Here is a 70,352-nt window from a genome sequence, read left to right on the forward strand (position 1 = left end):
TTGCAGCACCAAGTAAGAAAACAAGAAGGGCCCATGGTGTGGACTTGGCCTCTGATCCTGTGTCAGGAGAGCAAGGGCGGACAGGAAGTTCTAAATATCACTGACCTAGTGAGTGCTCTGTTACTGAGCACATAAGGTAGATGCTGGAACACCAGCCAAAGAAAGAAAAGGGCCTCAGAGAGTAAACCACACTGGCCTTGACTCTGGCCATGGTCCTGGTTGAGCCATTTCCTTTTGATGCCCTCAGTTCCTTGTCTCCAGAATGGCAAGAAGGTATCTACGGCCTCTCTAGCTTGGATGATTAGATTTCTCTTTGCCCTTGGGAGATTCTATCCCAAGAAGGTAAGCAGTGGGCCCCCCAGAGACATTCAGAAAGGACTGTCCATCCTCAAAGGGCAAGGGGGAGCCTGGGAGTTCAGATCGTGTAAAGGCTTCGGTGAGAACTAGCTTTGCCCTGACTCCCACGCCTCCAGCCAACCCTGCAGGCCTCAGCAACACTGAGTTCCATGGCCCCAGGGATGCTAAAACAGCCATGAAGGCTTAACAGGGTCAAGGCCATGGCATTCTCTGGGGGAACCCAGACTGCCTTCAGGGGCTCCAAAGAACACATGTAAGGCAGTTGGAAAGCCTCAGGATGAGGCAAGAGGTCAACTCTCAGCCCCTGCCTGGATGCAGGTTCCCTGTGTGGCCGCAGTCAAACTGCTCTCTGCCTAATCACTGACACAGTTTCTGAGTTCTGAAGAACCAGAGCCGTGTCTGTGGTGCCTACAGGAACAGTTCCAATCAGGAACAAACCATTGCAGTCTATGCCCTTGGCCTCCCCAGGCTGGGAACCCTGGGATGGGAGGTCAGGTACTCTCTGCCTGGCAGGTCTGTGTGAGCAGTCTTCCTTACAAAGCCTGACCTAGGGCACTTCATGCAGATTTGTAGCAAGCGGCATGGAGCCTGGTCTTAGGCCAAAGCAGGATCCCACAAAGGAAAAGGGCATAGGCAAAGAAAGGCATCAGAAACAGGTGGGTAGGCTGATCTTGGCTTCAAGGAATTTACAAGGGAAGTTTGGGGAAAGTTAAGGGAGAAATCAGAGTTCCAATCTTCTTCATATCGATTTCTATCTGATCCCATTTCCAAGCATTTTCTTTCCTTTTTCATGTCATAAAAATGCCATTCCTTCCTTATGATAAAGGCTTACTTGGCATTTATAATGTGAAAGACACAGTGCAGATTAATTAATCATCACCACAGCCAGTAGGTGAGATCACGCCTGGAGTCTTGCCTGCAGAGGACACACCACAGGCCCACGTCTGTGGCCAGTACGTTCCCATTCCTCTAAAGCCTACCCTGGGCCAGATGCTATTGAGCACACTGAACAAAGACTTACACCTTTATGGAATGCATATCCCAATGCAATCAAACAATGAAAAGTTAAAATAAGTTACATTTCAGTAGGAGGTGGCAAGCAGGAAACTGGGAAGTGAGGAAGTGGCGTAAGTCCTGGCTGAAAGAGTCATCGGCTCAGGAGACCTCACTGAGGCGAAGAAGGGAAACACGCAGGCACCTGAGGGAATGACAGGTGTGAAGACCCTGGATCAGAAGCAGTTAGCAGACCTGCCTGCTGGAACTAAGCCAATGAAGTAAAAACAAGAGACGGTCTCAAGAGGCATGGCACCCAAGACTTGCATGTGCTCACCATTTTGCTTTGAGTGAAGTAAAGGAAGTGGGGTAAAGTAAGGCTTGGCAAAGAATTGAGTGGCCACGGCACCAGAAGGGGTAGGGAGTGGGCTAGGGAGTTGACTAGCTGTTGTATTACTCAGTGACTCCACCCCTCAGTTGGACCCCACTGGAAAAGAAGTGGTCAAGAGTACAGGACACAATATCCCTGGAAGTAAGTCCTGGACCAGGGACTTGGGCCCGTGAGAAAAGGAGGCAGGCCTTAGGAGCAGTCATGCTGGGCTCTGAGGCCCTCTGAGGATGGATGGATGGGTTCCTGTGCTATGTCATCCCCTAAAAATGTGGTGTCAACCTGCCTCCGGCTGCTTGCTGTGAGTTGAGTGGGAAAGAAAAATAGCAAAGGTCTGGGGATGAATGAGGCTGGGTCCAGGGATTGCTTAACAGACCCTGCTGAACCAGGCAGGACCCCATCAGCCTGGCCCACTCCCCACACCACAGCAAGCTTCCAAAAATTGCCAGGGGAAACTATTGCCTCTAACCAACAGAATCCTTCCGTCCTTCTAGGGAGCATCCCAAGGGAACCCGACAGGAGTTGCGGCTCAGGAAAGAGAAGGAGATGACCAATGAGGTGGGGTGGTGAGGGTGAGGCCCCACACCTGGTTGTCATCAGGATACCCAGACAGGGGTATAGCTTCAGACAGATCCCAGGAGCTGAGATTCTGAGCAAGCAGATGAAGTTCCAGAGAACTTCAGAGTCTCCATTTCTTATCTGTGGAACAGGCTGAATATTTCCAAACTTTATGAAATTGAAAAGGTGAAACAGGGGCCCCTGGAGATAGCTCAGTGGTTAAGGCCACTGGCTACTCTTGCAAGGGATCCAGGTTCAGGTCCCAGCATCCATGTGGCAGCTGGCAACCATTGGTATAGGCTATTGGGAGTGTAAATTCATAGCCTTGTGGCTGTCTCCTCCAAGTCCTGAAAGGGGCATTGTGGGACCAAGCACAGGCACAACTTAGGGTGCTGCTTCAGGATGTCTAATGAGCAGAACCATCTTTGGGGGGCTATACAGAATGAGTACCTACTTTGGACATATTCAAACATATTCAGATACTAGATCACATGGCAACTTTGCTGCCAGGAAGCTAGTAGAGGGGACACACCTCTTTGCCACCCAGCTGTGCACAAGCCACGGGACTGGCTGTCTCTTTCCTCACCTGTAAAGCGGAGCTGGTGACAAGGGCTCGGTGGGCCCTTTAAATGGTATGCCTGCACACACTTGAGTCCTAGAACAGCGCCTGGCACTTGGACCATTCTTCATTGCTCAGTCAGATGCAGCCAGTCCTTGGCTGCAAGCCAGCAGATTGTGTGCCAACAAATGCCATATGGGGCCCTGGGCTAGCACTTTTCTCTCCATAGCTTCCACACCAGTGATCTAGGTTCTCCTGGGAACTGGTGAGTAGGAGCAAGGTGAACCTATGGCTCACCATCTACCCTGGCCCAGAGCCCCTTTCAGATGCCACCCACTGTCACTCATTCATTGGCATTCATTCACAGGGTCACAGAGAGATCTTTGCAGAGACACAAGATGCCAGCAGTGTCCTCAGTGGGAAAGCCTTGTCCCAAGTTTCCTACGTGACCATGGAGAGCCTTGAGCCCATAGGCCCTGGGAACAAGGAATGGAGTGGTACTTGGTTCCCTGAGTTCCCTGGAGAGCTGTGTGGGTTCCAGAAGTCACGCTCCAGACCACGGGGAGAGATAGAGCCAAGAGAATGAATTGTTTGGGGACCCCAGGGTTTCTTTCTTCTTGGTGCATCTTGCACCCCCCCACACCAAGTATTAAAAAGCAGAGAGATCCTTCAAGACCCACACTGCTCAGTCACACAGGACCCAGAGAGCTTGCCTTCTCCCTCCTTAGGCACTTCCTTCCTGTCAGGCAGCCCTGTCCTTCAAGAGCTGCAGTGACAAACTCAGCCTCGGGGAGACTCAATCTCTCCTCTCAGAGGTGTGGAGGACCATGCCTGCCTCCCAGGCAGGGAGAGGGATGCTGAGCTGTTGGCCACGAAGTGAAACGCAGCGTGCAAGCAGACAACATGGCCCTTGGAACTGGGCACTTGCTGGCCAAATAAGAGCTGGGCTTTCTGCTTTTTGTGCCTCTAAGCCAGGCTTTGTCCTCCCTAGACGTCCCAGCTCCCAGCAGAGACACCTCCCTCAGTGTCATCCTGGAGCCTGCTCTGTAAGCAGGTCTTGTGGTAGCAGCCTCAGCCTTAATTTTAGTTCGGGGCTGGGTAATTTCCCGTGATTACAGGCCCTGTCAGTACAGCGAGCACTCCAGCTGCTGGAAAGCCGGCAGCCCTCATCAGAGCAGAGCCAGGCACATGCTCACACATGTGCCTCGCCATTGGGGACACAGGCTCCCTCTCATGTGTGTGCACACACCAATATTCTCATGCTCACACATGCACATCCCTGCACGTGCACACTCACATACACATGCACACTCAAATGAACATCCACCCTGTTCAGGACCAGGGTTCTCAGCCAAGCTGTGTGTCCACACCCTGTACTGCGTTCATCTGACCAGAGAGAGCTCTCTATGCTACACACATACAGTATCCGCTCCCCCATCCCCATAGCAAATAATGGGTCTGACAACAGGGACAGAGACAGTAGATATAACGGGGCTCTGTGGGACAAGGGCTCTCTTTTACCGACCCCTGATTTCCTGCCAGAATCTTCCTTCTCTCTCCCACCTGGGCTTTCGAGACTAGGACTAGAAAGCAATGTCCTATCTCTTTCCCCATAAACACTCTGTGTGCCCATGCCTGGATGTCACTGGACATCATGTTGGTACTTTCATGGCTTGACTGCATCCCACAGAGAGCATGTGGTGGAAGACCCCAGGGGGCAGTGTTAAAGTTGGGGAAGTTTTAAGGAGTGGAGCCACAGGGCACATAATGAAGTCAGAACCACTCTTGGAAGGAGCAAAGGCTGATATGGGGGATGGGTTGATTGGCAAGAGAACAGGGTGCTGGAAAGCGATTCCTGATGCTGTCTTCCCCTTCTGTCTTGCCTACGATCTCTCCCTCCCCCTTCCCCATGTGCTCCCAATGTGATGTACACGCCATGTGCTGAGATAGCCTAGAGGTCCTCAGCGAATCTGAGATGTTGATCCCGTGTCCTTAGACATCTAGGACCGTGAGCTAATTATGTGTCTGGCTTTTAGAAATCATTCACCCTCGGGTGTTTTGTCACAGCAACACGAAACACGAAACAGCTTCAGAGAGACATCTGCTCTGGATCATGACCATGACCCTCGCCATCTGCGGAGGTGTCACATTTGTGAATTCCCTGCTGTCCAGTCCCACAGTCCGTCCCCACTGCGCTTTCACGGCCCATCCTCAAAGGTTTGTGAGGCTTGACTCATTGTGGCTTCCTGTTCCAAAGAGTTGCCACAGCAGGGAGGTGACAAGGTCTGTTCTATCCCTCTTACGTCGTTGTGAAGGGCAAGAGGGTCTCAGTTTAGGGTCTGCAGGGAGCCTGGTGTGGCATAAGACGGCTTATACGTGGAAAGCAGCGACAAGAGGGAGGGGTTAGGACACCCTGGTTAGACTGGTTTGGATGATCTGATTGGTTGGCTGGGCTAGGAAGGAGAATGGGAGGCGTGGAACGACAGCCGAAGTGTGGAAGAATTGCTGGGAGCAAAGCCGCCACTTGTGGAGCCGGGAACCAGGCTGGAAGAGCTGAGCAACCCTTGTGAGGTATCTTATGGGACAATGACAGATGCAAACTTGAGTTTCGGGGGACCACTTGAGCTAATCTGGCTGCACGGTGGGAGGCCTGTCTGCTAAGGCTTCCTGGGCCCCACATGCCATCCTGGAGCCTTGTTCTCCACCCTACCACCTTCTACAGGTAGAGTCCTGTGCTCTAGTGCCACAGAGCTGAGCTTTGAGCCACTTCCGTACACCATCCATCACTGATCTGATCTGATGACCAGAATTGTGCCCCTCCTCCTTGCTAGCCTCCTTACCTGGCTTTATCCCCTCACACCTGTCCCCACTTCTGCTTTGATAGTTCAGTCACCCTGAAGATCTGAATCTCACATGTCTTTGTTCTTGAGACAGAGCCAGACCTGGAGCTCTTATCCCCGACTCCATGGTACCCTTGGGCATAGGCTGCTGGAGGGTGGCAGGACACAGACGGTTATGGAATCCAAGCTCCACATTCCTACGGGCCTGAGAAAGGGGCACGGACAACAGGCAGTGCTGTGACTTTGCCTATCTGATATGTGCTGAGCCTTTGGCATGGAAAGGTTGACTTCAGAGGCAACCGCACAGCAAGGCTGCTGTGTTAGTGGCTGAAGACCTTCGGTGAGGACATGGAGGACATGAGAAGCCCTCATACTCCACCCAGCCTGCTCCCATCTGCTTACCTCACACCGTGAGATCCAAGGCCACTGGATGTCTGTGAGGAACACTGTGAAGGCCATCTGTCCAGCAAGAGCCCAGAGCTACACATGCCAGAGCCACACCCATCAGAGCTGTGGACCATGCCGGTGCCATGGCGATGCCATCTCGGCCAGCCTTTCCCAGCCTGGTAACCATGGGAATGTACTCGGGGCTGCTGCCGCTGCTTATGCAATGCCTCTGAGGGAGGGAGGCTCACAGACCCACCTACTTGCTGCAGGGAAGCCAGAGCCCCAGAATTGCCTGTGAACATGTATGTCACCCACCTGCAACTCCCCACTGAGGAGCAGTTGGGAAGCCACATATTCTCAATCATGTACACAATACCCTGCCTGAGTTAGAATGGCCCTGAAAGGGGAAGAGGGGGAAGGAGAGGGGAAGCAGGGGCAGAGGAAAATTCTGACTAGCTAGTAGTTGGCCGTCTGCATACAGAAAGGCTCCAGCCACCTCTGGCAGCCCCGGGGCCCAGATGTTTGGTATCATAGAGACAGGACAACTGCTTTATGTGCTATTCTGGTTTCATTGGCCTGAATCTGGGAACTGGGGCCTCCTAGAGGGAAGAACGAAGACATGAGACGAGCATAGGCTTGAGAGCCAGCCCGAAAGAGCACCGTCCACAGGAAGAGGTTCATACACATGAGTGAGCCAACCAGAGCAGACTGGGAACAAAAAAAAAAAAAAAAGCCTCCAACCCTGCTGCTTCTTGTTATGTTCCAATGCCACAATCTATTGTCAAGGACTCCAGGGCCCGAGTCTCTGGTAACATCTGAAGCTGCAGGACAAAGCCATCACAAGTGGCATAATACAGGAACACGAGTCCAGGACACAGGCTTCCTATAGCTATTGCTACTTTCCCAGGTCCTCTCCATTCTGGTCCTTCTTTCTCTCGCAGCCATCACCCCCCTGTGAAGGTCTACTTTTTGAGATTCCTGGCCTTCTGCAGTACTCCCAAAGGTCAGGAGTCTTTGGCTCAGGTTCTCCTGGTTCCTTAGCCCCCAGCCTTCTTCTTGGCTGACAGCAATGCCCCAGGATAATGGTCAGCCCCTTGTCTCCAGAGGCCCCTCAACTCCACACAGCCTCCTCTTTCACTCTTTCAGAACCCCTGGAAGCCGCAGCATGTTGCTCCAACGGTGACATAAAGCCTACTGTGTGGATAAAAGCTCATTTCCTCACAGGGTTCCTCATCAGCACTCTGCTCCACCCTGACACTAAACACCCCAGGTCTCTGTCCCATTCAGTCAGCATCCTTCCCCTTAGCTCCATGCCCACTGCATAAGCACTCTTGCAAATGTGGCCAAGTCTCTTGTTCCCTGTCTCTGAGAAAGCCCAATCCTGTCTTCTCTAGTTAAGGTACCCACGTTATTAATAATGACTGGCAGTGCCCCTTGTGCCCTGCCCCCTGCTTTGAATCTTCCAGATACTATCATTTCCCATCATTACACGTCACAAGATCCAACACACTTTCTGCTCCTACCACCCCAACTGCAGCCAACCATGAGTCTAGCTATCATGGTGGACTAGGAGCCAGTGGCTCCCCTCCCTCTGCTGTCCACAGCCAAGCCAAACCTTATGTGCCTGTGCTACACCCTCTAGGCAAATACCCTCTTCCCAGATGTGCCCCCACCCGTGTTCTCGGTCCTCCTCAGTCCCTAATCACCTTCCCTTGATTGCCTAATGCCCTCAGCCATCAGTGGCTCCATCTCCATCTGAACGGCGTTTGTGCCCTATTCCCCAAGCACACCTGCTTGGGTGCACTTGGATGCAGAATTGCCTCCTGTTACCCAGGATGCTCGCACCCATCCCAGGCGCACCTCAGTCAGGAGCCGCTGCTGCACACACTGCCCCCACTTTCCCACGGCCCATTCACTTCTCAGTACCCTTCTGTCTGGCTCCCACGTCTGCCAGTCCCCTGCCAAATCTGCTCTCGCTGCGCGCAGCACTGCCAAATCCTGGATGCGTCTCCAGCCTCCTCTTGAAAGGCTGCTCAGCAGTGCCCAGACCCTTCGCCAGAAACTCCGTGCCATAGTCTTTGTTTGGCCCCAGGATTTCACGTTCATCTGCTTTCCCTCCCACCCCTCTGGCTGTTCCTTCTCAGCCTCCTCAGGAACTCCCGCTCCTCAGTCAGACCCAGGAGGAAGTCGAGTTAGTGGTGTTTCTTAAGAGGTGGCTTCACCCGTGCTCTTAGTCCGGCAACGTCCACCCTCAACTCCAGACTAGATCTCTTGTAACCCCACCGCACTCGGCAGCCCACAGACATCTCACGCAAACGTCAGTGGCGGTTGCATGGCTACCGCTAAGGATCTGCTCAGACTGACCGCCACTCTCCTCTAAAACCCTCTCTTCTCCACCTCTGCACGCACCAGGAAACCTGAGAAACTTTGCTTGACACATGAACTTCAATGGCCAACACCTTTTAAGCCCGTCCCTGTGCTTTAAGCCACCATCTCTCCAGTCAGAGGCCTCAATTTGGATCTCACTGCCTTCATTCGAGGTCTCTGCCTGAAATTCAGTCTGCACCCTCCAGCTTCGGGGTGAGTGGGTGTTTTAAATGCATGACCTTCACTATTTCAGACACTTTCGATAGCTTTTGAGATAAAACCTCCCTCTCGTGGCTCTCCTGGCACTTCGCTGTCTGGGAATGGCCTGACCCACCCCACTGTGGTCTTGGTCACCTTTGCCTTTCCTCACTGAAATTCATTCACTGTACCTCCTCCCAGCCCCCTCAGTGCCAAGCTCCTCCTGCCACAGGGCCTCTGCATGTATTGGCGGCTTTGCTCCCAGCAATTCTTCCACACTTCGGCTGTCATTCCACACCTCCCATTCTCCTTCCTAGCCCAGCCAACCAATCAGATCATCCAAACCAGTCTAACCAGGGTGTCCTAACCCCTCCCTCTTGTCACTGCTTTCCACGTATAAGCCGTCTTATGCCACACCAGGCTCCCTGCAGACCCTAAACTGAGACCCTCTTGCCCTTCACACTGACTCTCCTGTCCTCAGAACTCTCTCTGCTTATACAGATCTTACTCAGCAAGGCTCACACTCTTCAAAGACCTCTCCCCCCACCCCCCGCCCTTCTTCCACCTGCCTGTTACGCTTGCCGAGCCCCAAGCCAGATCCTGGGAGTCTCTGTCATCTCCAGATCAGGACTTCCTCCAGGGACTATCAACTGCCCAGCTCCCAGTCTTGACCACAGCTCATATGCCACCTGGTGGCCAGGATGAGCATTGCTTTTTCTCTTCCCCAAGTGTTCTTTCCAGACATGGGTTCCATACACCAGCCCATCCAGTGTTCCTCGTGAAAACCCTCAGGAAACACCTTCTAGCCATCCTCTCCTGCCACCGAGAGAAAGCCAAGATTCTGAGAGAGGGAGAGTGGCCAGTCAAGAGATCTGTCGTGAACTTGACGGTGCAGATATATTAAGACTCCAGAGCCCTGTCACAGAGAAGATTAAAGAAGTGGTGGGAATTCGAAGCTCAGAATGAAATTGGTAGGGACCAGGAAGTAACCACAATAAAACCCCTAGGGTGAGATGCATAATTCCCAAAGCCAGTATTTCCACCAAAGCAGACAACATAAGCTTCATTCATTAGGTAAGTACTATTTAGTTACTAACTAGCGTCTACTGCCACCAACCATTAACTAGCAACTAACTTTTCATTAACCACTAATACTCAGCGTTAACAATGATTGACACCAGACTCTAACTGCTAACACTAACTAGCTGCTCACCACTAATTAACCACTACCATTAATATTAACTTAGCTAAAACTAACCATTAACCAACACCACTACAATAACTCTACCAATGGTGCCAACGCCGGCCAGAGAGTTAGTGAAAGGTGTTTCCATGGGAACAGTGCAGGAAATCCATCACATTGTCACTGGCATGGGAGAAAGCTCTAGACCACCTGTGGAGGGAGCCCTCTGTATTTGATGCAAGAGTCTGGAAGAGTCGACTCTGGAAGTCTCTGTTCATTCCGAATCTTCACACGTTCCCTTTTCTGTGTTCATGATGAATTTCATGAAAGAGAGAGAGTTTTACCACAACTTTAAGATAAAGAAGAGGAAGGAGTAGAAGGAACAGAATGAAGAAGAAAATGGAAGAGGAGGAAGAAGGCAGCTTCGCCAAACACAAATTCATAAATAAACACCAGCTAAATATAGGTCAACAAAGAGACTTTCCAAACTTCATGGCATAAAATGGAAAACTCTGCAAATATCCTGCAGCAACATCCCCTAAGCACTGTGGCCGTTTTATACTCCCACCAGGAATGTGTGAGCTCCAGTCTCTCCATATCCTTACCAAGATTTGCTATTTTCTAGTTTCCTTCAGTGCCCCGATTGTCCTAAGAAAGACTCTAACTCGGTGTGGATTTATCTGCATTTCCCTAGTGACGACTGATTCTGACCACCCTTCCATGAGCTTACTGTCTTTGAATGTTATTTTAAAGCATAAAGACAAGAAGCAATCTGGCAAATGTATTATGACACCAAGACGTTTCTGAAATGCAGAGAAAAACGACTTTCAAGAACCAAGAAAACTTGGGGTGTATGTCTTTGTGTATGAATACAGATGTGTTTTATTTTATTTGTAACCCTTCTGTATGCCCTCAAATGGTGGTGATAATTGTTAATTACTTATGTGATCTGAGACTCAAGGCAGGAACGGACAGGGACTTTCAGACAGGATCGCACTGATTTTGTCATTTGCCTGCCGCCTTCCAGGGCAGAAGTCTGGTAACGGGACATCGTGGACTTCACACGACTGCTCCGCTCTCAGGAACCTTTCTGAATGTGAGAGAGGAAAATGTCATCCCCCACCAGACACACCTGCACACCAGCAGGCTAGCCTTTCTTTCCCAAGTACAGCGAAGGATAGATAGATAGAAGCCTGGATAGGAAAGACAGCCACACAGGATGAGCAGATCCTTCCTACAGTGCAGGATCATATGGCATCTCAGAGTCACAAGCAAAGTCTAGAACAAAGGAAATAGCACCTGGCCATCAGCCCAAGTGGGCAGGGCCTAGAGCAGTGATTCTCAACATTCCTAATGCTGCCACCCTGTAATACAGTCCCTCATGTCACGGTGACCTCCCAACCATAAAATTATTTCCATTGTTGCTTCATAACTGAAATTTTCTTACAAATCATAGTTTGCTACAAATCATAATCTGAATATCTGATATGCAAGACATCTGATATGCAACCCCCACGAAAGAATAATTTGACCCCTAAGGTGGTCATGCCCCACAGGTTGAGAACCGCTGGACTAGACAGATGGAGACATCTGAGCTCTTGAGTAGCAGGAGAAAAAGGAGGAGCGCTGCGTAGTTGGGGCAAGGCTTCCTGCTCGGGGGGGGGGGGGGGGGGAGCTGGACTCTGCAGAGCATGGCTGCTCTGGTAGGCCAGCAGAAGAGGGGCTGTAGGCTGACACAGCACTGTTCATACTTCCTCCCGTCCTCATTAAATCCCCCACCCCACCAGTCAGCAAGCAAGTCCCTGGGGACAGCACCTGCTCTCCTTCCCCTTCCTCCTGCCAAGAAGGAGGGTGGAAGATGATGGAGGGTGAGGCTTTGTGTCATCAAGGCAGCCTGCCCTGAGTGAGAGCAACCGGCGGTAGGCTCGGACACGGACAGACCTACATTAGCATCTGAGTGGGGAAATCCCCCATAAGCTCATATGCTTGAACACTTGGTCCCTAGAGAGCACTGTCCAGTGAGGCTGTAGAAACTTCAGAACGAGGCCTTAGTGGAAGGGGTGGAGAATAGGTGGTATGCGGTGCAGCTTGGCCTGATTCTTGCTCTGGCCAGAGCTCCCATCTTCCCGACTGTTGGGGCAATGAAACCAGCTGTCACGACCCAGCTGAACCAGGTGACAGCCATTTCCCTCCAACCATGCTTTCCCACCATGGTGAAGTATACCGTCTTAAACCGCGAGCCAAAATAAGTTCTCTTTCCCTTAAGTTGCTTCTTTCTGGTATTTTTTTTTTCATGGTGGTGAAAAACGTATCAAACCCGGGACCCTACCAGGAGAACAAAGGGGAAAGACGCAAAGCTGGGGACTCCCCGCCTCTGAAGAAAAGACAGAGTTGCGCGCAATTTCCAGACCAAGCCCAGACAGCTAACAGACACAAGAAGGGCTGCTCAGGCTCGTTTGACGTGAAGGAAAAGGGACAGCACACTGCCACTTTACACCTGTTTAGCTTGTAAACATTAAAAGGAGGGAGCATGCCAAGCGCTCATGGGGCTGCAGGGATTGCCCAAGGGCAAGGGCTGTTAGGGTGCTGATTCCCAAGCCGGCAATCTGGTACCACCGAATCATATCAAAGGGGGTTGTAACTGCTACCCCAAGGCTGTCTTTCTGATCTGAGTCCCAGAGAAAGGCTTGCCTTACAGTCCTTGGGAGGACAGGCAGATGGGTGCTCATCTAGAGGGAAGGGGCTGGGCAACCCTTGGGCAATGGCATCAGGTGGCGCGGTGCAGTCAAAACAGGGGACCAGATGTACTGATGTACACCCAGTCATGCAGCGGAGTTCCTAAAAGCTCAGTGCTGGGGAAAACGCTAGTGGCAGGATGAGACACATGACGGATAGCATTTATTTAAATTCAAATCCAGACACGTGGCACACTCCACACTAGCAAGACACAAAGAAATGCAAAGATTCACATCTTTGCCTGTAGGGGGAGGGGGATGGGAGTAGGGGTTAGGACAAAAGAGAGAGAGTGCTTTTAAAAAATAAATAAAACATGAGAATTCTCACAGAGACAAATGGCGATAAGGCAGCTGGAGCCAAGGGTTGAGGAATGCCCCGGAAGTACAGTAATAGCTGCTACAAGAGCTGCCCTTCGGAGCCACATTGACTCAACCACGGATCATTCATGTACTAGTTTATTGGTTTCTCTGGGGCTTGGGCAATAGTCCTAGATGGAAGAAAAGAATGGATGGGGGCAGAGACAGGAACTGAGAAAGTCGAACCTAGAGAAAGCAGATGCAGAGAACTCAGCGGCATGGTAGTTTGAGGACAGAGATTGGAGCTCAGCTCCTGGTGATGGCTGGCCTAGCACTCCGAGGTCAGCACCTTCATTCTCGATCGAGGCGGTGTGGTCCACTCAGTGCAGGTCCGACGAGCTGGCAGAAGTTCAGGGTCATGGCCATACCATTTGCGTGAAATCTCCGTCCTCACCTCCACAAACAAAGGAGAGGACCTTAGAAAGATGCCACGGACACTCCTCAGTTCAACCCCAGACAGTAAAGAGTAAAGGTGCTGCCTCGAGAGATGAGGTAGGAGAAACAAGGCAGGCGAGGGAAGCCTGGGCGTGGGCTTTGCCAAGTACAGCCTCTGGAGGACCCTCTTCCCTCCTTCCTTGGAGTGTTTCTGGCATTTGCCTTTAACACCTCATCTTTCCACACTGCCTGTGTCTGAGGCCAATCAAACACAATGAGTACCTCTGTGCCTCCTGGCCCAATCACCAGGTGGTCCTCTCTGAGTGACTCTGACCTACCCTTGTCTTAAGGTTCAAGTCCTGGGGGAGTGAAGTCAGTGGAGAGAGAAAGCGGGGAAGAGGGAGTGGGGCAGTCTATATCTGTGTCTGGCTGAGACATTCTGCCTGATCACTAATGGGAGCTAAATAAAAGAAAAAGGGAAAAATGGTTCCCAGAACTGCCCCAAAGTAAAAAGGGTAATTAACTGAAAGGAAGTGAGGTATGTCCCTGTTACCAAAAGTATGCGACCACCTCGTGTCTGGCTTTGCTCCCTGTAACAGATCCCCTCATAACTTACTTTCTGTGTGAGCTCCTTTCCCAGATAAACTCACCTCGATGGCTTTGCTCTTGACCCCACGCCCTCCCAAGGCTCCCAGGACTCTTGGGACTGCTATACTCAGATACTATGACCTTTATAAGGGTGAACAAGACTCAGAAACCAGGTTGGGTGCAGTGAGAGTCTCAGAGGGAGAAAGTCAGTTAGGGACAGGATGGATGGGAAGAAAGATGAGATGATGCACAGGTTAAAGGAAAGACAGAAGAAAGGAGGAAGAGAAGGAGGAAGGAAGGGATTTCTCAGCAGTAGAGAAATAGGACAGGAGTTGGCCAGACGACCACAGAGCCCATGGCAAATGCAAAGACATCAGGAGGATCAGTGATCCTGGTCATGCACACTGCCAGAGTTCTAGGGGTCTGGACCCAGCTGAATTCTCCCTGCCTCCACACAGCAGGATGTTCACAAAAGAAGAAACCCCAGGGTCTTCGGAGTGACCATCGCTTCCCACCAGCATGCCTTCTTCTATGGTCTCTTACATGCCATGGCCTCTGTTATGTCCACTTGCTTCACCTCTGCCTCCACTCTGGCATCCCAGTCTAGATTCCCTGTCCTCTAGAAGTTTACTGTTTCCTGTTCTGCTCTGGCTCTTCTGGCTTCTGCATCTGATGCTTTACCCCAGTTCCTTCTATATGAACGTCTGACTTTTCTAGGTTTTGGTCTCTGTTCTTTCATTCTCTGTCCATCAACTGATCTACTTTGTCCTCCACCCTTCCTTGATCCCTGAAAGATCTCCTCCATCTCATAAATGGGTAGTAAAACCAATCCCAACTCAAAAGGAAGATGTGTACAAGGCGTTCAGAAAGTATTTAGGTTCAATTTGATTCAGGATCAAGACCTACTCCCACAGAGTGTCACAAGAGTGGAGGGTTATGGGAGTTCACCCAGCTGAAATTTACAGGGCCAGGGCAAAAGAAAAGGAGATGAAGAGAAATTCTACTTGTTGAGTAAACGTGAGTCATTGGGAGCACACGTACCTCTTGGTTGAGGAAGCAATAGAGAACAGCAACAATGAAGCCCTGTGGGATCAAAGAGGAAGGAAGGACCTCATAAGAACACTTTCTCTGGCCTTGGAACGTGGCAGTCTTTCTACTGTTTTCTCCCTCACTCATCACTCACAGTGTAGTAGGCATACCAAGTCATGCCTGCCAGGGTTGTATAGATAGCCCCATGGATCTTCATATCTGCATCTGCATTAGTGAGCACACAACCTGATACATGATAGGTACTCGGTAAGACTGAAAAGATTAGATGGATGACTAAGCGAATGGATGGGTGGATGGATGAGTGGGCATATGGGTAAGAGGATGGAAAGACAGATGGATAGTGGGTGAACATAGGGATGGATGAATGGATGGATGGATGGATGGATGCATGGACATATGGGTAAGAGGAAGGAAAGATAGATGGGTAGTGGGTGAATATAGGGATGGATGGATGGATGGATGGATGGATGGATGGATGGATGGATAGATGCATGGACATATGGGTAAGAGGAAGGAAAGACAGATGGATAGTGGGTGAACATAGGGATGGATGGATGGGTGGATGGATGGATGAATAGATGCATGGGCATATGGGTAAGAGGAAGGAAAGACAGATGGATAGTGGGTGAACATAGGGATGGATGGATGGATGAATGGATGGATTAGACAATGGATATAAAGAAGAAAGAATACATGGGCAAGTGGACTGAAGGAAGAAGGAATAGAAGGAAGAATGGATATATGGATGAATGGATGACAGATGGGAGAATGTGTGGATGATATGGATAGATGGACAGAAAGACAGATGGGTGGACATATGAATGATAGATGAAGATAGGGGTAGAAAAAAGAATGAATGGGTAGTCAAGTGAATTGAAGGAAGGAGAAGTATAAGGAAGGAAGGAAGGATGGATGGATGGATGGGTGGATGGATGGATGGATGGATGGATGGATGGATGGATGGATGGATGGAGAGTGGGTGGAATGATACAGGAGTAAGTGGGGCAGATGGAAGGAAGGAGGAAGGAAGGAAAAGAAAGAAAGAAAAATGGATGTAAAGATGTATAGGTGGGTGAGTAGGTGGATCAATTGCTCAGCTGGTAACAAATGATGGAAAATAAATGAGAGGGAGGAAAAAAGAATTGATGGGTAATAATAAGTGATGGATGGATAGGTAGGTGACGATGGATGAAAGGAAGCAATGGTGCTGAATTGATTAATAGATATTGAATGGCAGGCGGATTGGTGAGTGAGTAAGTGAGTGAGTAAATGTGTTCATGGGTGGATGGAGAGGATAGATGGATAGATAACTGAATAACAATAGGCCTCAGCCTAACATGAACTTAGTCAAGGTTAGCTGCCTTAGTCCTTGGAAGGGATATCTTTGGGAAGGATCTCACCTGGAAGGAACCCAGTCCCAGCTCCAAGGGTAGGCGGATGCCCAGGCCAGCACTGTCAGGCAGGAAGTTGAAGATGATGTAATGAATTCCAAACAGCGGGATAAGGAGAAGTGTTGACTTGGAAAGCCGCCTTGGAGAAGGCAAATTCTAGATTATGAGGCTGCCCACCATCATCTACCCTGGAGACTCTGTCCTCGCCACAAATCTCTGGACTTCTTTCCTGTAAGGCCATCCCACTGTGGTAGCCAAACAGTTATCCCAGCTACTCCAGAGTCTATATACATCTTTCCAAGTCTGGTTCTTCCAAGAAGCCTTCTCCAATTCCCCTTTGACCCAACTAGATATAATCTGCTTCTCCAGGCCCCCTTAGAAACAGATGAAGCGTTTGTCAGCCATTTGCCATTATAACTGGGAGTTTTGTGTCCCATTTTCAAGTACTGTGATCTCATGGGAGGCACGTGTCAGATCTGTTCTCTCTCTAGGCGACATAGAGGTAATAAATTTATTACCAGGGTAATAAATAGTTGCCAGATGAGACAAAAAGAAATGCCATTTTGCCAAGCACTTTTCATGAGGGTTCCTCAAATATACACCACACAGAGACACACACAGAGAGACACACATGCATGCACATATACATACACACACGCATGCACACATAAACACGAACACATGCACTGTACCAGTACTGAGCCCGTGTGTGGAGGCCTCCCTGTGCAGGCTCTAGCTTCCTCAGCAGGATGCAAATTATATTGAGAAACAACCCAAAGTTCACCTGGAAACGAGGCACAGGAAACGGGGTGCAAAGATCAGAGGCAGCACTAGGTGGCCTAGGATTGGCCCCAGTCCTTTGGTGACTAGGAACCTCAAGCCCATGGGATGCAAGTCAGGGGAAGACTGAGGGCTCCCCCTCCCTCTCCAGCCCTGGCTGCAAGGATGAGAGTCAGGCCTAGCTGCCTGTCTCCATCCACCTCAGGGTCACTTGGGTATCAAGCAGCTGCCCATCACTGGGGCAGTTTCTCAGCTGGGGCGAAATCCCGCATTCACGGGACCAATGCACGTCACATCAGGAGCAGCTGAGTGCTCACCTGTAGGTGTCATCCCAGCCCGAGATGCTCTGCAAGTCAGCCACATGGAAACCAGAAAACATGTCTAGGAGCTGACAAACCTAGTGATTACGGCCCAGAGAGGCTGCCAGAGAAGCTAGGTGTCAGTTTCCTGATTCCCTTCGGGCCATCATGTTACCACCCCTGCAGGACCATACAAAGAAACCTGGAGGCTGTCTGAATAAGGCAAAGGACACTGGCCTCAGAGACTGACCCCAACAGAGAGGACTATGGGCCCTTTGATGATCCACCAGTAGGGGGAGCTGTCGTCTAGGTCCCAGCACCTGGGAAGAAGACAGTCTGGGCTTGAAGGTGCCCCTTTTCTATAGTGATGACGCACCTCCTCAACAAACATCCTATGGCTTCTGGGAGCATCTCTCTTCTAATGCTCAGAGCTTCAACTTCACTCCATCTCCCTCTGGCCTAATCTTCTGTCTTAGTCTTTCCACAAGAAGGCCCTAGTAAAGGCTGGCTAACGCTTGTCATCCTTGTCCAGACATTTCCCTTTCTGTAAAAGACCTGCTCAGAGCTGGTATCCGGAGATACAGCTCCCACAGCCTCTCCTGCCTGAGCTCCTGCCTACTCCCTGCTACCAACAGCCTGCCCACCAGCGACACTCTAAGCTAGGGACTCCCTCCTCCTCCTCAGATGATCTACTACAGTCCCTACTGACAGCTTGGGGGTGAGGAAGTTGCTCTACTCACGCAGTGTCCTCGAAAGCCAGTTTGCAGCCCACCCACGTACCAGTGCATAGCACAGGGAGCCCTGTGGGTGAGACAACACTGGGGTGAGTGAGTTCCCTGCGCTCTTCACTTTGAGTTTAGCCTCCACCTCCCACCAGTCTGTTAGCCATGGGCAGAGAGTAATAGTGGGGACCAGGCAATGGCTTGGGGGGGGGGGGGATCTGATCTACCTCCCAATGCTCAGTACAGCACTGTGGCATGTCCCTCCCCCAACCCGGGCCTCAGAGTCTCCCACGATGAGAAAGGCCTCTCTATGAGCTCCCGGGGGCCTTCCCAGCCTCTACCTCCCCTATGGTGGCCAGTGACCCCTTGATGCTCACCCCAGCCAGCAAAAACCAGCCACCAGAAAGCTGGTTTGCACCTGGGGGATGTGGAGGCCAACAAGCAGCTCAGGTAGACAGCTTCTGCCAGCAGCCAGCTGAAGTTGGTCATGGTGGCAAAATGAGAGACGGCCACGGAGACCTTACACAGGATCTGGAAGCAGGGAGCTGGTGCTTCAGGGCTTTGGCTCCCAACGGATCTCTTTCATCCCATCAAGACGTCAAACCCTCATGTCCCCTCTACCCTGGCCTGAACCACGCCAGTCCTTGGGCTGCCCCAAAGGGAATTTGACAGTATAATTGTGATGGGCAGAAGACAGACAGGTTGGGTTCACGTGTGCCTTCTGTCAAACACGCCGATCACCTCAGCCCCTGTGTTCTCTGTGAAAGGAAGAACTCCAGGACTCTCAGGGCCTTGTCTCGGGGCCACTAAGACCTGCTCTAGTTCTTCTGCCATAAGCCTTTCCTAAGCCAGAGTTCCTCCTTAGAGTGATAGCCATGGCCTCGCTGTCCATGCACAGCTTTGTTCTGGGAATACAGGATAATCTCAGCATGCATGCAACCATCTATCTGCCTTGCTCCCTCTCCTACCTATGGGGGCAACAGTACCAACTCTGAGCCAGCCCAGCTGCCCAAACTCTATCTATTCCCCAACTAGGTGACCTGGTCAGCTGCCCCTTGTTAGCAAAACTGGATTAAAGTGGGGCTTTCAAGGCATTTTAAGATCAAAGGAGATAATTCATGTGAAGTACTTGGTGTGCTGCCCGGCCTAAGTAAGTGCACAGCACATTCAGTAATTAATTCATTAATTAAACCCGGACACTTGTTGATCTGGGGAGTCACTTGTCTATTCATTTCCAGAGCACTCTCATGTGTTGTGCCAGAGCAGCCATGAGGTCACCTCCTCCTTAAAGCCTTTTTGTTCTCTTAGTTCTCTGCTTTCTCCATGCACTGGTTAGTCCCCAGATCTGGGTGCTTCCTGTCCCCTAGGTGCTTCTGGAAGGAGGGACTGAGCTCCACCTGGGTCCTTGTATACTCATTTTTAAAGGCAGTGAAATAGCTGGCCGAGCACGGGAGCTTCTGTGGCCAATTGAAATGGGAGCATGGATGAAAGAGGAATGGGGGCCGTGGGGTGGCCTGGCAACAGGGAGCAGCTTAGATTGGCACTGCAGCCTTTGAATATGTGGGGAGAAGCTTGAGGCTTCCTTCAACTTGTCAATGGTCATGAGTACAGGGTCAGCCTGTGTGGCAACAGGCTAGGCAATTCAGGCCTGTCCTCTGTCCTCTGCCCTCTGCCCTCTTCCTCCTGCCCCAGCCCCTCCAGCCAGGGCCTTTACAGTGGACAAGCCGCAGTGGTCCGTGCCATCACCCTGGAAAAGGGCAGCATCCTTCAGGAACACAGCACTGGCCTTGAGGATGAAAGTGACAAACAACTGCATGTGGATGTAGTTCCGGGGACAGTGGAGCCTTCTGGAAGGGACAGGAGAGATGAATCAAAGGGTCTGGCTGCAAAAGAGCTTCCTGGGGCCCGCAATAGGCCTGGCATGGCTGGGAAGCTAGGTAGAAGTGAGCAACTGCAAAGCAGCCAGTGCCACATCAAATGAAATCAAACCCAAAGAACCAAGTAGAAGTGAAGTGTGCTAGTCTGACCCTGAAGGTCATCTGGCAGCATCCTCCTGGGCTAGGTTCAAGTACAGGAGCAAGGTAACTACAGCCCCACCTTCAGACAGCTCTGAAATTGTGGGTGTAGAGGCAGACACAGCCCAGTATGGCCTGAGGGGGCCTCTAGATATCAGGGAGACACAGTCCCACGGGGAACTCAGCCTTTGACAGCTGGAAGCCATTACACCTAGCAGTAAGGGCTGAGGGTGGCCTTGGTGTTAGAGCCTCTGTGGGGGACCCTGGATTCAATCCCCAATCCTGGAAACAAAATGAAAAAGCACTATAATGCTCAGAAGGCTGCAGACATCAAAGAGTATCATACAGGGGCAAGGAGGATTCTTAGAACCTAAGGAAAGCTGAACTTCCAGGGTTGGCAGGAAAAATAAAAAGAAGGCCCTGGAAGCAAACAGATTGAGGTCTGTGTGAGCAGAGGTGTGTGAAGAGATGAGATGAGATGGCCCACACATTGGGGAACAGGCAAGACGTCAGCAATGAGCATCTCACCTAGCTCTGAGCCCCTCTTGACCATCTAGGCAAAGAACTAGCCTTGGTCCTGGGACAAGAGGGAATCCGTGAAGGTTACTGAGCAAGTGACAAGGGTGGCAAACCTGAGAGCAACCAGGATGGCAATAGCCATACAGAGGGCTACAATGGAGATGCTGTGGCCTGTGGTGTAGATGATCTTCACCGTAGAGAAGTAAGATTTCTGAGGACAAAAGAAAGGTTTGGCAGTCAAGCAGGTGGTCTGCGGCTCCACCTCCCGGATGCCCCTTCCCGGATGCCACAGAAAGCCCCGTTTGGGCACTGAGCCTGAAGGAGGAAAAGCTGAGCATTCACAATTGCACTGGAAGTAGGGAGAGGGGGCAGAAACCACCTCCCCGGGGAGTAACAAAATCCCATGAAAAAAAATTGGCTTGTTTATTGACACCAGCGAGCTACCCATTTGAGAACACAATCACCCCCAGATAAAGGTGACATCCAGGGCACCAGGAACAGCCACAGGCAGACAGGAAAAGACTCTTTGAGGCCCAAGTGTTTAAATCAGTCAGAGCTGGGGTGTAGAAGGGCAAGGGGCTGTCTCTACTCTGCCTCTGCTGTTAAGGCAATCCCTGCCTGAGCCGCTCTGGCCTGTATCTACATCTGAAAGACAAGCACACCCGTACTTTTGCTCATAGGACTGAAGAAAATGGAATTGTGAGTGTGGATGGGTCTTGTGAAGACCCTGCTCTGTGGAGAATGTGGGGCATGCTGCACAGAGCCAAGGCTCTCTGTAATGACTACATCCTTGAGTTCCTCCCACTTACCCATGCCTCAGCCCTGTACGCTGTCCTATCGGCTGAGGACCAGAGAAAAGCAAGGGCTTCTTGCTTCGCGAAGCCGGCAGTCTTTGCTTTCTCTGAAACAACTAATGACCCTACACTGGAAACTGAGAACGGAAAAGGCTGGCCAAGAGGAGAGTGACCCCAGCTTTCAGCTGGACCTCTGTGTCCCTTCTCCCTCAAAGTAAAGTAACCCGTGTCGAGTAAAGGGACCGTCTTCACTAGGCACTTTACTGCCATCTGCTGGGCAACTTCTGTAACTACTATGCCCACATGACGGCTACAGAGGGAATGGCAGCCACCTACCGAGATAGTAATCTACCACCTTTACCAGCAGTTGTGGTCACCTTCCTCGAAGATAACAGCCGCTTACCTCCTCAGTTAGCAGCTCCAAGGGCACAGGGCAGGCCACGGAGTATGGCGGGAAGGGATCAGACCAGCCGGCATTAGTACAGTCTCTCTTCACATCCCCTAGGGGCAAGCAAGAGTCTCAGCGGAAATTCTCCCCTTCCCAGGAGATGGTGGAAGGGCCCTGGTTGTCAATCAAGTGTTCCAGTGAGGTATGCACAAGGAGTTCTTAAACAAGGGGAGAGAAGAGTCCTCCTCTCTAGAGACCAGGGTTCCAGACCAACCTGGTCTGCCTCTGGCCTCCAAGAGACCTGTTGAATAGTATTCAACTGAGGAGCACAGAGCAGAGAATGATGGACCTCTACATCCTAAGGGCAGGCACGAAGAAAACAGACACCCTTTGCCCCATATGAGACAGGAAGGCCTGGCAGTGAAGTGGAGATACCCGGGCCCCTCATCCTCCTCAGCGTGGTACCACCTCCTGGCAACAGCCAGAGAGCACTGGGAGGGTGACAGCCCCACCCCCACCCCATTCTCTCACTGATCCTACACTGTGAGGTTGGAACTATCATCCTTATTCAAAACGACTAAAAATTTTCAGTCGAGAAGAGGGAAGGTGACGCTTAAACCCAGGGCGTCTGTCCCCAAATCAGTGATGTACCACCCAGAAAGGATCACCTAGTCCCCACCCTGGCCATACCCAGGCCACTCACCTGGCTCTGAGCTGAAGTGAGAGAAGAAGTCAGGGCAAGGGAGGGTCACCCACTGGCCAGAACCTGTCGGGGGCCAACACAGCAGCCCATCCCAGGTCCCAGGGCAGCCTAGGTGGAGAGAAAGAAGACATGGGGTGACCAAGAAAGGGAAGCTGATATGGCATTCTGAAGGGTCACCTGGAAGAGATGTCAGGATCAGGGAGGATCCATCCCCTATCCCCTCATACCCAGGGAGGTGTTGTTGGTCCCCTCTACCACCTGAAGGCATGCAAGTTCATCCTCTCTCAGCTGAGTGATGACGTCACATTCCGGATGGAGGTGACCCAGGGCCTATGAGAAACAGTGACAGGATGAGCCAAGCCCACTGGCAGCCTCGAGTTCTCGGGCTCTAGTGATCTAAAGACAGAGACCAAGCTGGACACATCTCTGTGCCCGGATTCTGAGAAAGGCCCATTTGCCCCACTAGTATCCAGGCATGCTTGGTGGGTAGTGAGGCATGAAGGAGTGGGTGGGAAGTAGAGGGAAACTTCAGAAAGAAGAGAGGAATGGGGGGAGAGCAGAAGAAATGGAAGAGGAAGGAAAAGAAGAGAGGGGCAGAGAGAGGAGGGAAGAAGGGAGGGTCAGATGCACTTTTCCATTTCATGGCAGTGAGGTCTGAGACAGTAAAGTATCCATCTAAAGATGCTACAAAATATGACAGCGCAGTCCATAACATGGCCTCTCTTCCTCCCCACCACCCCTGCTCTATACTTCTAGGACCTGGGAGTGTTTCTACCCTGGTGAGTAGAACAATGGTTCCCAAAGAAGTTCATTTCCCAATCGCAAAAGCCCAACCCAACCAAGGAACTTAGCAGATACGATCTCCAAGTTTTTGGTTATCTGAGGGGGCCCAGAGTCATCACAAAGGACCACAAAGACCAAGTCAGAGAAGAAATGATGGAAAGAGAGGGTGGATGGAGCTACTGCGCTTACTGGAGATGAAGACATGCCTCAGGCCAGGGAAGGAGATTCTAGAGACCACAATCCTGCCAAGCAATTAGGTTTAACATGTTGGCTTTCTGACGTGCCTCAGGCAAGTTACATGAAGAAATGTGTAGACTAGTGAGTGGTGGCGGATCCAGGTGGCTGGGAGAGCGTGAAGACAATACACCTGAGAGGTAAAGGAATGATGGACAGGAAGGAAGGAGGGCCTGGGAGAAAGGAGACTAGCTGGAGGGCCGGTGGAGGGAATGAGTGTTCAGACTGACACACAGACAATGTGATAGGAGAAGATGGACACACAGGATGCATGGAGGTACGGTGAGTGATAAGGGCCCCGTGTCAGGGTGACTGAGTTGATCATTAAGTAGATAGAAGGCGCTGCCTTCATGTGTGACTCCGTGATCATAAAAATTGCAGATTGGGTATCTACTAGAGCTTGGGGACCACGGGAATGGTCTCTACGTTCTCCTGGACACCTCTATTTCTGAAGGGTGATTCTGAGGCCATCTGGGGCCCAAGTGCTTCAGGTTAGGCAGAGATCTGGGCTATGTCTAGGATTTGGCGTTTTAACATTTCTTTGGAGAGTTAGAATTTCTAACATTTCTCAAGACTTACCCACATGCCCTTGCCAGATCACACACACACACACACACACACACACACACACACACACACATTCTTTTCCTGACCTGACCAAGGTGGTCACCTCAAGGTTTGGGAGACAATAGATAACTCTGTTCCTTAATCTGGTATCTACCCCAGCTGTTGAACAATAGGTTCTAGTCTAGAGTTCCCTCCCCCAACTGAAGTTTTCATGGTGCTGTGTACAGAGGAGAGTATGAGCCCTTTTTGCTATTAAGGGAGCTCATGGAAGTTACCCACATGACACTCACACGCCAGCCTGTGGCAAGTCAGATCACTCATTCCCTACCCCCTCCCTGAGGCATGGTAGTCCCATGGAGGCTGCCCTATAATTCTCAGTGTGGCCCAGACTAACATCAAACCCATGGTAAGACTCTTGCCCTGCAAGTACCAAAACTACAGATATGAGCAAGTGCCGAGACGGCAGGTATGAGTCACCATACCTCACTCGAGTTTTTCTTTTTACAGCCACAAATGAAGGCTCAAGTGTCACACAGTTCACTTCACAGTCAAGATGCTGGCATCTTGAGTGAAAGGCAATGAAGTACTAGGATGGATGGTCAACCTGAGAAGGCAGTAGAGGAAGAAGGCAGTCTTGGTCCCTACTGCTCCCACTAGGGTCTTGTGACTCCTCCTTTCCTGCCCCTTGATGCTACTTTCAGTGACCCCAAAAGTCTGCTGGGAAGTTGCAGCACATCCAGGGAAGCCTCCTCTCTTGGCTGACCCACACCCTGGCACACAGGCCAGGGAGCAGCGGCTGGTTTCTAAAGCCTCTCCAACCCTAGCATCACCACAGGAAGGTTCCCCCAATGCCACAGCTGGAAGAAATAACTCCTCAGACCCCACAGGGACCCCAACTTCACAGGGGCCCTCGCCACACTCCCTTCAAGGAAGCATCCATGCCAGGATGGCTGAGGAGACAGGACAACGGGAGGATGAAGGAGTAGGGCCAGCCTGGAGGCGTGTGGCTTAAAGAAGGGGCAGGCTCATGTGTGACAAGGCGGTCCTACCTGGCCTCAGCTATTCCAAGACAGAGTCTCTGGACATGTATCTCTGGGGCCCCCAGAGAACACAGATAAGACATGGCTGAGGAAACAAAGAGACAGCTCACTTCCGGGCAGAATCTGAGACCAGTCAGGGGAAGGAGGTAGCCAACAGACTCAGGAGTTCCCCAGCCACAGTCCGCCACCACCCAGTGGGAGAAACAAAAGGAGGCCTGAGCTGGCTACTCACCACTTCCAAGAGGTTCAGCAAGCAGAGAACACAGGTACCCCACAACAGGCGGTCCATGGCGGTGATGTGCATGCTCAGTCTCAGTGAGCCTTCCCTCCCACACTGTCTCTGCTGATGCCACCTAGGTGCGCCTTCTGTTGCCTCCCCTTCCCAGGAGCTGTGTGGGCAGGGCCAACAGAAGGGACACCCAGCTGAATATTGAGCAGAATGGTGGGACATTGTGTTACTGCCAGCCCTAGATAGTACTCTGTGTCCTCGGAGGGGGGTAGCTGAGCTCTGGTACACCACCTCACTCTATGTCTGAGTGTACCTGTTCTGACATCAAAAATCCAGAGGACACAGACAAGATACGAGAGAGGCTGCAACATGGGACACTGTTCTACTTAGTCAGTACCTGTTCCTGTCGTTTTCTGAGCCTCAGTGGTCTTACCTGGATGGTCCTAGATCTGCATCAGAAAGAAGGGACCTCCTACACCTGTATCAGAATGAGGGGACCTCACAAAATAAGGTGATCCAGATCTGCCTTTAAGGAACCCCAGATCCGTTGATGGCCCAGTCTCTTCTATGGAGGGTGGAGGGTGAGCTCAAAGCTGAGGGAACCCAGAAGAAGTGGGGTAGGTGACAGTGGGGCCTGGAAGGTCTAAATGAGCTTCATGAAAAACGACCGTAAGAGTCTGAGGGTGCGGCTCAGCGATAAAGCATTTGCTCAACGTGTGTGAGGCTCTGGGCTCAAATCTCTGGCCCCACGAAACAAGGAAACAATCACTAACCACAGCTTGGGCAATCCAAGAATGTGTCACATTATTGACCTGACAGGGACACTTCGTGAGGTGCCATCTGAGCATCAAGGCTCCCAACTTCACCTGGGGCTAAGCAAAGCTTCCCAACACTCCTCCTGTCCAGAGATGACAATGAAGCTAATTAGAGGCCTCTCAAAGGGATCCCTGGAACTGGGCCATTCAACAGGGGCAAGACATCCATCTTCCATTACAGAAGTGAAGAGACCCACTCAAATTGTTTTGACTTTAAAATGCAAGCTCTCAGTTGTCCAGACTAATAACAGTGTCCTAAACCAGACTAGATCTTGCTGAGCATTTGGAAATTAAAAGTGAACGTCACCTTTAACAACCCTGAATGTTGGGGGACTTGTGGGGTGTTGATTTCTGAATGGCCACCGCCATTTACAGAGCTGCTGCTGGGGGCACCAGATGTGGTTGGTTCTAGTGGATTTGTGTCATGAATGTGGAAAGCTTCCCGCCACCACATCTGCATCTAGGAATCATCTGACATCAGCAAGGCTTTATTTTTCCACTCTTACTCGTTGTCAACAAAACGCTGAAAATATTTTCTACACATGTCGCCCAGCGTGGGTGGTGCGTGGCTGCTCCCTGGCAGGCTAAGGAGACTCAGGCAGGAAGAAATCAATGGCTGTTGTAAAGACGTGACTAAAAGGGGGCAGAGGCTACCACACCAGAAGAAATACATGATTGATGGTGCTTCGTAATTAGCATCGCCCCCTATCAGCATTAGCGGTATTAATAATCTATACCAAGAATTCACAGCAGTTCATATTATTTAAAAGAATGGCACTTAACAAGAAACTTTGCCCCCTTGGAGACATTTAACAATGTCTGACAGTATGTTTTACGGCCACAAGCAGGGGCTGGGCCTGGGGAGAAGGGCAGCCAGGTGTGTGGTAGGGAGCTCCCGTCGCCATGCAATGATCCACCCAGTCTGAAATGTCAGCAGGACAAGACTGAACTAACCCCATGTTTGTGCTTCCCATGCTTTCGCCAGGACAGTCCTTAGAACACCCTGGTCAGCCTGATGTCGTGTACCACCCAGGGTGTGAGTGCCCACCAATACTTGCTTGCTGCCGTTCATCTTGCTGAGCATTTGTTTCCCTACCTGTAAAAATTGGGGTGCTCCAGTTAGGGTTACTATTGCTGTGATGAAACACCATGACCAAAGCAACTTGGGGAGGAAAGGGTTTATTTCGCTTTCACTACCAGGTAACAATTCATCACTAAGGGAAGTCAGGGCAGAAGCTCAAACAGGGCGGGAACCTGGAAGCAAGAGCTGGTGCCAGAGCATGAAGGAGAGCTGCTTACTGGCTTGGTCCCCATGGTTTGCTCGGTCTGCTTTCTTATAGAACCCAGGACCACCAGCCTGAGGGTAGCACCACCCACCATGGACTGAGCCCTCCCACATCAATCATTAATCTAAAAAGTGCCCTACAGGCTTGCCTACAGCCAGATCTTATGGCAGCATTTTCTCAGCTGAGGTTCTCTCTTCTCGATGACTTTAGTTTGTGTCCAGTTGACATAAAACTCTTCCAGCAAATAGGGTTAACACTAGACCCTTTTCTATAGACACAGACAAGGAAATGCAGGAAGAGCCTCCCTCTAGAGCCTTGCTCTCAATAGGCAATCACCAGCATGTCTAAGAACAGACCATCAACAAAGCTAGCACAGCAGACCCTTTGCATCAAAAGAGTTCAGATCTCCGGCTCACAACTGTGAAATAAAAATCTGAAAATATTTAAATCAGGCTGGAGAGATGGCTCAGCAGTTAAGAGCCATGGTTGTTCTTCCAGAGGACCTGAATTCAATTCCCAGCAACCACATAGTGGTTCACAGTCATTTATAGTGAGATGTGATGCCCTCTTCTGGCATAAGGTCAATAGAGCATTCATATACATTAAATAAATAAATAAACAAATCTTTTTTAAAATGAAGAAAGAAAATATTTAAAGCCCTAACTATAAGATGGTGGAATAATAAAAACTTTGTGAAAATGGAAATTCATTACATGATCTTATAATAAGAAGACTTTCTTACACAATAAAATAAAGCTGTAAGGGGAGAGTCTGTAAGACTGACCTCATGAACATCCAGATAAGCACATGCTCTAGAAAGGATGCTGTGGATGAAACAAGTTCCACACTAAAAAAAAATAAATAAATAAAAATAAAAAACAACTTGCCAACAGCACCAACCAGAAGATGCCTAGCTTTCGAAATACTTATTAACCAGTAATAAAGGGAAATGCAACAGAAAACTGAGCTAACGATGCATACATACAAGCAATTGAGAAAAGTAAAACATATATACTACCGAACAGATGAAAAGAAAATATGTTTAACATTGATAGTATTCAAGAAATGAAAAGTACTAAAATACCCCTTCTTTACATTATCCTAAACTTATTTTCAGTCTTTATTTTATTTTTAACCTGGGTATGTATTGAGGGAACAACAGTATCCATGGAGGCTAGAAGAAGCCCTTGGGTCTCCTGGAGCCAGAGTTCTAGGTGGTCACAAGCCTCCCAATGTGAATAGTGGGAACCAAACCTGGACCTCCACAAGAACAATACACATGTGCTCTTAACCAATGAGCCATCTTTTCAGTTCCAGCTCCTTTTATGTTTAATAATGTACCATTATGATGATGTGAGAAAACAGGTACCTTTACACTGTGGTGTGTGTGTGTGTATATGTGTGTGTGTGTGTGTGTGTGTGTGTGTGTGTGCAAATAGATGAAAATGTTATTGAGCAGCTCTAAAAATAACTTGGTACAACCTACTGACTCTATGACAAACATGTCTTAAGAGTAAGAAGTTCTATTTCTTCATATTTTTATTTTAATAAAAGGCTGCTTTAAAATGTAAACTATCCACATAATGGGAATTTATATATGATTGTAATATATGGATGTAACACTCAACTACTTCTCCAGCACCTACCATGCCTGCCACCATGCTCCCCACCATGATGATAATGGGATAAAGCCTCTGAAACTGGAAATACCCCCCAATTAAATGCTCTCTTACTCTCCCCTCTCTCGATTCTCTTTCTCCTCTTTCTCTCCTCTCTACTCTATCTCCTCTCCTCTCTCTCTTTCTCCCCTCTCTCTCCAGACAAAGTTTCTCTGTGTAGCCCTGGCTATCATGGAACTCATTCTGTAGACCATGCTGGCATTGAACTCGTAGAGATCGGCCTGCATGTGCATCCCGAGTGCTAGGATTAAAGGCATGCATCACCAATGCATGACTAAAATGCTTTCTCTTATCAGAGTGGTCATGGACATGGTGTCTCTTCACAGCAACAGAACAGTGATGAAACCATCAGCACATTAGCCTTTGATTTGACAGGAAAAACAGAAAATATGGAGGATGAGATGGAGGTGTGTTGTCTTACTGTTTCCTAATACTTGAAGGAGATAAGAGAATGAGAGTATAAGTTATATATGTGTTAAAGAGCCCTTTTCAGAATCTAAAAGTGAAGAACTGGACAGTGAAAAAAAAAAGAATGTGATAGAAGTGGTAGGAGATATGCCTTGGGTTCAATCTGCAATGTAGATGAAGAGAAAATCCGTGATTCAAACACAGATGGGAGCCTCAGAACAGTCAAGTATGGGAAATCGATAATGAGGGAACGTTCAGCATCTGAACTACTTGTACCACAAAGGACTCAAACAAGAAGCAAAAGAGTCTTTCATAGACTAACAGGCAAAGCTATGAAACATGGCGGTGCATAAGATAAGTCCAAGAGCTAGAAAAACAGAAAAATCCAGTAAGATACAGAAAATACCCATTCCTCAAGGAGACAAAGACTGAGGGAATATGAGGGAAACCAATCTCCAACAGGCTGGCACATACATGGAAGCCATGACTCAGGAACCTGAAATCAATCAACAACAGGCTGGCACATACAAGTCACAACTTGGAAACTTGGTGAAATTCTGAGGCCCAAGAAGACACTGAAACTTACAAGATTTCCAAGTCCCTGCTCAAAGTGATACCATCTAGGGGTCTTGATCAGGTTCGTTTTCTCTATCAGTTGAAGAATTCGAGGGCAGAAAAAGTCTCAAGCATGATAGGTAACAGCTCAGGGAGTTGCTAACACAGCAAATAGGAGCAGAGAAAATCAACAGCTGAAGGAAGGCTTTATTGAGGATCAGCAAGCACACACCTACAGCAGGCATCCAGGGGAAAAACCTCCACAAAACAGAAGAGACACTCAGGAATCCAAAACATAGCTTCTCCTTGAAGGCCAGGAGTTTCTAAAGTGTGAAGGGTCTTCCTCCCCTATTTAGGCTCAGTTGGTTTAAAGAAAGACAGGATAGCTGAATGACCTACAATTGCTATAAAAATATCTCCGGATCCAGGCTTGAATGTGTTGAGTTAGCCCATCAGCAAGGGATCTATAGGCAGGAGAAAAATCCCACAAGGCCTTTGTCTCAGGTAGGAGGGTGAGGAAAAATTTGGCCATCTTTGAAGTTTGTCATCTTTATTCCCTATCCCTAACTGTCTGCCTACCAGAGAATTTGTTTAACAGATAGTCCTTCTCAAGGATATTTTATGTGTATGTGTATTCTTACGTGTGTGTGTGTGCATATATATATATATACATATACATATATATATATGCACACACACACAAATGTTGATAAGAGATTCTTTGATTGTTGAGATGCCAACAAAATGTCTAGACACCTCCATGTTATAATGGGTTTCTCTCTCAGACTCCTTCTGTGTTCCTCCAATTTCTCCTCAAAGTCTTGACCTCTTATTATTTAATTATTACACACACACACACACACACATATATATATATATAAATTCGAATATAATTTGCTAAATTTGTTTACTGTTGCTCATATGAATAAGTGTTTAGGGCAAACTTCTTGAGACTGGATAATTGTGCAGGCTTTTCACCACCTTTTAAGATGAATTTTCTCTCTGTTAGCAATCATTGGTTTGTAGCTATTACTCTTGTGGTGGTCCATGTGAGGGGAGAAATCATGTGAATACATTACTCACATAGGAAATTCTCTAAATAAATAAATACATAATAAATAAGAACATTTCAAAGCACTCCTTTTAAGTATCTTACAGTCATCATGGGACAATCGATCTAGTTATTAAGCATATCCTAGTATATTTTCTATACATCAAAATTATACAGATTATTGAGAAATCATCTTACTGAACACCTGGATATATGTGCCTATAATATTGAAATGCAACCATGAGATTGCATACACACATCACATGAGATTATACCCTACAATTCAGATATTGAGGAGACACCATAGCTGCTTTTGCACATGGGAAATTACAGACAGGGGCAAAAGTTTCCAGAGTTAGTGGTCCCACAGGCCTTGCCTGAATGGGAATCTTCTCCATCGGAGAATCATTCCTCTGGTGCGTTGACATCTGAACACTAGTTGTCATCTGCTCAATACTCCCACAGCCTCTGGCAGAGCAGAAAGACTGTAAGAGCTGGTAGATGGGAAGGAGAGCTGTGAAATGCTAACATCTGGGCTTGACAGGGCTTCTGCACGCATCAGCTCATAGCAGATGTGGTTGCTTGCATAACAGCAAGTCAATCAAAATCCCAGCATGAGTGGTAGAGGAGTCCCCAAAGCCCTGCCCTACCAGAGGAACTATAGACGGCTGAAGGCTACTGAGGAAGGGACAGTCACTCTTCATTGGGGATGTGGCCAGAATGAGTTTTCATGACCCAGTGGATGGTTCTACACCCACGTGCATACAGATAGCACTAATTGGACTCAGGGGTTACAAAACATAACAAAATTAATTAAATTAAAAGAGGGCTTGAATCTGGGAGGGGAAAGGAGTGGGAGCACTAGGGAGAGTTAGAAGGATGGATGGTGGATAAATATGATCAACATACATTCTATAAATATATGCAACTTGCAAAGAATAAAAAAATAAAGAAAATGCATTTTTTTAGTTCTCTCTGATTTGAACTGAAAATCAACATAGCTTTAGGTGGCTGCTTTACTGATGTAGTTTAGTAATTTTACAGAAAACCAAAGGAAGCAAAATAGGTAAAATAATTCTGTTAAAGAAGGGAAGTTAAAGGCCACCAATGTGCTAGACACCACCTTAATCTCTATGACAGCATATCTGGCAGAGCAACTCCGGAAAGGAAAGGTTTGCTTGGCTCGTGTTTTCAGAGGGAATCCAGCCCACCACAGTGAAGCAAGCATAGCAGAATGGCTCTTTGGTGACAGACAGGTGGCATCTTGCAGGATGTGAAAAAAAGAATGCAGGCTAGCACCAGAAGTGGGTATAATCTTCAAAAGTGTCCTCCTGTTGTCAAGGCTCCACAGTCTTTGAAATAATGCCACAAGCTGGTGAGAAGCACTCAAGATATAAGCCACGGGCAATATAACATACTCAGATCCTGTTGCCCACTATTCAATTTAAAAATCTACCACAAACCCACAGTAAACAAGGTGGTGTGGTATTGGCAAAAGGACAGCCCCATAATGGAATGTAACAAAACAGAGAGCCCAGAAATAGAGCCACACAAATTTAGGTACAGAGGCAATTCAGGGAGAAAGGGTCAGCCCTTTAACAAAGACTGCTGAAACAATTGAATGCCCAAAGATGAAAGAAAAAAATAAAGCTCAATACACACCTTATAGCGTTCATAAACCTAACCTAAAGTGGATCACAGCCTAAATTTAAACCCAAAATCAATAAATAACCTGGACAAAAGTTCAGGGAGATTGGCGTGTCCTTGCGTTTGTCCAGTAGAGGCAATTCACAGCACAATCCACATGATGGAAAATTGAGACATTATTATCCAACAGAGCAAAGACATATGCTTTGCAAAGATAATAGGAATACAAATCACAGATTAGTTTATTATTTTTTAAAGGATGTGCAGATCAGATGTCAGATCTTTAATCAAAATTGTACTAATAATATAGAAAAAGCATTCAAAACTCAGAGAAAAGCAAAGTAAAATTCTCGATGTGCCAAAGACCTGAGCAGATACTTCTCCAAGAAAGACCCATCAACAGAGGTAATTCAAATGACACCTGAGAATATTCTCCACATAGGTCATTAAGAAAATTAAAACCACAAGCTACAAAATATAAACTATATACCTATTAGCACCAGCTAGAATGGCTAAGACTTTAAAACTAATAAAACTAAGTATTTACGAAGATGTAGCGCAAGTGGAGTCCTCTGAAACCTTCGCTAAGAACGTCAAACAGTACTGCTGAGATGGAAAACGCTCTGTAATGAGAAAAGCAGAAGGGGTCCCCATCTCCCTAAGGATAGGTGGCCAGAGGTTAACCACTGTTAAGGACTGTTAACATCACAGTGTCATGGCAAGTCCTTACTGTAAGAACTCTTTGGTGCCTAGTTTTCCTTCAGATAAACTAAGCTATTGGGGAGATGGGTTGGTTTTTGATCCTTTGACTAACAGATATCAAATCTTCCCCCTTGTGCTGATTGTCTTTTAACTGAGAGAAGTCAACCAAACAACTCCTCCTTGTACAATCAGCCAGACAGTCACATGGTAGCTTAGCTGATCTGAACACACCCGAGGTGTCCAGGGAGGTCCATGTCGGTTGCAGGAGCAGTGTATCACAATTTCTGTTGGGGGGGGTGGACTTTCTGTTCCGGGGCGGGAAATGGGAGGACTTGCTCCAGTCACAACTACTCCAGACACCTTGCACAAGACAAGGAGACTTCGTTAGCAGGCTTTTTCAGATCACCAGCTCCCAAATCAAGAAATGGAGACTTATTATCAACTCTAAATGCTCAGCCTTGTCTTATGCTTGTCCCACCAGCTCTTAATCTTAATTTAACCTGTTTCTCTTCATCTACGTTTAACCTTGGGGCTTTTTATTTTTCTTTCCTTCTGTCTGTCCTACTCCGTCTGTCTGGTGACTGCCTGGCAGGCGGGCCCCAAGCACCTCCCTCTTTTTCTTCCTCATTCTCCCTTCTTCCCCACCCCACCAGATTCTTCCTTCTACTTATTCTCTCTGCCCACCAGCCCCATCTACCTCTCTACTGCCTAGCTATTGGTCATTCAGCTTTTTATTAGACCAATCAGATGTGCAGGTGAAGCAGCACACGTCTTTGCATAATAAAACAAATGCAGCAAAAATAAATGTAGCACACTTTAACATAGTTAAAATAATAACACCATAACAAACTTCTCATGGATCATTAGCCTCCTGAGGTAGAGATGACACTGGTCCTCCTGCAGCAGGAAGGGGCCACCTCCTTAGTGATTTAGCCAAAAAACTGTGGTAGTTGGTGGGAGGCTTGTGATTGGTGAAATTAGAAGCTGTCCTACTGTGCCCATGTGTGCCCCTCTCCTAGTAGGTTAAGCTGGTTAGTTTCCACTGTCTGAGGATCACTCTCCTCCTGCAAGACTATCCCAGGTGTGTCATCCCCAAACTAAAGGCTTGTCCTTTAGATTTTTCCTTTAGGTTTTTAATGGCCTACTCTTGATCTTTGTCCCAAGCTGGGGAAGCTGAGCTGGTAGTACTGTAAGCAGAAAAATCCTTGGCTTCCAGTCTCAAGGACCCAATAGCGGTGGCCAGGAGGTAGATGTAGAGGATTATCGTGTCAGGAACTCCCTGAACCCCACAGCTGATGGGTCTGCAGCCTAGTTAGGAGCCAGGAGCACTCTGGGAGCTCCAGAGAGTGACAGGGGCAAAGGCTATGAAAAAGGGCACAAGCACTAAGACAACCAGTGACAGCAGGAAGCGGGGAGAACAGTAGGCAAGAGGCTGTGAAATGGAAGACAGTGAAACTGAGTCATGGGAGTTCCAGAGGACTAGGAATGCCTAAGAGCCAAGCATGCCAGTGACTGCGGCTCTGGGGTCTTCATGATCCCAGAAGGGCTGCTAGCTTCAAGGTCCCAGAACTGCACTTGACAGTTGAACTATAAGATTCCAGGTCTCAGGGTCCAGGGTGACAAGCCCAGGTTTAACAACCAGCCCCAAGCCTCTGGAAGTTTAAGTTGCCGCCACTGAAGAAGCTGCCTATTTATGATGTCTGTCCAAATGAGCACGGGATTCCTGCTAGCCGTGTGATGGTTTCTTTTAATGTTAAACCTACACTTGCCATTAGTCCCACTCCAAGGTTTAAGTCTAGGTTAATTGAACATGTAAGTTCACCTATCCACAAATGCTTACAGAGGGTATCTTTATTTCAAAAGCCTGGACATCGCCCAGATGGCCTTCAACATGGGAATGCTTGCTCGTGGAAAAGGGAATATTGTACATCACAGTCTAGATGAATTCAAATCCACTCTCACAGATTAAAAATATAAGAACTCAAATCCTGCAGGCTACATACCATGCCATTCCGTTTATATGACACTCTAAGGGAAGACAGGATGGTGGGACAAAAAACAAGTTAGTAATTACATAAGGCTGGGGGAAGGAGAAGAGACCGGTGCGCGCACACACACACACACACTTCCTCTAAATTGTAATGTTGTGTTCGATGTATGGTTCTGTGTACCTTACAGTCCACACTTTACTGTCTAAATTATAAAGTCCAACCAGAATATTAGGAGGTCCCAGATGAGAGCAGGCTGTGAAAAACTAGCTTGGCTGGGTCACACATATATGATTTAGTCATCAGTAGTGGACGGAAAAGAGAAGATATGGTCTAAATATCTCACCTGGATGCTGTGAGACTAAAGACAGAAAGGAACACATATTATGCTCTGTCTGTTTCTAAGTCAAAGAATCCGAATGGCCACTAGATGGTGAAACAAATACTACAGTTTGGAATCTAGGGCATAAAGAGCAATGAAGAGTTTGTGTTGTGCCAGAGTCAGTATTAGTGCAAAATCAGGATTCTTTAATAGGCTATGCGATGAACGGTGGGTTGACAGGTCAATAGATTATCAATATGTAGATTTGTCGATCCATGAACAAGCATATGTGTACATGCATATTCATGTTCACAAATGTCCCAATTCTGGCCTAGGACACCACAAAAACAGAGATATCCCCACATCACCTGGCGGCTGTCTAGTATCTAAATACATTTAAATACCACATGCAATACAGGACCTAAGGTGTTTAAGAAAGTGTTGATCAGGGGACTACATCACGAATAATTCAGGATGAGCCTGGAGAAGCCTTTCTTAGTGCCAGAAGCAACAAAAGTATGAGAGAGAGAGAGAGAGAGAGAGAGAGAGAGAGAGAGAGAGAGAGAGATCAGTCAAGCCTGGCAGAGCTCCCACTGCAGGGACCGGGCAGGTAAGCAAGCAAATAAAGAGCAGAGGCGTGGTATTACGATTTAAAGAGAAAAACAAACGCCCACACAGAACTGTAACAGATGGCAGAGAAGGGAGCACATCCCTGCACAAGGACTCCGGTCACTACAGGTAGTTGAAACAAGGAACATCACGGGAGCAATCTCTACCTGCAAATCCACCACTAAGTGCCGAAGTTTAGGAAGAATGAGATAGTTGTCTGGTCTCCAAGTGTCTCTCCCAAATGTGCATTAAACATAAAGGGGAGAAATGGTAACTTACCAGTAGAGAAAGGCATCAGACATGAAGCATTCAAAGCTATCATCTCCAGTGAGAAGTTGGGTGTGCTATGGTGTGACGTAATGAGAGCGCATCATATGCTCCAAGCCCAGTAGTCCAATCTAATGAGAAGAAAGCCTTACACAAGGCTCTTGCGGACTGCTGACAAAATGCTGACCCAACACGGGTTAGAATAGACCAGGGAGACATAACTGGAGCTTACTCTTGAGAAAGTGTGCAGATAATTGCAATGCGGTGATAACATAGATTCTAATGTTTGACCACTGAGATCTACCATTAGCAGAACTCAGTGTGACCTCTGCAAGGGTGCTAAGTCTAACGTTCTTTTCAAGTAAAACTACCTAGGATGAGAAGAAAAGCGACAGGGAAGACACATTTCTAAAGTATATATTTCATAAAAACTCCCTACCGCTTAATGACGAGGAAGCAAAAAGATTTAGAAGAATGGACAGCTCTTTTGTTAGTCGAAGAAGCTTTGAATAGCAAATAAGAACTCTTCAAGATATTCAGCATCACCGGCCATTAGAGAAATATAAACTCCACCATGACACCGCACTGCACACCAAGCTGGACAGGCTAACTGAGTGTGAAGGTCCAATGCAGGCATTGGCAAAGATGGGAACACCTACAATTCTGTAATAAAAAACAGAGCCTATCAAGACAACAGGCTAGGAGTTAAATATAAAGTCAAACACACTTATCTGAGTCAGTAATCTTCCAAATACATATTTGCCCAAGGTAAACTTGTATTCAGATATCCAAAGATCTTTTTCCAGCAGCTCAAACCGCTGGTGGGAGTTCATGTGGCATTTGCATACTATGGAATAATTCTTGATGATAAAAAGGAACATGGCTCTTAAACATGATAGAGGTTAATGTCAAGGGCATTGTGCTGAGTGAAAGAAGTCAGACACAGTATAATTCCTTCCAGAAAACAAAGTTGAGCAGCAGAGAAGCTGAGGTAGTCAGGGCACAGGGGAGAGGGTATGAATAAATAGTGAGGGGTTGGGGAGACAATGTTTGGGGATGCTAGGAATGTCCCAGAGATCACGGTTGTGGCTATGCACACTGGGTAAAATCCACCAGATCTTACATTTAGAAATATATTCTATGTAAATTATTACTCAGTTAATCTAATAAAAATACATAGGTTTTAAGACAAAAACAGAAAGTACAGAATAGATTGGTTTTCATTTTGTTTTGTTTTAAGGAAAACCCAATGTTTATATTTAAAAGTTTCTGTATGAAAGTCTAGATGTTCCCAGTGCTAAGGTATGGAGTTCTGTAATGTGGATAAACCGCAAAAACAAGCATTATCTTTTATTCCAATATTCTAGTTTTTAAAAAATATTTATCTGGACACCACATATACAATTACATTTAAACTCCAGCAGTAGCGAATGGTATGGTTTTCCGACCACGCTGGGTGAGTACTGGAGATAGCAGGGTGACGTCTTTCTGCCCATCCCATAAACAGGTGGACTCCTTGATAGTGGGCAGTTGCTTCTCACTGTCACTGAGAGCCTTCCGTGTTTGCAAAGCTGCGATGTTGAGACATTCGTCTCGCCTGCGTCCACCGCCCCCGGTGGTGAACCTGAGCAACTACATCATCTTCTAGAAGCAGACCAGAGAGTATTCCGATGAATGTTAAGGGCCCCTAATACTTCCCAGTTTGGGACTGGGGCCTTAAACTGGATAGGTTCAGGGGTCAGCTACCTCTGGATATTTGGCTCAAATGGCTTTTTGCTGTAGGTTGCAGGCTGTACTCAGGGAGCGATCAGGATAACCACAATCCTGAGCTTTGCTCTCAAATTGCCCTCCCTATGGAGAAAATTAACAGTATAGAACAGTGATTCTCAGCCTGTAGATATCTTGTGTATAAGATACAATCATTTACAATGTGATCTATAAAATTAGCAAAATTACAGTTATTAAGTAATTGTGAAATTACTTTTATGGTTGGGATTACCACAACATGAGGAAATGTATTAAAGGGTCACAGCATTAGAAAAATTGAGAATCACTGGTATCGAAAAAGCAGGGTCCCTGTCGCCTCTGAATGGATAGCACAAAGGCCCCATCCCCAGCCCTTTCTTAACCATAGCTTTACAGTCACTGGCTACTCCCCCGATCCCTGTGGTGACCCAGCTTCCATGGATCACTCTACAGACTGTTTCTGTCCAGGGTTTATTCAAGGTGTCTTCTGACTTAGAATTAGGGGTCATAATTGGACATATGGGCTAGACTGGGTCTTCTATGGTAGTCTGTCCCTAGAGTCCATGTACAATGGATGCCCAGAGCCACCTGCAAGAAGCGATTAAGGCAGGGAGGAAGAGAATTCCAGTTTCCCCAGTGTGGGTAGAAGGAGAATGCTGCATCTTTACCTGTCTGTGGCCCTGACCACCCAAGACCACCCTGCCCAGACCCTGGTTCATTTCATGGGTGTTCCTTCCCTTTCTATCAGAAGCAGTGTGGCCCCTTCGGGTATCTGGCCAGGGCACCTGCTAAGCGGGTGGAGGTGGAGGGCAAGGTAGGTGTGAGAGGCAAGGGTGAGGAGGAGCACTGGCCTCCAGCCAGGCCAAGCGATGTGGGAACAACGTGCCACTTTGTTTTCCTCTAACGGAAGAAGTGCTTTGATGTGTACATGGGTAACTCAGGCCTTTATAAACTTCCAGCGTCTCCACAGACTTTGCCCTCCTCCTTGGAGCAGGGGCTTCTGTGGGTTGGACTGATTCAGCTGTTTCCTGCATGTGTCCTATGTGGATAACTGGCTTGAGTTTGCAGGAGAAAGTGGGGCACCTGAGGTTCTCTAAGTGGGACCCCCAGGAACCATCCATTCCCATGCTGCCCTTCTCTGTGATGTTCTTATTCAAACCTACGAAGTCTTTGTTTGGGGTGTAAAGCGGTTATTACATACAGAACATAAAGAACACTGGGAGTGGTGTCCCCAGAGCATGATGGGAGCGTCCTGTGGGAACGAACCCCAAACCCCAACTGAGAAGAACAAACAGGGCTACAGGCAGAATTCCAGCTAGGCCCTGACCCCTGAGCATGTTGGGTAGAGCACAGTGCCCTCGGGCTGAGGCCGAATTGGACTCCTTTCGTCTCTGTGGAGAGAAGCGCCGAGAACCAGAGAGAATAGAAGACCTAGCCAAGATCACACAGCCAGTCGCAAAGGCAGGACTCAAACCCAGTGCCCCCTGAGCCGCCACTCTGCTTAAAGCCATAAGCAGATGGAGGACGTGGTGGGACCTACAAAATGGGACACCTCCAGGCCACGCCCTTACCAGCAGCTCCTTTGGCCCTGGTCCTCCACTTCTTTTTCCACTCTACTCTGTAGCCCCCTACTTGATGCCTTAGGAAATTGTGGTTCTGACCCCACTTGGGGTTCATTCAGTCTTTAATGTATAGGTGGAGCAGAGCTGCGGCTGAGGAGTCGGGGAACGGAGGAGGAGGAGAAGGAGGAGGAGGAGCAGGAGGAGGAGGAGGAGGAGGAGGAGGAGGAGGAGGGAACCAGAGCACTGCGGTACGGGGAGTCTGCATCCACAATGACCTCTGGAGGTGCGACCCTTTCTAAAGATGGAGAAACGAGGCACATCGGTCCTTGAAGATCACATGGCTGGCGTCAGGCCCCAGATCCTAAGCCAGGCTGTCTGACTCGGTCTCCTGTTGCCTAGGGTGGCACCAAACTTTCAATGGTTGACTTTCAATTCCTGATGTTCCTACCCCCACCTCCAGAGTGCTAGAATTATAGAGGTATGCCCCAATGCCCGAATACATGTTCTATTTTTTAAAGAAATAAGTAACTGAAATATCTTGGGAGAATTGAAAGGGTCCAAAAAAAAAAACCGAGATGGTTACAGTGTCCTAAGCAAGAGGCAAGAAGCTTGAGAGAGAGCAAATGCTAGAATGGACACACACACACACACACACACACACACACACACACACACACACCCCTCCATTAGCTCCCTCCTTTTCCTCAGCACCTGGTGCTGATTAGCCCCGCCTTCCATTTACAAACCTAGAGTGTGCCCTATGTGGTCCAGAGAGTTTGGAAGACTTTGAAGAGGAAGCAGCCCTAATCCCTCTGGGAGGACCTGGGGTTGGGCCAGGACTTTGCCCCTTGGGTTTCCTTTGGAGCTACTGGGGCTGGGACTGGTGCAGGGGGCTGACAGTCAGTTCTGATCTGAATGGGAGCCTGGGGATGTGAATTCAAGGTCGAGGGTAGAGGCCTGGGACCTTCTGCCTCTCCCTGCAGCTCCCCTCCCCACTTCCTACCTGATTTGTCCTTGTCCTGCTCACCCTTATTTATAAACCACATGTCCCTGTGTCCCTGCCTGCCCTGCCTGTTTGTCCACAGCTTCAGCTGCTTCCCCTGATAACTCAAGGACCAATTCTGGGGAACTGGGAGGGGCTCGGGGCATGTGGAGTTCAGGAATGCTTTGCCATGTCCCTTCCACCGCTGGAAACCATCCCAGCCTTCCTATAGATCTTGAAGAAGCTAATACCTAGACCTGCTCAAAAGTGGACAGCTGTTCTTGTGTAAAAGTTTAATTTCTATTATTGCCCAGGGGCAATTCCTCACAGCTTGGCCAAGAGCTTTGAAGTCAGTGGAAGAAAATGAGGCTCAAAACGAGAAGTGAGCTGCCTCGACTTGAACAGCCAGGTAGTTGGACGCCTTTGACTTCACCGTCCTACCTTTCTGCCCAGCCAGTACACAGATGTGGAAGCACCTCCATCTCAGAACTTCCCAGCTCTGGCTCTGTGTCCTGGTCTGCCTTTTCTAGCAACCCTGGGTTTCTCGCCTAACCTCTCTGGTTTGTTCTTCATAAAATGTAAACGCTACTCCTTCTGTTTAATGCCCAGCGGCCAGAATAGTGCTGACACCTAAGAAGAACTTGATACAGATTTGTCCGATGTATTAAGTATGGAATCTCTCACTCTCAGCTCATTTTTCAACATCAGGCATGGTAGTGTGTTTATAAAGTCACAGTACAATACCACATGCTGCAGGAGCAAGGGAGGCCCTCCCCTCTCTGCTCTGGGGGCTTCAGTCAGGGATCCCCAATCTGCAGGCCCAGATTTCATTCTGAAGTGCATGGGTAGTGAGAACCCCAAGCCCGCCTAACAGTCCCCATGGCCCCTGCTCCCCAGTATTCTCCCCATACCCTAGTCCCTCCACTGAGCACCAGGGAAAACAGCATTCCTGGCCCCACTTTGTGGGGACAGTCTTAAAACCAAAGCTCCGGACACCTTTCTTCTCTCCATTGTTCTATCAACTGTCCTTAGATCCTTTAAGTCCCAGGACCTGCCCCATAGGAGATCAGAAACAGCTTAGTCTCCAGTCAGGGAGAGGTGGGGGAGAAGGTCTGGAGAATGGGGCTTCACAAATAGCCTCTGCAGGCCTAGGCCTTCGGCCATAACCCCCTAGCAGCTTCCAAAAGTATGGGCTCAGGCGCTGTTGAGACAGGGTGCCATTTCTACCTGAATAAGTTGCAAGGTATATGGATGACAGACAGACAGACATGTGAGGGGAGCCGCCCAGAGTGGGTCTTATTTCTGTGGTCAGATTACTGAGGGATTCCGCCAAGCACAGCCTGGGATGATCTGCTTCAGACCTTCTTCTCAGTGCTTCTCAGGGGACCTGAGATGGAAAGAGGCTTTCAGAGTACTACAGCTAGGCAGAGGCAAGGTGGAGTGGAAGCTGTGGGTACAACAGCTCCTAGATGAAGTGTTGGCCTGCATCTTCCAGAGGTGGGCAGACAGAATAAGATGGAAACCACCCCCCCCCCCGCCATGACTGAAATCCTAAAGTCTGATCATTTCCTTTCAAATCCAACATTCTAAGATATCTTTTCTTCCAAAGATCTTGCCAAGGTGACCTGGATTGGTTTCCCATTCATCTAGGAGGATGGTAAGGAATGGGAGCAGGGGCTTTCAGAATCTTCTGGAAACAAAGTCACAGGCCCTCTGAGAGTTTCCAGTCTGGTGTCTCTGGGTCCCACATTCCTGGAGGCAGATGCACTGCCCCTCCCAGCTCAGGAGGTCACTGGCAGCTGTGCAATTCTTGGAGTCCGTCTTGCGTGGTCAGTGCCCTGGCGTGGTCACAGTCCAGGTGAATCAGTGATTCCGGGAACTTCACGAACGGTTGAACAGTCATTCCATCTCAGGAGCTAGAAATCCAAAGGAGAAGCAGAGAAGCTTCTTTGGGTCTGCAGCATCATAGAAGAAAAGATGGTACAAAGAGAGGCAGAAAGCTAAAGGATCAGGTACAAGGGGAGCCTGGAAATCCCTGCCCATCCATCTCTCCATTACTGAGGTCCCACAGAACATGCAGAGTCCGTGAACATGCAGGATGCAGGAAAAGCACATCCTGGGTGCATGCCAGGCTCCTACTCGTGCCAAATCACCTGTTGGACCTGACTCCCAATCCTGGTTTGAGACACGGGACTAGTTTTGTCAAAGCCATACCATCTTTGGCATAGACTGGCAGCTGAGGAAACATGCTGAATGAAGCCACAGATTACCAGTATTCTTAGCAAATTTAGAATTTAGTACCTATTTGTCAGTGAAACAAAATTATCCCATGGAGGGGAGCACAATGGCATTGTATGATAGCCATGAAGGAAAGAGGTCAATTCAGACAATACGTCTACAGAGAATGTGACTAGGGACATGGGTGTCACCTGACCTGGAAGGCCACCCATGAGCTTAACACTGAGTGCCTCTGTTCAGAAGGGAGGCCTACCCAGTGGCTGCCCTCATATTGTTCAAGACTCAAGTAAAAGAAAGGCATCCTTGGAGTTCAGATAAGTGACTAGAAAGGTGTGAGTTGGGCATGGCATATTTGGGCAAATGTAGCCACACCCCTCCCAGTGGATTAACTCAGATTCAGCGTGGGCATGGGTATCCCATATGTGGGCCTGGCAGCTCTCTGCAATGAACTGAATACAAAACACACACACACACACACACACACACACACACCAAAATGATACTTGAGATTAACAATTCAAAGGACTGGATGCCACCCATCAATTTTAAACTTAGTTTGAATGTATCTTACTGCTTTCTTTGGTTTTAGTTTTCTATTTGATTTTCATTGCAAACAATAGGTTTAAAAAATAGTGAAGTTCATGTTAATAAGGTGTCGGGACACACTGGACCTTTCCAGAACATCACAGACTGCAGCCAGTGTTGGGCTCCATCCTCAGAGGACGTGTCTCTCTTTAATTAATGCTTTGGGTTTTTATGTCCCCCCCCCCCACCTCTTTGGATTAGACTTCTTTGCAGACTCTTCTCTTCCCTTGTCTATGATGTCATAATGCAGACAAATTATGAGTCTGTCCCTTACTTTGCAACTTATTTTAAAACATGTGCTAGTTTCCCAGAGACCCAAGCTGGGCTAGTTAAACATGAACAGCAGGATAGGGGTAGCTAAAGCAAACAGCACCCATGCATAGAGCAGCTATTGACAGAAGAGATTTCTATGGCCTCTGCTTGTCCTGGGCAAGGCTGAAAATCCCCCGAGACCTGAGTCTGTGCAGTCCTGAAGGTTGAACCAGACTTCCACAGGACAGCCAACTACAGGGAAGGGTCTGTAGAAGGAAGAATTAAAATAGGGTATGACAGATGAAAGTTGTCCCCACTCACTAGTGTCCCCATTCACCAGCACAAGTGTGTGTACACGTATACTCTGGTCTTTAACCTTTACTGTGTTCTCCCACCTGAATGAATTGTAGTATTTTAAAAATAGACATGGAGACTAGGAGTGTAGCTCAGTTAGTAGGATACTTGCCTCGCATTCCTAAAGCCCTGGATTCTGCCCACAGCATTGCAAAAAAAAAAAAAAATAGGCTTGGTGACAAAGACCTTAGGAGGTAGCAGCTGGGGGATAAGAAGTTCAAAATCATCCTTAGCTACACAGAGACTTCAAGAACAACCTGGAGACTTTATCTAAACAAATAAACAAACACCCCAGATCAACAAAACCAAGTGCCGTCAATTTGTCCTACAACTGCAGAGCAGTGGAACCCTATCCCTGTGTCCAATCAGTGAGATTCAGGAAGAGCAATGGCGCAAACTCTACACACAGCCAAAATGGATTATCAGCATGGAAGGGAATCACCTGGAAGGCAAGTTTCTTGAACTTGCTGTCACAGGCCCCACTGAACACTGGTCCCAAAGTGCAGATGGGAACTGATGGTCCCTTGGGCTGGTAAAGATGGTCCTGAAAGCAAGGGCTTCACCTCCTTTCCCTTTTGGCACTAAGAATGGTAAACACCAGCACCTTTGGTCCTTGGCCTCCCAAGAATGGCCTCACCCAGCCCCCTTTGCTGGGCAGCAAATTCCAATCATCGTCTTCATTGTATTCTAAACCTAAAGAAAACAAGACATCCTGCCCAGCAGCTCGTCCATAAAACATTAATCACTGTCCCTTCCTTGAGAAGCCTCTGACCAACGAAGGTATGCTCTACAGGAGCCATGGAAAAATCCGAATATACATGGCCTGGCCACATCGAGGGTGGGGGCCTGACACCAGTGCTTTTCCAGCTGGGCTTCCAACTTTGGTTCTAAGGATGCTGAGAACCAGCCTGGAAACCCCAAAGTAAAAGAACCCTCCAGACATCTATCAAGTTCCCCAAAGGTACTGTGGTCCTTAGGGTCAAGTGGCAAGTGGACGCCTTCAGCCAACATGCCTTCCACCAGAGCTGTGAGCTCTTAAGTAACAGCGCCGGGTCCAAGGCCAGTGTAATAGATCACATTAACCAGCGGGTGATCTAGCCAAGGGTGCCTGCATGAGCCCATCCTTTTACAGACGTCTTAAGCACCCAGACAGCGGAATTCCCCTGATTTTAGTGTAGAATCTGAGCTACTGAAAGAAGAAACATGGAGCTGGGGAGATGGTGGAGTGGAGAAAAACACTTGCCATGTGAAGCATGGTGACTTGAGCTCAGATCCTCAGAATCTACACACAAAACAACGTAAAACTTGTAAGAAATGAATACAGTATGCCCCTAGAGGAAGATGGAAGCAGAGACAGAGCCATCTCCAGACATGTCACGGCCTGTTAGCCTGGCACAAAGAGACCCTGTCTCAAACAAGGTAGAAAGGCAAGTACTGATATTTGAAGGTCTTCTGCCCTTCACGAGAATGCTGTGGCATGCCTACACCCACATACCTGAACAACACACACACACACACATATTCACACTTCTCTCTCTCTCTCTCTCACACACACACACACACAAAGAGAGAACACAAACATACACACACATTTACACCTCTCTCTCTTATACACACAACACAACACACATTCACACCTCTCTCTTTCTCTATCTCTATCTCTCACACAACACACACATTCACCCCTCTCTCTCTTTCACACACACACACACACACACACACACACACACACACACACACACACACAGGTCATGGGTCTGTAAAGATTGCAGACTTCTACTACTACATGTTTAGAAACAAAAGAGTATTCACCCAACACTAGTTCAACCTCATGCTGGCAGAACTCTGAACACAGGACTGTGGCTGGTGCTCCCGGCTCCCTATAAAGGGGTTTGGAAAAACTTCTACTCTGTACCAGGCCTGATCAGAGACCTACAGTGGGGTGTGACAATTGTAGAATTTCAGCATTTTGCTCTTATGCGTTTAATGGAAAGACAAATATTCTAGGATTCAGTGACTGCTAGAACACATCCTGCTTCCTTGTAGGCCAGGTGCAGAGGCATGACCTTCCGTGCTGGCTGAATCAACCTCAGATTAACACTAAATAGTTTTGATAGGGGTGGCTGACCTGTAGTCTAGTCTCCGCAAGGTCACAATCTAGAGGCTGGTGACAGATGCCCCCCTGGCAAGGCACCTCATGTGCTAGTCACCTGACTATTCAGGAGCCTGGGGACAAAGGTTGAGTCCTGAGGCTTTCAGGAAATATGCTGCCTGTGTTAAAATCTGATGAACAAAACAGACGAGGACCTCTGCTTACTCAAGAAGTCCCATCCAATCCTAGATCCTAATGTTTTCCCAAACCTGCTTCTCTGTGCAGGGCTGAGTAGAACAGGAGCAGAACAAAGTTTGGGTGCTCCAGGGAGATGGATACCTGGAGCACTAACCCATGGGCTAGAGGGACAGCCTGGTCCCACAGCTGTTTATTGTACTCAAGCCTATTGGGTATCAAAGACCTGGCTTGGTGCATTATTATCTCTCATGATGCAACATTGGCCACCCCCTAATCATATACACTATGAGCAAGTCAATCCTATTGCCTTTCAGTCAGGAATAAGTACAGTTTCATGGATGTAGCTTCAGCCTGGTGCTGCCTTTAGCCATCACCACATGAGTCTGTTTAGAAGGAGCAGACTTCTCAGAGTGTCGGGGGCTCCAAGGCCAGCCCTTCTCCCTTCTGCCTCCCCATTACCTTATAGGAATAGATGCAATTGCATCTCAGCCTGGTTCTCTGCTAGCCCAGAGCTAACTCTGCTAAGCATCACAACAAAATAGGTAGGTCAGCGTCACGTGATGGAGACAGCCAATTGTTGAAGCCAGGCAGAACAGGTTTAAACCTCAGTCCCACCACCATCCTGTTGTGTGGCCTTGAGCAAAAGATTTCAGGAGCCTGAAGAGAGCTCTGTCTTCTAAAATAGTAAGTCCCAGCAAGATCCCTAATACCCCATAGGTACTCCAGAAGACCCAGTTTGGCCTCTTCTCCAGGACCTATCTGTGCTCTAGGATTCTAGAAATTATAACTTCTAGAAGCCATACAAGAAAGGCTGTATTGTGGAATCGAGTAGAGGCTGAGCATTGCAGGAGCTGGAGCCCACAGTGATTGGAGACTGAGGGGACCTGAGATCTAGGAGATGGGACAAGAAGGCAGGCTAAGAGAGACTGTGAGGTAACACTTGGAATCCCCTCACAAGTGAGGCTGTGAGGTTTCGGGCTGGCCTCGACAATGTCCCTGTGGCCTAGTAATCGCTCCCTCAAAACGGCAGCACATAACCTCACCAGAAAGAAGCCAGGGAAGTTTGGATGGGTTGAGGCAGCTCCAGGCTGCACACAGACTGCAGTAAGAGACACAGTTCCAATGACGCTAAGCCCTCTCAGTGTGGCCTCTTAAGTCACCACTGTGTCATTAGGAGACATGATGGAATGCTGAGCCCTTCTCAGCCTACACTTCTGGTGACATGTGTGCTTGTGGTCTAGAAACCATTCCATGAGGATGATGGCCTTCGCCTCCCAGAACAAGCTTGTGGAAGGAGCAGACTTACACAAGGTTCCCCTGAAGAGTTTTATGCGTCACACGTGGGGCCAGTGTCAGGAACTTGCATTCAAATCTCAGTATAGCATAGCACAGGGGTCATTTTCTCTGATGAGTCAACCCCAGAAACTCCCCTGGGGTTCCTAAGACACAATTATAAGTGGGACTTCCAGGGTGAGCTGAGGGGTGGTGGAGGCGTGGCACAGTCTTGTCCCGCAGACTCTGCCCTGAGATCAGAGGGATAACGGGAATACAACCTCAACTCTGCTTCCCCTAACCCTTCCATCCTCCAGAACCCAGAATGTCTCCTGTGTCTCCGTTTAAACTGGCTCCAAATTGTCCTTCACTTCCCCACAGTTGTCCCAAGATCTCTGAATTCTCAAAAATCTCCCTACTAAGGGCCAGACCCTGTGCCCTTTGGGCCTGTGGTGTCGCTCTACCCATCCCCTTAGACACAAGAGTGTCTGCCTTCTTCCCAGACTGGTTGGCATAACAGTGAGACCAATCCCCTCACAGACCAGGATGGGGATTGCATCCTTTGTGGAGATACAAAACCAACAAAACAAAACAAAACAAAACAAAAAACCACAGAAAGCCTGGACGACCTTACAAGTCATTGTCCTTTATTTTCTTATCATAAGATAAAATTTCAATTGCAAAGAAACATACACAGAGCAGACAGATGCGGGGTCCTTGATCATTGTAGCCAGAACCAGGTAGGATGGGTCCGCCCTGCCCCTTCCAGCATATTCTCTCATTACCATGGCCCTTAGTCATTACCCAGGCAGAAACTGAGAAGCTGGAGGTGAGAGGAGTCCATTTCATTGACCAGGGAGTGGCCAGACATGTCCTCGGCTGCTAAGGTTGACCCAATATGTTCTAGTTGGGCACATGGGTCCTCAGTGTCCTTATCTGTTAAGTGGGCTACAGTGCCTGCTAAGGAATGGAGATGAGGCTGTAGCCACAGGCCTCCTGACTGTCCTGCTGCTCCTAAGCACCTGAAGAACGTGCCTCTTGGTTTATGTTCACAACACAGTTAAGGGCACAGTGGTGGGGCCACTCTGGCCTGATGGGATTGGATGGATCAGCCTAAAGAGCTGAATTTAAGATGCCAGCCCCTGGGCTGCCTGTGCTCTGAACTGTCCTTGGGCTGCAGCAAAAGTTGCCTCATGAGGTCCATAAAGAAAGAAGACGGTGCCTAGGGTCCCATAGTGAGCCTGTTCAGGTTGCCCAGATTCTGATCAAATACAGACAGCCAGGAGCTCATCAGTCAGGGAAGGAGTGACCTCCTTGATCATGGTGTGAGCTAAGGCACCCAAGGCCCTGCATGCCCAACATGGGCATCTGTCCCAGGATTGCTCCACGTCCAGCTGCTTCCCTCCGTAGACACAGTGCTGCTTAGCTCAACGCTCTTTAATAAACACATTCCCTGAATCTACACTGCACAGGGGCCTGGAGGACTGAAAAATCTATCCAGTTAGGGCCCTGCTAGATGGGCAGACCAACCAGAGCTAGATAATTGAGAGGGAGCTCTTCCTCCACCACAAAATGGCCTTCATTCTGCTACCGCAGACTGACCTAAAGGAGGCCTCTTTGGGTGACCAGGCACTTCCAGTATCCTGAGCCACATCTCTGCTTCATAGCTCATCCACATGTGCTCATGGGCTGTGGATGTTGGGAAAGAGCTCAGGCCAGGTAGACAGAGCAGTGCTGTCTAGACTGTTCCTTTTAGAACCTGTGGTATGCCCCCCTTATGGTTCCTCATAGTTGTTCCTTCCTTGCCACTTGACAGATGTGGTCACTGAAGCCCCAGCACACAGGGACAATTTCAAGGTCCTATAGCAAGTCTAAGAGGAAGGGCCCTGGAGGTAAGATAGACCAAAGGCAAAAGTTAGGGAACCTCCTCTCCCTCCAAGTGCCTTTGGGGACAAGATGCCTACTCAAGGAAGGTCAAGATCAAAGGCACAAAGCAACAATGGCAGGATCCCAGGCACCTAAGGTGGGTGACTTGCTGGGCAACATTGGGATGAGGGGGACTTTCTAGCACACTCTGAGGGGACACCTAGCAGGCGGGTCCCTCCCTTTCACTCCTCCATGGTGTCAATGGAATGAGGTGCTGAGTTGATAAATCTTGGTCCCCAGGAAGCTCTGAGACCAGGAAACAGAAAGAAAGACAGTGATATTGCTGCCCCAGACGAGGCAGGACAACTCAGGTCAGGCAGGTCTTGGGGAGTGACTCTGGTCAGCCTGTCAGAGTGTCTACAATATGATTTAAGCCCTCCCCTCCCTCCGCCCATCCCTGCCCCACCCCCATATGGATGCCTAGGCCAAGCCTCCTCTATTTGGGCTTCATCTCCACCCTAGAGTTGATGTCATCAGCATCCAGGTCATAGTCTTCCACCTGGCCACTGGTCCACACCTTCATGCGGTCTGTGAGGTCGCTGCTGCGTGGGGCCAGTATGAAGTCATAGATCAGCACTGCCAGGGCACCCCCGATGAATGGCCCCACCCAGAAAATCTAGGAAAGAAGCATGAGAGTTTAGGGGACAGCTGGCCACACCATCATCTCCCCTAGGGGATCTCGCCCAATAGGTCTTGAATCAGAAGCAGATAGACCAGGCTCCTACTTTCTGATTCCAGAGTTCTCCAGAGTGGGTCCAGACCAGGGCATGTAGTAAAGATACATCCTGGCCTCTATACCGAGCTGTTGGCATCCCTGTAGCAGCTCATTCCTGAAGATGGCTACTACTCCCTTCCCCCAGCCTTGGAAAATTCCCGGCGATGGGCTAGTCTAATAGAAGGGTGGCCAGGAGCACACAGACCAACGGTAATTAGAGCTAAAGCCTACGCAATGTTTTCTCTGCTCAGAGCTCTGTTTGCAGACATGGGTCCTCTCCTGGTCCTAAAAAGCCTGGGAGAGTCAACTCTCCTAAGCCCACTTCATTCACAGCCTGGGAAACCAAGGCACAAAGCCTGCCTGAGGTTGCTAAAAGCAAAGGTGGCAGAGCAGAGATTCCAAGCCCACTCTCCACCATGTTGTTAGGACAATGGGGAAAGAGCACCGGCAAGGGCTGTAGGCTTGAGCTGCCAGAGTGGAGCCTAAACATATTTTATCAGGATGCAAACCCGCTTCTTCATCTCAGGGTTTGGTTTCTTGATTTCCTTTGCCCTATGTATCTCCCAGAATCTCTGTGAAAGAAAGATTGGCCTAAAGGGTCGGGGTAGAGTTTGCTTCCACCATGCGCCTGGCTGCCTCGGGGGTGACTTACCCAGTGGTTTGAGAAGTTGCCGGTGATCACAGCAGAGCCAAACGATCGGGCAGGGTTGATACCACAGCCAGTGTAGTCAATCTGGAAGGGAGCATATAATGAACAGGGATGTAAAGAAAGGGGCAAGGAGACCAGGGAGAGAGCGAAGGAGCAGAGAAGGGGACAATCAACCCCAGCTGAGAAAGGGGCATGATTAGAGATTCTTGGGTCCTTTTCCTGGCACCCAGAGCAGGTCTTCCATCCCCCTCCCACGGTGGAAGTTCCATCCAGAGTACCACAGATACCACACTAGCCCTTCTCACCAGCTGCTTTGACCCTGATCCCCACCATGGCTCCCACCCAGGAATTCCCCTACTCACCGCCAGCAGGTGTCCCAGGGCCACAGAGAAGCCAATGGCAAGGGGAGCTGAGCCACCTAAGTCACGGCGCCTCCGGTCAGTGGTGGCCAGCACACACAGCACCAACTGCAGAGTGCCGATGATCTCAATGCCCAGACCCTGGCCAGAGTTCACACCTGGAGCCAGCTGCAAAGGAGAGAAACAAGAAGGCCCAGTGAGTGGGGCAGGGGGCAATTGTAACAAGAACCCAAGAGCACTAGGTCCGGGCACCAACAAATGATCTTCAACCCCTTCCTAGCTTCTTAGCTTCTCACTCAGTTTCTCACTGTGTGTCCCCGGAGGGGCCAGACATACCCAGCAGGTGATGAAAATCAGTCCTTGTCCCCTCCGACACCTGCTGACCCTCCAGCTTGACCTCTTGTTCTGTCTAGACCCAGCCTCACTCTGCTAGGAGGCTCAGGGTGAAGAAGGGCCTGCTTGTTGGCTACATGGAGTGCTCAGTATTAGAGGTGAGAGGTGTGTCTCAGACACGGGAGGTGGTCAGGGACACCCACAGGAGCAGAGAAGCATGGATAGGAGGCGCCAAGTGGATATTGCTTCACCCTTTCAAGTGCAAAGCTTTTCCTATCTCCACTCCCTTTCCCCCCTCCGCATCTCCTCTCTACCCTCTTTTCTCTCCTGGCCCCCGCCCTGCCTTCCCTCTCTCTGGCTCCACGGGCCCCACCACCGTAGTCTGGCTGCCCCTGTGCCTACGCCACTTTTGGAAACATGACTCATGGAAAAAGAAGAAAATGAGAACAGCCACGAAGTCACTGGAGCCCTACCATCTCTGCAGCTGTAGTGAGAAGACCCCACCCGGGGGGATCCACACAGCTGCTCCAGGTCAGGGGCTGGGGCCAAGTGTACCCCACAAGGGAGCTGGGCCATGCTGGTGAACACACCAGGATGTTCTGCCTTGGGTCTGCCTCCAAGGAGAGACAGCTGGGCCCCAGCAAGCTGACATGAAAAGGCTCACTTCCAGTTTCCCAACTGAGTGGTGGTATCTCCAAGGCCAACAGGCATTCTGCGGGGTACTAGGTGGGAGGCACACCTCCACTTCTTAAGGGGTTTTCCCAGTTCGGCCCTGAGGCCCTCTCACAAGAACAATTCTCTTCCCGCCTTTGTCTGCAGTGCTGGCTCCCAGAGAATGACTCACATCCCTTGTGCTGCCTTGAAGCCCCAGCTTTGGGCCTTTCCCGACCAACTCCAAAGCTGTGTCCCCCAGGCCCCATGAGCTTTCTGGGCCAATGCCCATTTATCACCCCACTAATAAGTCAGGCAATAGAGGCAGAACCCAGTGCTCAGGTTCTTACTCGGCTACTTGTTGGCACCACGAACCTGGTTCTCTCTGGATCTTTAGCTTCTCCATCTGCAAAATGGGTTCAAGGTCTGAGCTCTGTCTAAACTCTAGAGCCTCCAGAAGACTCAAGTGTCCCAGGGCTGTCTCAGGCATGTGGTGAAGGTGGCAGAAGTAAGAACTATCGGGAGGTAGAGATGGAAGTGAGTGATTGCTGGGCTGGCTGCCCTAGGGTGCCTAAAGCTGGGAAGGCTTGATGGAGGAAGAACTAGAAGCCCACAATGGCTAATTCCACTTCCGCCTGGAAGGCTGTGTCCCTCATTTAAATTCATGGCTTCTCTCTCTCCATCTCTTCTCTCTGGGGATGGCCTAATTGCTAGCTGGCAGAAGTCCTGAGATGAGCACTTCCTCACCAATTAACGGAACTGTCCCTAAGTCTCCTGCTCACATCCAACCACCACCCTGCCCTTCTCACAGATGTAGACAGAGCCAGTCCATCTTTCCCCCTGCTTCTTAATCACGCTTGATCCCAGACCACACCCCAGGTACCACTGTCTACACAAAGCAGAGCAGTCAGCTCCAGGCCCAGAGGTCTGAGTCTTCAGGAGGCCTGGGAACTCCAGAAGGTGCCCACTCTTGACTGCCAAAAGCCACAATAACGCTGGCAGCCTTTCCCTTCCAAAGCCCACATCTACCACCATTCCCAGCAGTCGCCAGCTCCCCTCACCCCCACCTCCCGTTTCGACTGCTAATCACAAATGTCTCCCACTGCCTACTGCACTTGAACTTACATCTGGGAAAACAGTAAGAGGGTCAGAAACAATAAAGGTGTGCAGAAACTCCATGCCCAGGAAAGAGAAGGTTAGAAACGTCAAACCGTAGCGATCGCACACAGCCCATTATCTTTCAAACAACCACTTTAATAATGCCCACTTTGGTTGCTGCCGTCTATCACTGGAAAGGATCCAGGTCTGTACATGCATGCAGGTTTTGCCTGGATTTTCACTGGTTAACGTTGCATCTGCAACACTGAGCTCTGTGAGTGGCGGACCAGGTCACGCAGCGCTTGGGAAGCATCCGAAAGCTCCCAATTTGACCCAGGCAAGCTCACGGCTTAAGCCACCGCTCAGACACATCAGCTCTGAGCTTTCTCTGCTCCCGTCTGCCACACTCTGGTGGACTCACCTGAGCAGTTGAGCATCACAGAGAAGAGGAATCTACCTGCTACCTAGCTGGGTGTTTGTTCCTCCTAACCTGGGAGCCTGGAGGGGTCTCTGCAAACCTCCATGGGGAGGCTCATTGTGCAGTACAAAATGGGTTGAAAGTGTACACTTTCCAGCACTTCTAGCCTCTGTGAGGCAGCTGACTCCCACAAAGCTCTTAGAGTGAAGGGCCCATGCTTTTACTGTTTAGCTGGGAGAGGATCGGCCGACCAGGGATCTTTGAGACTCACAAGTGGAAGGACAGGAGGCACCTGTGCTCAAGGAGGAGGCAGTAAGGCCAGGACCCTCACCCCAGGCTCACAGGCTAATGTGCTGGTTACCAGGGCACCAGGCTGCTGGTTACTAGGGGACCAGGCTGTTCCCAGCTTGGAGTGGGTTGCTGGCAGGAGGTGTGTGTGTTCCAGGCCAGTTTGCCCTTTCTATGCCCTGCTTCCTGAACCCTCCCTGACACTTGTAGGCAGGCTACCTGGACAACTCACTAAGTCCTAGGCACAGGGCCCTGATTACCCCTGTGCCCCACCCTTGGGGAGCTGCAGAGTCCAGAGCTGGGCCTGGCTGAGGCTCTGCTCTCAAGGAACGGCTTAAGAGACATGGCTGTCTGCCCTCCCCACTGTCTCCAGTACTCAGCACTGGCCCGCCAGGGAGCAGTGGGCCCCACCTTGTCACCTCACAGCCAGAACTTGCTGCATGGGTTTGGGGACCACCTCAGCTGCGTCAACAAGTGGCATTTGTACTTCTCATTCCTTCTCTTTTATTGGACCTTAACAGGTTTGTTATAGAATAATTAAACACTCTAAGAACTATAAAAAATTTTAGACCTATAGGCAGTAAGAAGAAATTGTTTAGACAAAAGGTAAATAGTTTAAAAATGGACAGTTACAAGAATCGGATCAAGCTAGTCGCAAAGTGAATGTTTTTCAGCAACCCTCCCCTTAGGAATTGATAGAATGAGGCGGTCGAAAAGGCTGATAACATAAACAGGCGAGAATCCAGCCACCTAACTAGCTGTAATCTTGATTAAACGAAAGGAGGAAAACCCACACCTTGGGATTAGGGGCTAGTCAGTCTTTTGAAGGTTCCGAGGGAAATTTAAACAAGCTGATAGGATCCTGGCCAAGTATTCCTAAGCCGAACCTGACATTCGCTGTGACTCAAGACACCACGTTGGGCACGCTCTGCAGAGCAGGGGGCTCTGCGCGGCACGAAGTCCCAGATGTTTGCCGTGTGTTTGCACTGGTGTGTCTGCTGGCGTTTCTGAGTGCGTCACTGTGTCCCTCCTCCTGCCTCACACCCACAGGGGTGGTGCCACTACGAGCTGGAGAAGTGGGGGAAGTGGCCAAGGGAGCGACCCCTCGAGTAAGAAAGCAGCTGGCCTCAAAGGCCTTTTTTTTTGCTCCCAGAACCATTTTGTCTTTCTGACAAGAAACAATACACAAAGCAATGGTTTCCAACTTCCTCTCCTTCTTTTCCTTACCGTAGGGCAGAGAGAGGAAGGGGCTCCTGTGAGGAGCCTTCCCTGCCTGGGCCCCCATATCCAGGCAGTGTCGAGAGCATGCTCTGTGCTCCACGTCATGTATGTGCATGGCTGTGTACTTGTTTGTGCAATGTATGTGCACTTTGGAGGGTTGAGAGGTAGAAGATTTGAAGCACGCTCCTACCCTGACATTACCCACTGTACGACCTTGACAAGGGTCCACACCTTCGTTGGGTCTCAGTTTTCCCAACTGTAGAATGGGAACATTGACCTAGACTCCAGCCCCAGGTGGTCTTCAGTGTCCCTCTAGCCAGCGTCCAGAGATCTGAGTACAAGTCTCCATTCTCGGTGTAGCCTGTGTCACAAACACTCTTGCCCATCTCCACTGCACCCCCACCCAGCCAGGCTCTGCCGGAGTAGCTGCCTTGTCAGGTGGGTCCAACCTACATATTTCTAGAGACAGGGGCTCCTCTGTTTAGAGGAAACTGCTTCCCGAGTTAAAAACAAACAACAAAATCTTCTTTATACAGAGCAGAAACTGCCCTCTGGAAAGTCTTGACTGGGGTTTCAGGCCCCTGAAGGGCTGATCATGCCTACCCACTGTCTTTGGTCTATGGGCTTTAGTCTCAGTCTCAAGGATGCTCAGGAACATTAGCTGTTTGAGTGAGTACAGATAACCCCCGGCTTGTTCCGCCAGGTACCACCCTACTGTGGCAGAGGAACCTCTCTAGCCTCCAGGGAAAGGCCCAGACAGAGGAGCCCCTGGTCACCAGGAAGCCCCAAGGACATTTTCCCACTCATATCTGCAAGGAAGAGACTCAAGTTTCAACAGTTCTGCGTTCTGAGCCCTACAACTGCTTCTAAATGGTGGGAACAGGAGTTCCCAGGACCTGAGTTCCTAGGGAACCGCTGCGATTCAGCCACCGTGAGTGGCTTTCCAGACACTCAGTGGGGCCGAGGAGGGGGTGGATATTGGGACCTGCCTGGAAAGGCTTGGTGGGTTGCAGGTGAGGAAACCCTGAGTGGCGCCCTAGAGAGAATAAACTGTGAAGGGGCTTCCAGATGAACTGCTAAGGCTGCTCAGGCTAGAGAGGGGAGCCCCGGGGCAGAGGGCTGAGGCTGTGGTGGGGTGGGGTGTGCTGGGGTGGGAGCAGTTTTCCTCAGGCGTCACCTGCATAGACCTTCATGGAGCACGCTTTTTCAGATATGTGTTCCAGGCAGACCCTGATTTGGGACAAGTGGTCCACTCTAGCTGCGCTGTTTAGCAGATGCTGTTAGAGGGCCCGGCCTCAGCATTTCTGACACAAAGGCTCCACCTCTCTGCGCTCTTCCCCTGCCCTCTTGCTCTGAGGTTCTGGCTGGAAACAGTAATTACAGGTCCCAGCTTTGCTATACACCCATCTCCAACTCTGTCCCTGGCCACGCTGGACTGGCCCAAGGCGCTGGAAAGTCACACCTACTTCGCATAGTTCACTCCTAAGTCCTGCGGGAGGCAGCAGGAGGGAGGTCCTCTCTCCTCATTTTCTGAGGAAGCTAACCCCAAAGAAACTAGGAGAGAGTGAGAACTTGGAACCAAGATGTATACCATCTGGCGTAGCAGGTGGAAGCATTGCAAGACTTTGGGTCCTTAATCAATAAGACTGAGAATGACCCTGAAGAGACTAGATGTGCCCTCTGCCTGTATCCCCAGGTGGCTAGACCAGGAGGCTCGGGGAACACAGTCCTCTCCAGACGTACTCAGATACCAGCTCCTACTGCCTCTGGTGTCCAGCCTCCCATCATGACCCCAGCCTGCCCAAACTCAGTGACTACCTCTAGATCATGACCTCCCTTGCCCTTTGCCTGAGTTCTGCCCAGCAGCCCCTTCTCAGTCCACACGTGGGTTCTTACAGGATCACCTCCCTGCAGCTCTCCTGGCCCTCCCATCCTTACAGTTCAAAAGTTCCCTGGCCCGCCCTGACACCTCTTATCTCACCTGCCTCCTGCGTGGTATCTCGGGCAGCTGTGCTGCTTATCTGGCCCTGAGCCCACGAGCTTCCCAGTGTGGGGAGCCTGGCTGACCCAGCCTTACCCTCAGCACCCAAGAGCCCCAGTCATTTCTGCAGGATGAGGGCCAGAGAGGGAGAAGAATGAAAACAGCCAGAATGCCAGGACTCTAAGGCCCCAGCATCCTCTACTTTCCAAAGATAGCCACACCCTTTTATATCCTGTTCATGGTTTATAGGTGGGAACAAGGGCCATCTAAGTCCCATCAATTGCATGGAGCAACACAAGGTGCAAGCAGCTGACCCTGGGCAGGGAACCTCAGAGCCTCCAACCAAGAGTGAAAAATTAGGCTTCAGGTCTTTAACCCAGAAGACACCAATGGTTTTATAGGAGGTCCGTGGTCTCTCTCTTGGGCGTTTCCTGACTTAGTCAGGAGAGAGTTGTCCCCACCATGTCCCCTGGGGACACCCCCTGACTCACCCAACCACTTCCTGCCACTTTTCTCTCTATTTTCTTTGAAAATCTCCATGCCAACAACTCACCCCACCCAGGTTTTGGCCGCGGGGTGGGAGTAAGAGCGGGAGAGCGGTGAGAGCCTTACCCTGGGATGCAGAAGAAGGGATTGCCACCTGCTCCATTGTCTGCTTGTCCCTCTAAGGCATTGAGACCACTCCCAGTCCCTCCAGGTCCAGGAGCCAGTGCCTAAGAAGAGCTGTTTGACTGGGGGACAGACTGTATGTCAAAAGTCCATGGTTTCAGTGGCTAGTAAGAGCCCCACCACATATTGGTCCCCTCATATGGCACTGCCACTGGGGGTCCTGTTAGACAAGCCCTTCTCGAGTAGATAATTAGCTCCAGCCAACAATATAAGCTGGTATTATGTGGGTAGCAGAAATGTCACCAGAACCTAGCCCCCATCTCAAACCTCAGGATATTCGGCTCCAAGAAGACTCAGTGGTTAACAGCAAACAGGACTCAGGGCTAGGGTGCTGTCCCCACACAAGCCTGGCTCCTCTTCTTCTTCAGTTGTATCCTGCCTGACACAGATACTGGGGTAACTCTGGAAAACGGAGGGGGCTGCAGAAACTGAAGTGGGGTGTAGCCAGATTCAGGTGCCTCCGAAGCAATCACGTTCTGCCTCTGCCTTGGATGGCATATTAGAGAATGCAAAGCCTTTGCCAGCAAGGGCAGAGGTCTTGCCTGTCACTTGACTTGGAAGGGACAAGAGTCGGGAGTCTCCACCACCTCTTTCCCACAGGGGCCCTTCATTGCCTCCATCCCCCCCAGCCCCCAGCTCAGTGGGAACTTGAGCCTTCGCAGAGGAATTCAGCAAGGCACCTAGCCCTGCTCCTATTGGAGAGACTGGAGTCTAGAGGGACGCAGCCTTTCTAATTCTGCTCCCTGTCACTACTGTAGTCAAGTTTTTCCAACTAAAGTCTAAACTCCAGCCACAGGGCTAATCTTCAATCTCCGGTTGAGCAGAGGTTGACTTAAAAGCGTGATCCTGAGGTGTCACTGTGACACAGACGAGCTCATCCCTGCAGCGGGGCCACATCAGCTGCCCTCTGCACCAGACTTTCACCTCTCTCCCTGTCTGCATCTCCAGCACTTGAACTTCGGCTGGGAAATGAAAGGAGTCTACTCATCCATAGCCATCCAACTCACAGGAGCCCCAGACCACTCCCTTGTTCCTGTCCCTATGCACCTGCCCTGCCGAGGTCCAGCCAGCTTCGTTTCTCTGGGGCTGGTTCCTCTACTCTGTCTTTAGTCTCCGTCTCTGGTGAGGGATTCCAGCCTATTCCCGCCTGAGACATCCTCCACCCTTACTCAGACACTCCTACCTACTAAACTGGTCCCCATTAAACCCAAGTGCACTCGGCATGGGCACTGAGCTAAAAAGATGGGAAAGGTCTGTGGCCAGGCAGCCACCATCAGGGCCAGCCACTTAGCAGTTTTTTTTTGTTTTTTGTTTTTGTTTTTTGACAGCTGCCATGCAGTTGTCAGCATCTGCTTATCATCCAAGTCAGGAACGAGAGGCACAAGTGGCTACACACTCGCAAATGCACCAAATACCTTACACAAGTTCAGGACCCGTGTAGACATGTGCACAGCTCCACTCCCACCTCCACACACAACACGCGTGCATGGCTTGTTCATTCAGTGGCCAAGGACCGAAGAGCTGAGCCCTTCTCCTGAACTGTTATCTAGAAAACTCTTCCAACAACTCCTTAACTTTGTCTGATTATTGGGGACAGAGGAATGGAAGAGAGCTGTCTCCTGACTTTCTGAGAAAGCTGACTTGGAGACCTGAGTGTGGACCTAGAAGCCCAGGCAACTTCATAAGGGGGTCATACTCAGATACTTGCAAAAGTGGATTTAAACATGACATGTATCTGGAGAAAGTGGACTTGGGACAGTAGGTAGAGGTTGCCTAGGGCACAGGGCTGCCAAGGAGGGACGTGGCTTCTCAGGTAGAACAGAGGAGGGCCAGGAAACTTCAGTGGAGGGGTGGAGAAATCCTGGCACACAGCTAGCTGCCCCCTCAGTTCATTCCTGGCAGTAGATACTCTGCAGGGGACTTTGGCACAACCGTTAGTGACTAGCTCACCCATGCCCACAGCACCTGGCAGCAAACAAACCCTGCCACATACTGGGTTCCAGCCCCAGCACTCGGCATGACCCCAGCAACCCTCATCATCCTCTCTGCTCCTCAGTGTCCCTATTGTGCACGAGGCAAATGGAGCCAGTGCCCCCCCAAGCCTGAGACACCCCACTCACGTCATTGCGGCCAAGGGAGTTCTCAGGTAGGGTGGAGGTGATGCCCAAGAGGATGGCAGTGCCGACGATGGCCCCCACACACTGGGCAATGATGTACATGACAGCCCGGAGGATGCTGATCTGACAACTGAGCAGAAGCCCCAGTGTGACAGCTGGGTTGATGTGAGCACCACTGATGTGGCCCACACTTTGGGCCAGAGTGGCAATGCTCAGACCAAAAGCCAGCGACACCTTCACGTTGTCCTGGACCAGTGTCTGGTTCCCCTGCAGCGGGTAATTGAAGCCTAGGGCAGAGCCGATGCTGATGAAGACGAAGAGGGTCATGGCCAGGAACTCGGCCACCACAGCCCTCCAGAAGAGCTTCTTCTTGAATTCACTGGCCATGCTGGCAGAGGGGTACGACTTAACTGCTGGATGCCTGGTGCTCAACTCCCTCCAAGAGCTGAGCCACAGCCTGGGCTGGGCCTATTTATAGGGCTGGGTGGCGGGGGGAGCACAAAGGGAGGAAGGGCCTCTCCTTGCTCCTGTCCCGCCCCACACCACACGGGCCTCCTCTCTGCGATGGATGCAGACAGGGCTCTGCTGTCTGCCTGCCAACTTTTCTCCTTCCTCCTCTCCCCCTCCTGCCCTCCCTTACTCCCTCCACCCGCCTCAGCCCTCAGCCCTGCCCAGCCTTGAGGAGGCAGGCAGGAGGCAGCAGCCGTTGCTCTAATAGGCTTTGGGAAATTCTTCCAAGCTGGCCCTTCTCAGGGGGCCAGAGAAATCCAGGTGTCCCCGCCCAGCCTGCAAAGCTCAAGGGTGCCTGAGGGCAGAGCCAGGCACTCTAGAGGGGGTGGGGAATAGGAGTTGACTGTGGACTCTCAGGATGGACGTTGCCCTCCCTGGAGGTGGCACCCGAACCCGCCTGCCTGTCCCATCCCATTCTGCACAGTTACTAATCTGAAGTCTTCAGGCCCAGAGATCTGAGAGCCAGTCTGGCTTCCAATGTCCTGGCCTGAGCGGAGCGGCTGCATGTCACTTTGGGGATGTTCCCTCACCACCCAGACCTCAGTTGATTCGGGTTGAGAAGCTTTCTTGGAGTCACTTACCATTCTCCAGACAAGGATGGGCCTGGGCCAGGCAAGGCTGTTGGAATGCCCCCCCCCCCCACACAAAGCCTCACACTTAAAAAACTTTGAACCAATGATTTAAGAGCCAGAGAGGGAGAGAGTGGTGCTTAGTTGGTGTGTGTGTGTGTGTGTGTGTGTGTGTGTGTGTGTGTGTGTGTGTGTGTTGTGTGTGTGTGGGGGGGTTTCCTCTAATAGGCAGTGGAGCTGGCAGGTCACTGGGGAGATAGAAGGAATGGCAGCTGGACCTGAGAAGGGGAGAAAGGAAGAACACAGCTGAGGCTAAGAGACAGAGAAGGTATGACAGACCGGGCAGTGGGAAGCTTTTCTGAGTGATAGTGAAAAGGGAAGGAGTTTTTCCCAGCCAGGGAGACAGCAGGAAGAACTAGGGTTGTAGCTCTGGATAGACTGCTTGTCTAGGTACAGGGTTCAATCCCCAGCAACACAGAAAACATGAACAAAACAGAATACTTCAGAAACAGGAAGGGCACAAACTGAGCAGAGGGGAACATTTGGCTGAACCGGAGTAGGGATACAGAAACGAAGGAAGAGGGAGGTCAGAGGCCTCCAACAGTAGGAGGTGCTGCAGACCCAGCACCCACTCTGCTCCCTGGACACCCCCAGAAACTGGAGTGAAAGACCAGAGAACTGGTCACTTCCCTACTGCGTGAGTGTGCTGGAAGATGAACCAGGTCCAGCAGGGGTGGGCACTCTCTGTGACCACAGGGCTGCGCCTGGGATGATCAGGTCCCCCCTCTTCCCACCTCAGTCCTTCTTGGGATCATGGGCTTCTTACCCACTAGAGCTGGAAAACCGAGACCCACTGAGGGAGAAGAACGTCTTTGAATCTGACCTTGGTCAAGGTGGAGCAGGATGAACACATGGATCAAGCACCTTCTAAAGTGGGGTCCGCCATACAGATCATGATACTGTCTTCCAAGGGCCACCTGTGTCCAGCTGCAGCCCTGGTCCTGGATGTGGCCTGCAGGGATTGTGGTATGTTTGATGGGGGCAGCTGACTGGTTGGGAATGCGTTCCTCGCCATGCACTGAAATTCTTACAAGGCCAAGAGGCAGGGGCTCAGGGCAGAACAGTGGCACAGATGGCACTTGGCTCCCTCTGCACAGACAGTCTTGGCAGCTGGAGGTAATCAAAGGTTTATTAACCCTCTAGTGAGGCAGCCAATACGATGGACCACCTCCCAGGACCTCCACCACATCCTTTATTCTTAGAGGTTCCCCTATGGCCTGACAGTGGTGTAGCCGTTCAAGGAACTCATTCTTCAGTAACAGGGGCCTCAAATCAAAGATCAGGCTGCGAGGGTAAGATATTATGTTGTCTGGCTCAGGGACCCAGTCAGGAAGATTCTAGGAAAACAGGAGGAAGAGTACTTTCCAGAGGCTGGTGTGGCCAGGCAGCAGAATAGCAAAACAGAACCAAGTGAGGAACTATAAGCCTTTCTGTACCTAAGTGTGTCTCAGAGGCTACAGCAGTATCTGCAGACCAGGTCTACTGGGGCTGAAGTATGTGGTATACGTGTGTGTGTGTGTGTGTGTGTGTGTGTGTGTGTGTGTGTGTGTTGGTCCTTGGAAACTACTAACACATTCTCTAGCTTAGCACTGATAACATCCCAAATACCATTTTGGATATCGCTGAACAGCCATGGGCCACAGAAACCAGCCCCTTGTCTTCTTGAGGCTTCCCTTCCTCCACATCACCTCACGAACTCTGTGAAAACCCAGTAACAACTGAGCCGATGAACATGGCTTCATTCTTTGGGCAAAGGTGATGTCAGCAGTAGGAGATGCCATCAGAATGCAGGCATTGCCAGAAATACCACTGGTGACTTTATCTGTCACTACCTCCCAAGATGTAAAGGGACCATGACAATTCTGAACTGGCTATTTGCAAGGAAAAGTGGAAAGGCTCCTGGCTGGATGTCAGTCAACCTCTTCCTCATTGGCCCGTCACAGTACATGCTGCCTGGCCAGGAGAGGCAGGCCAAAAGTAGGCAGTGTCTTGCTGAGGCTGGGGTAACCCTCAGTGGTGTGCCAAGGGAAGGAATGCTGGCATTAGAATGCTCCACCACTGAATTCTGACCTCAGAGCCTAAGTTCCGCTCATCTCCCAAAGAAGGGTCTCAGAGGCACAGGATACTCTATCCTGTTCACTGGCCCAGAACAAAGGGCAAGGGCCTCAGGCTACAAACCTCAGAGTGGACAGTGGTGCTGGTGGAAGCTTCCATGCATAGCCAGGGTGGGGAGGGTTGCAGTGGTCACAGAGGAGCAGGGAGCAGCCAGACCCAGCAGCGCAGTCAGCCCTGGGAAACTAGGTTCAAGGCCTGGTGCCCGTGTGCTTCTCATTCACGGTGTCCCGGTGCCCTGGGACTGGCTCATGTCTTTCCTGTGAATAGACTCCCAGGCTCAGGAAGGCTAAATAAAGCATATGCCCTCCATCCATGCAGGACTTGAGGCCACTGGGACCCTAGCAGCAGCAGCCACGGTTTTGTCCTAGCAAGCGATTTTCCAGATGTGTCCCACTCCTGACATGCCCAGTGAGGCTGGCGCAGGTCAGAGCCCGCTGTTCATGGGATGATCTGGGGCTGTCTTATTCCTTCACTGATCCACAGAATTTGCGTCTCCTCCTCAGAAGGTGGCCACCGGAGCCTCAGATGCAGGCTAAGGACAGGATTACTAGGTCGTATGGAAAAGAAACGTCCCTGGGTGTGGCCCATCTTTCAATGCCTAGTTTTTGTGACAAGCCAGGCAGAGGAGCTGAAAGGAAAGAACTGCTCCTCTTGCAAGCAGAGATGTTCTCCATAAGCCAGCAGAGAGAGCAACAACTTTATTGCCCCCAGAAGGTCCACCAAGAAGAGAGTGTGGGACAGGAGGGGACTTGGCAGCTCACAGTCACCATAAGCACACCAACAGCTTGAATGAATTTTCCAGGCTTGCTCTAACTTTCCTGCGTTGGAAACAAGAACTCTGAAACCAGAGGGAAAGATAGGACAGTCTCTCCTAGGCTCTTTCTGGCCTACCAAATGGGGCTCCCAGCTTTGTCTGAAAACTTCCCCGCAGTGGGTCACCTGCTAATACCCTTCTCCTGGCTTTCATCCAGGACTTGTTAGCCATGGCTCTCTGGACTCCTCTCAGGAGTTTGGAGCCAGAGGTGACAATCTGGAGCCATCCTCCTCACAAGATAAGGCCAGCCCCTCCAATACTGGGGAAGACAATGTCAGCTGAAAGCCAGGGAAGGGGATTTCTCAGTACCTCCAAGACTCAGCTCCGCTGCCCACTTCTCAGGTCCCTCACAGCACAGAATGGTCTCATGTCGCCCTTCCCTTTACAATCCTGCGCTCTGGCTCATTACACTTGCTGTGGCCATTACATCCATCCCCTGCCACAGTGCCCATCCCTCCTCCTTCCCAGATGTCCCTGCAGATCCTCCCTGGATCATTCCACAGTGGGCGCAGGAAATGCTAGCTCCCTAAGGTTGCTGAGCAGAGAGCTGGGCACGGTGTTCTAGTAAGCATCTGCCCCCGCTGTCAAGAGAGGGACACCTGTCTTTCCTAGCATATGAAGGGAGGAACCTCCTTGTCTAAGAGGCGGTGCCTGGGCATTTAGGCATCACACGATCACTCTTAAATCAAAAACGGATTTAGCAGGTCCCCAGTGATTCAGCAGGGATGGAACAATTTAATAATTTTCTTGGCTACTGCCTCCCCATTCACCCTGCCTCTCCCTACCCTCTTCCTCACCCCTACTTGCCTTGAGTCACAAGTCAGGCCTCTTGTCTTTGGGGCTAGGGGCAACACCACACCCATTTCTGGACAGTGGGGTTTTATATTTTAATGTGTCACCAGCAATTCTCGGGCCACAGTGAAACAATGTCTGAGACAGGATGGAAAAACGCTGCCATTGACCTGGTGGAGTCTACTCAGCTTTGATCCTTGTCTCGTATCCAGGATTAAGAATGGAGATTCAGGAATCAGGCTGAGGTCCAAGGAGGGCGTCTGAGGAGACAGGGATGCCCCTGCCTCCACCCCAATCCACTCAGGACTGGCAAAGGCCTCCATGAAGGGGTATAGTCAAAATTTCCTTAATCCATTCTGCAGTGGGAATCCCTTCTGGTCCAGGAGGGCGGTGTCTTCCCACTTGCAGAGAACACTGCTGGTGGTTTCTTAAATGGGCAGCCTGACCGCACCCTTGGAGAAGGCAGAACAGAACAGGGCTCTGCTGCTCTGTGGGACCCTGGGAGGAAGTGTCATGTGTGTATGCGGTTTGGGAGGACTTCCTCACTCTGGGTTCCTTCTCTGCTCTGGGCCCAGCCTGGCTACAGCTTAGTTTCCTGGCCTTTTTTAGACATCCCCTATCTTTGCCTTGTTGTACTAAGAAGCTTCAAGAGAAGGGATCCATAAACCACTTGCTCTGAAGCCCTTGGAGAAATTGCTGCTGAGAGAGGAAAGAAAAGATGGTCCAGAGGTAGGTGGAGAGGCATCAGGATGGATCTGTAACAGCCTGGGCTTCTGCGTCCTTCTGATCTGCTGGTCATACCCAGCTTCCCTTCTTCCCTTCTTGACTAAAAGTCACCTCTTCAGACAGCTTCACGGGCTTTCTTGAAAGGCTCCACAATACCAGGACAGAAGAAAGGCCTGGCACCCACAGAGTGACATCAACATCCCCTCCAACGCATATAAAAGGACAGTCCCACATCCATTGGAACCTCCACCAGGGATGGTGACCCTGCTATCAGCAGCCCTGGTCCCTGTACTTCTGTCCCACATCTCACAGCTATTACCACTCATAATCTAGGGACCTGACTCTCCTAATCCACTCATGGAGTCAAATTTAATGGTGTAGAGGACAGACACAAAAAAGGAATACATCCGTGGGACTTCCTGGGGCCACCTGATTATGGTTTTTCTTTGGGGGATACTGTTTGCTACCTGTGTGCTCTTCCCTCTTTTTCTCCTAGCAGTACTCTGCACCCTGAGTGCTCCCTGCCCTTGGCCAGGAGGGGAGCAGACTGGGTGCTCCCCGCCCTTGGCCAGGAGGGAAGCAGGCTCTGCAGACAGTACAGTTAGGGACCATTCTCAAAGCTGAATGGAGCTAGACATCACTAACCTACTAGGCAGCCAGTGCCTGCGTGTGTACTAGACTCCCCTTGGAGCAAAGACTAGGCAGGGCACCTAAGAGACCATTCTTGTTCATGCTTTATCTCTTCAGGAATTGTGGAACTGTGATCTAGGCTAGTGGGCTGAATACTAGGGGTAGAGTGAGCAAAGCCAGCTCCTGCCTCATTGCCTTGGAGACCCCTCCTCCCCTGTGTCCATCTGAGCAGTCTATTCATGTGAAGCCAACATTCCAGGAGCCCACCGAGCCAGCAAGATCATCTCACACAGGCGATCACTGTCTCATCTAATGAGAAAATGATGACATGGCCCCCTGCAGTAAACCTTACCCCCAGTCCAGCCCCTGAGCCACACAAATTCTTACTCTGCTACAGTGGCCCACCAGGTCACTTTCCAGGGACTCCCTGTCGTTGACTCTGAGGCTCTACAGTCACCTGTTCTGAACTCCTCCCCGACTCCCAGGATCTTAGAGCATTGGAGAAGCTGGGGCTTTGGTTACTACAGTCCCACTGCACACTGGTAAACTGAGGCTCCAGGCTCCAGTGATTTCCTAAACATCATTTATAGAAGGCCACCACCTCCCTCTGCCAAATAGAGTGGCCCCAGCAGGGCACTGGGCACACGTGCCACTTCATGAGCTAGGAATGGGTCATTCCTTCCTTTCTGATTACCCTCATGGCTTAGGATAGATGGTCACAGATGGTGACCCATACCCTGGTCTGCAAGCTTCAGGGATCCCACGCTCATAAAAAAAGATTGAAGAGCCCATGGCACAGTCAGATGCCACTGGGAATAGGTTGGTTGGTGAGGCAGAAGTCTCAGAGGCCTTTCCAGAGGAGACAGAGTTTGAATCACAGGTGCTTTGGAACCAAAGGGCTATAAATACATTATCAGATGCAAAAGCCCCTTGGTAAGTCCTGTCCTCTGACTGACGCATCTTCCCTTCCCAGACAGCCTACCCCCACCTCAGGGCAGCTCTGAAGGGCTCCTTTCATCCTTTCCTAGTTACTCAGTCACCTGTTCCAGGGCTGTGCTTCAAGGCCGTAGTCCAAGCATGTTCTTCGCCGCCACAAAGTAACAGCTCTTTCGAGCAGATGGGCACTCAAAGCTCTATCTTCTCAAGTCCCAACTTCTCTGAGGGCCTCTCTGGGTCTCTAGAGCTTGTTGCCCTAGCCTAGCAGCAGTACAGCTCCTAAGCCTGGCATGATTACAGTGTCCTTGCCTGTTATTGAGGAAAGCCTAGCACTACAGATGATACCCATTCGTGACTTGAGGCACATGCCCACTGCCTGCCTTCTCTCAGAACCCACCATGTACGTATGTACAGAGAACCCCACGGTCTTTGGAACCCGACCCTGCCAGAGCCACACTGAAGTCAAAGGCAGGCTGAGTTTTCAGGTGGACCAGACCTGAGGACCATGAAATCACAGAGGACAGAGGGGAGGTAGAGCAGGCATTCCAGGATGGATCTTCTGCAGCTGTTCTAGAAGCCTCCGTGGAAAGAGTCCCTGGCATGTCTCAGCTTTCTGTAGGAACATGAGTTCTTAAAATGCAGTGGCTGATACCTAAGTCCGACTGGGTAGAACCTATGAATTCTGTGTTCTCACACACTCCCAGGAATGCCAGTTAGTCTAGACTTACACCACGAGCAGTAGGGGCTGAACTGTCAAGACTCCCCAATGCAGCCAGCTGTTTGTTGTATCAGTGACTGATACAACTGATGGTTACTTCCACCTGAGCTGGTAGCCACTGCAAGAATGCAAAGAACCATTCGCGAGTCCTCACCTTGAGATAGCCAGTGCAACTGCTTGCTATCAATAGAAAATATTTTCCCCGATTCTGGCTGCCAGGGAATTGACTAAACATACTTTACAGTCAGAGTCTTAAAGAGCAGACTGCGAACTGCCAGGTGTGCTATGGGAGGGACTCAGGCTCAGCGCGGTAATATGGTAATTCTGTTGTCCAGAGAGATGGTTAGGGTATGCTAACACAGTGCCCCTGGTGCCCATCCTGGGCTCAAACTGACATCGTATACAGGGAAGCATCTTCATGCTGCACACTGGTTTCGATACCAGCCAATCGAGCACCTCTGCCTACAGACAAGACGGAAAGTAGATCTGGGATGCCCCATCATGTAGCCCTGCAGGGCATGACTGAGAGTCAATGTGGGTCTGTGGGCTGGAGAAGAGTCCCGCCTCTTCTCGGCGATCAGGAAGGGTTTCCCAGAGGAGGAGGGAATATGACAGACAAATTTGTTTATATCAAGGAAGGGAGGTGGTGTAGAGAGAGGGCAGCCCAAGGAGAAGAATAGAAAGGGTGACTTTTTAGTCCTGCCAGGCACAGATGTGGTTCCCATGAGGCCTCTCTGCTTTGGCTGTGCTTGACTTTAAGAGAGGGACTTGTAGGATGGGATGGGATGTCCCCTGTCATCCCCAGTCCCTGCTGCGTGAGTCTGTGTTCTTTCCCCTGCCTGAACTCTTTGAGCAGTGGAGATCTCAGCCAATGCCATGTACAGACAAGGAGACCTGAGGCAGTCTAGAGCACCCTGCCAGAGATGGAGACAGAGAAGGATGTGGAAGTGGAGGGAGCCCTATGCCTCCTTCCTGGCCAGTGGAGGGGGAGCAGAGCTGAGGGAGGACCTAGCACAGTCAGCCCTCGGAAGGTGAGTGCGAGCCCAAGGTGGTAGGACAGAGAGGAAAGACCTAAGCAGGAGCCCTGCTAAGAGGCCATGGGGAAGTGCTGTCCAGTCCCCGGTTTCCACTCTCAAGCTGGTACAGTAAAGGGTCCTGATAGGATAACACACAGCAGATCCTAAGGACCCAGCCATCCTTGGAACACACCCACCCCTCTTTCCCTGCCTCCCTTGTGAAGGCAGCTTTTAGGATCCTGATGACTTTGCAGAAAACAGGAGAATGAGACAGTCAGAGATACAAACTTAAACTGCGTGCACCATGGCCGGGAAGAAGGGAAGTGCTTGGCATTTTCTGCAAAGGTTTAGGAGTGACGGGAAGCAGGTTTACAGGTGCCTAGGCTGAGAGCTGCCCATCTTAGCCAGCTGGCTTCCGTCGGAGTCTGTGGATTGCTGCTCCTTGTGTTAACTCACCCTCGGGGAGAGGGTTGAATTGAAGGAAAGGTCAGACTCTCACACAATAGGACCCGGGTATGGAATCAGGACACCCAGATACACAAACTCCCAGAACCTCAGGAAACCAGAGGAGATAAGAGGGGAGGGGCTGCAGGAAACCCCACCCACCGTCAGCTGTGGAGATGTTCTGGAGCCTCCACTGCGTCTCCACAGAACAGCTGAGCAAGGAGGAAGGATGAACATTCTCAGACTCAATTTCCAATCTGCCCCCAGGATCACTGAGGCTGCACCCAGAGCTTGTCACAATGGCCTCCAGTCTCATTCTCCAGTCACTGCTGAGGAGAGAGGCCCAGCTTCTGGCCCAATCTCATTTTCCAAACCCGAGACCAAAGTCTGGTACAGGGAGGACCAAACCAAAAGGAAGGCATCTCTCCATGTGGCCCAGGAGAAGTCAGGGGTGCCTAAGGGAAAAGAATGTGGGACTCTGGGGATGATGGGGTGAGCATCATCCAGGATTCAGCCAGGATTCAGCCAACAAGCATGAGGTCCAGCCAGCCTCGTTCTACCAAAGCGTTCCATCTAGTCACACTTGCA

General features: G+C 49.9%; 2 protein-coding genes across 2 annotated transcripts; both read right to left on the minus strand.

Annotated features, from left to right (window-relative positions):
* Positions 1-13,005: 13,005 nt before the first annotated feature.
* Positions 13,006-25,459, minus strand: Ghrhr (growth hormone releasing hormone receptor). The gene is made up of 13 exons (XM_048440400.3): positions 25,403-25,459; positions 22,774-22,876; positions 22,547-22,654; positions 21,859-21,956; positions 20,775-20,872; positions 19,842-19,974; positions 18,505-18,658; positions 18,146-18,206; positions 17,656-17,725; positions 17,019-17,110; positions 16,336-16,465; positions 14,927-14,968; positions 13,006-13,316 (listed from the first exon to the last, which is right to left on the minus strand). The coding sequence occupies exons 1-13, from the start codon at positions 25,457-25,459 to the stop codon at positions 13,191-13,193; spliced, it is 1,272 nt and encodes a 423-aa protein (XP_048296357.3). The 3' UTR covers positions 13,006-13,190.
* A 23,176-nt stretch (positions 25,460-48,635) lies between these two features.
* Aqp1 (aquaporin 1 (Colton blood group)) lies at positions 48,636-60,970 on the minus strand. The gene is made up of 4 exons (XM_048440399.3): positions 60,438-60,970; positions 51,662-51,826; positions 51,303-51,383; positions 48,636-50,551 (listed from the first exon to the last, which is right to left on the minus strand). The coding sequence occupies exons 1-4, from the start codon at positions 60,819-60,821 to the stop codon at positions 50,372-50,374; spliced, it is 810 nt and encodes a 269-aa protein (XP_048296356.2). The 5' UTR covers positions 60,822-60,970; the 3' UTR covers positions 48,636-50,371.
* Positions 60,971-70,352: the final 9,382 nt, after the last annotated feature.

Source organism: Myodes glareolus, chromosome 6 (genome assembly GCF_982192425.1).
Source record: "Myodes glareolus chromosome 6, mMyoGla1.1, whole genome shotgun sequence".
In the NCBI taxonomy this organism is placed as follows: domain Eukaryota; kingdom Metazoa; phylum Chordata; class Mammalia; order Rodentia; family Cricetidae; genus Myodes; species Myodes glareolus.

Bases quoted from the DNA above. Each gene is read 5' to 3' on its own strand.
- Ghrhr (XM_048440400.3), bottom strand. From the start codon at position 25,459: ATGGACCGCCTGTTGTGGGGTACCTGTGTTCTCTGCTTGCTGAACCTC. The intron at 22,655-22,773 runs GTATGAGGGGAT...CTCTCCACCTAG, and splicing joins GACCAACAACACCTCCCTGG to GCTGCCCTGGGACCTGGGAT. The intron at 21,957-22,546 runs GTGAGTGGCCTG...GCTTGCCCCTAG, and splicing joins TCACTTCAGCTCAGAGCCAG to GGGATGTGAAGAGAGACTGT.
- Aqp1 (XM_048440399.3), bottom strand. From the start codon at position 60,821: ATGGCCAGTGAATTCAAGAAGAAGCTCTTCTGGAGGGCTGTGGTGGCC. The intron at 51,827-60,437 runs GTGAGTGGGGTG...TCTCCTTTGCAG, and splicing joins ACTCCCTTGGCCGCAATGAC to CTGGCTCCAGGTGTGAACTC. The intron at 50,552-51,302 runs GTAAGTCACCCC...CTTCTTTCCTAG, and splicing joins GCAACTTCTCAAACCACTGG to ATTTTCTGGGTGGGGCCATT.